At 46.7% G+C, this 71531-nt stretch overlaps 3 protein-coding genes across 4 annotated transcripts; 2 read left to right on the top strand and 1 right to left on the bottom strand.

Annotated features, from left to right (window-relative positions):
* The first annotated feature begins 29450 nt into the window (after window positions 1–29450).
* Window positions 29451–35952, top strand: LOC100145331 (sterol 26-hydroxylase, mitochondrial). The gene is made up of 9 exons (XM_002933940.4): window positions 29451–29893; window positions 31306–31496; window positions 31616–31815; window positions 31933–32130; window positions 33125–33288; window positions 33474–33640; window positions 33743–33824; window positions 34301–34501; window positions 35482–35952. Exons 1-9 carry the CDS (start codon window positions 29552–29554, stop codon window positions 35608–35610), a joined length of 1674 nt encoding a protein of 557 aa, XP_002933986.3. The 5' UTR covers window positions 29451–29551; the 3' UTR covers window positions 35611–35952.
* A 4927-nt stretch (window positions 35953–40879) lies between these two features.
* Window positions 40880–64931, top strand: LOC116407844 (sterol 26-hydroxylase, mitochondrial-like). Of its 2 annotated transcripts, none has more exons than XM_031893899.1 (9): window positions 40880–41223; window positions 49998–50188; window positions 51253–51452; window positions 52530–52727; window positions 52823–52986; window positions 56014–56180; window positions 62223–62304; window positions 63368–63568; window positions 64051–64931. In XM_031893899.1, exons 1-9 carry the CDS (start codon window positions 40918–40920, stop codon window positions 64180–64182), a joined length of 1641 nt encoding a protein of 546 aa, XP_031749759.1. In that variant the 5' UTR covers window positions 40880–40917; the 3' UTR covers window positions 64183–64931. The 2 variants fall into 2 exon arrangements, with proteins under 2 accessions (XP_031749759.1, XP_031749760.1); XM_031893900.1 differs by lacking the exon at window positions 40880–41223 and adding an exon at window positions 44416–44808.
* Window positions 64932–67664: 2733 nt separating this feature from the next.
* LOC116407845 (G-rich sequence factor 1-like) lies at window positions 67665–68542 on the bottom strand. Its single transcript, XM_031893901.1, has 3 exons — window positions 68453–68542; window positions 68203–68341; window positions 67665–67758 (listed from the first exon to the last, which is right to left on the bottom strand). The coding sequence occupies exons 1-3, from the start codon at window positions 68519–68521 to the stop codon at window positions 67709–67711; spliced, it is 258 nt and encodes an 85-aa protein (XP_031749761.1). The 5' UTR covers window positions 68522–68542; the 3' UTR covers window positions 67665–67708.
* Between the last annotated feature and the right edge of the window lie 2989 nt (window positions 68543–71531).

The raw sequence follows: 71531 nt of genomic DNA, 5'->3' as shown, positions 1-71531 counted from the left end.
GCTGATTTACTGGGCAACCTTGGGTATTCTTTTCTCGATCACTATTGTTGTTATAAATAAAACCTTGCACGTCCTCAAAACTGGAATAGTGCACACATACCTAGAAATAGAAAACAATGTACTACACCGGATTTTCGTAGAGAAGTCATTTTTCCTTCTAGCATTTCAGCCGTCTCCTTCGTTTCAGAGCTAACCAACTTACAGCCACCATAACTCTGCTTCTGTCCGACTCCCCTTTAGTCAACCATTCTCCCATATGTCTAGTGTTCGGTTAGCTTGCCAGCTTAAAAAGAGTTAATGTTCACATTAATCAGCTACACAGACTATGGCATCACAGTTAACCCAGCCATCATTTACATCAGGAGGGTTTCCATTTTACCCATTTATAAGCTGTCGTCCTCACACCTGCCGTAGAACTGAATATCTATGCACACGGTTGCAGAGCGATATATGTTTCCGCCAAGTCCCTCTCTAGCTGACTAGTCGCTTAGCCAGATGGCTGCAATGATGAGTTTTGCCCAGTCTCTTCTCTTATACTATATTCGTGACAGTTGGGGGAATCACCAAGCCTGCGATTTGAAATCCCCATGTTTTCCCGGTGCTTCTACCGGGTTTTTATACCTGGCCTTCCTTTGGAAGGTACTGAGCATCCCTGATGAATGAGGGTGTACATAGACAACGCCGGTTGTCAGGGAGCACATGGAATTGATGGGCGGTGCCTATAGTAACAATGTGGAGGGGGGGGGTTCTGATATCAGTAAGCTTCCCTTACTGAGAAGGGCGAGCTCGGGCGGGTGGAGCATGGGGTTTGCCCCGAGTCCAAAGACAGGGGTTGGAGGTAATTGCCCAGCATAATGAGTTAGGGTAGAGATGGGGCGTGTGGGCCATATGAAACCCATCTAATAGTAGCTTTGATCGTTAGACCATAGAAATGAGGGTGGTGCCAGGAGACCGAGTTAGATAGCCCTGCTGGCCAATTCCCGGACTGGCTGGGGAAGCGAGTGTCATATGGAGGGGCTAAGTTGGGGAGGAGCTTTTATCCCAAGGGGTTGTGCCGGCCAGTAGCCAGTGGGGGGCTGTTAAATTGCCCCATCTAAATAGCCCTGGGAGAGGGAGCTGGCAGAGTGCTTATACGGTTAGACCATGATAGTGCATGCATATAACTAGCTCTAATGGGAGAGAAGATGACTCCTGAGGTTCATTAGTAGCTAGTGGGGTGGGTGTCCAAAATAACTGTGCCTCTGGAAGGCTTAGCTTCGGCGTGGAAATGGTGGGATAGCAGTATAGTATGGACACAATGGTGATCTGCGCTTTTCCAAACAGGATAGTAGCATCGGGGGGGAAGATTGGCGCCGGCGGACTGTGCTGTAGTTTGCCGATAGCAGGATATCCAAAGGGAGAGATCAGGTGTGCAACCATAAGTTAAGGTTCACGTGAGAACGCCAAATTTTGTTCATTAGACCCCATGAATAAATAGGCTCTTCGCGAAACAACTGCTGGGAGTGTCAAAACCGTGCGGCTTGAGTCTACCGGGGATGGTGTGCTCATGGCTCTATAGTAGCGCCATAAGATTGTAGCCTATAGCTAGCATGTGGGGAATAATACCTCTGAAGGACTGGCTGTGGTCTAGCACGGTATTAGTAGGGAAGAGATGGTGCCGATAGTAGGCAGTTTGGGATAATAGTGCCTCTGAGGAAAGGGTACTGTGGCTGTGTGATAGCAGACTCCAGCAGGGCATATAGATTAAGAACGCAGAGAGATCAGGTCTTTGATTACGTTAGCCACGTCGGGGAGACCCAGTTAGAAGCGTCATGGGGAAGGGACTGGGCGGTGTGTCAAAAGCAGAAGCCGTGCGGCCTATCTCATCAGCAGGGAGAGATAGTGAGCGCGTGATAATGGAGTAAGCAGTCGGGGTGCCCTTGAGCTTTCGCAAGATGAATGATGCCTGCTGCCAAGGACTGGCTGCTGGGATAGCAGGTATTGGTGTATATAGTAGTGTGTAGACCCACTATGCAGTGCCGGGTAGTTAAGTAGCAGGGGGCGCATTAATAATAAACACACCGACTCTTGTCTGCTTAGCAACCACGGCCACTTTGAAATGAGAGAAGGGTGGGGCTTGGAACAGTATAGTAGGAGAGATGGTCCCTATCGTAGCAGTGGGGCAATAATAGCCTCTAGGAAGGACGGGCTGCGATAGCAGAGCTATATAGGAGAGGTTGCCGAGTGTGGTGAGCTCTCAAAACCAGTTGGCGGGTTGTTCGGAGACAAAGACTGCTTCTGGGAAGGACTGGGGCTGTGGGGTAGGCGAGGTAATCTTTTCTAGGGAGGTGATGGAAGACTTTGGGCCTTAATATATGTTTTAGCCAATGGCCCAGCAGGGGCGAATTTAGAATCTAATCCTACGGTGATGTTAGTTGTGGGCTTAGACCCATGAAGTGAGTGTCCCAAAACCGCTGCGAGCTGACATTCTGGGAATTTGAGGGAGTAGGCAGTTTCTATGACTTTTCTAGGGGGTGGGCCCGGTTTAATATTTGCTTAGGACACAGACTACTAGCCGATTGAAGGGTCACCAATAGATGAGAGCAGGGCATACATCTTAGTCCTTTCTCGGGAAGGGGCTAGCGGGGGAGCGCGGCACGAATGAGGTGTTCAAATGCTCGTGGACTAGCGAGTACATCATATGGATGCCATTGGATTGCGCTGTAAGTAGCCATGTGGCGTCGGGGATAATAGTCGCTCTTGGGAAGTTGTATCTGCCGCTTGCGAAGATAGGCTAGGCAGTACAGTTGAGCGAAGAGATGGTTGCCTTATAGTAGCTTTAATCCTGCGCGGCGATGGAGAAGCCATGACTTATGAGCACACCCACCCGCTGGCTGGTGTGTGGTTCGTAGAACCCGATAGCAGATGGATAATGACGGCACCGGGCTTTATGATAATGGTTGATGTTCCAATGAGGTAGATCAGGGAGACAATGGTGGGCCGGTTATAGTGGTGATGTGCAGTGAAGTTGCCATCATGAAAATAGCCGTCTGGGACAATTACACGAGACTGGTTGGGGTAAGACAATGGCTTGTGAATATGGCGATAAGTGCGGTACAATGCCATATTAGGTGGCGGATTTGTGTCGGGATAATTGGGATTGGTAGTGTCTGAGGCGCGTAGTTTTAACTAAGGGGTGGACCAGGGCGGTGATTCTAATAGGCTCATACGTGCGAACAGCAGTGAACAAGATGTGGGAGGTGTGGTCAAAAGCTGACAGCATGCTTATTTGTCAATATTGGAGTAGGAGAGGTATTGCTATTTAAGAAGATTTTCTTGAGGGCGGGGTGTGAATTGTGCCGCCGAAGCAGCAGGGTAAGACCGGTTTTGTATCGCACGATGAATGTAGGAGCGTAGAAAGGCGCGATAATAGCCTCTCGGGAGGGACTGGGCTGTGGAAATGTGCCCTGGCGGAAAGTCTGCGACTGTGGCGGATAGCAGGGGTGAGTAAGCTAACGGCGAGAGATGGTGCCTATCGTAGCGCGGGGTGGGTCCAAGAAGAAACAAGATGGACGAGCCGACAGTGGGGGATCAATAGCCTCTGGGAATGGGGACTGTGGCTTTGGGATACAGAGTATAGTAGGGAGAAGGAAGAATGGTCGTGATGCAGCCTAGCACGTGGGGGAAATACACCTCTGGAGAAGGAGGTACTGGATCTGTGAGATAGCTCATCCGTGGGTATAGTACGGGTGAGATAGATAGGTGCCTATCAAGTAGCCAGCTTGGGCGGATGATAATAGCCCGCGAAGGTTGACTGCAGGCTGACTGGGATAGCTAAGCTATTAGTTAGGGAGAGATCTGTTATGAGCGTACTAGTCAAACAGCTGGGAATAATAGCCTCTGGGAAGGACTGGCGGCAGTTGAGAAGCAGCGTCTTATATGGGAGAATCGGTAACCATAGTAAGCAGCTGGGGGAAATAATAGCCTCTGGGAAGGAAGACTGGGCTGTTCGGGATACAGTATAGTGAGGAGTAAGATGTGTGCGCATAGTAGACAAGAACAGGGCTGGTGTATATTTGATAAAGGCCCACTGTAGTAACCAGGACCCAAAACATTGTGAGAACTCTAACGAGAGTATGTTTTGTGTAGAAATTGACCTTTACCCTGGAACAAATACAAAGCTTTCTAAAACCTCTTATCCAAGCATTTTAAACTGTTTAAGTATAAATATAGGTAGTCACATAAGGTTTTCCCAGCTATTAAAGGTTATTATATAGTCCCTCATATATGGCACAGCCTAGAACCTATTTCTCTTTCCTCTCCTTCTTCCCCGTTGTGAACAAATCTTCTTTAGCGTCCCATGTACTGGGGGGTCACCATTATTACCGAAGGATGAGAAGGTATTCCCAACATAGCAGAACACAAAAGAACCAATCGAAACTCGTGCCTCTTATGCGCTCCAATGTTTCCTCTATCTCCCCTGTCTGGTGACGATTGAAACCAAGAACCAGCCCCATCTCATGTGCTTACTCAATAACAGACAGATACTTGAATCGGATCTCTCCTACTCTCTGTTTGACAGTACAAACAAAGGTCTGAAGGCTGCCAACTTTCTGGGCTCGTCCGCCCCTCCCCATGTAAGCCCAATAACTCCACTAGTCTAGAGAAGATCCAATAGCACAAGTTTACATTCGCACCGGCCTCGAGATACTCGATGAAGCAGTCTAGATTTCCCTTCCTGGCGTGGTGCGAGTGACTGAATCCGTTATGTATGTCGATCGCACTCATTCAGAAGATTACGACCCAATTATATATATTGAAAAGTGATTTAATCCTGGTGTCAAGCACCCCTTGCGCGCGAGGCCTGTACTACATATTCTTTAGGGAAACACTTGTGGATTTAGCTTGTATTTTAAGCTCGTTCTATAGACCTCCAGTGTCTATAGGCGTAGTTGCTGGCATGGCTGAGCACAGCGGCCCGCCCCCAGCAAAAAGGGCTTGCGTATCGTCCCTCATTGTCCCCGCTAGCCTCAGCGGGAAGCCGCAAAGAATAGAAACAAAAAATTCATGTTGCATCGACGGATACACCCAAGCGAGCGCCCTGAGTTAAACTATCCTCAGAATGGCAACAATGAAGAAAAGAATAAAATCTCTTATAGAAGTTTCTTTCTGCTGTGAAGCAAAGGAAATGCGCTCCATTCGGGGCTATCGGGACATCAAGGCTTTGATGGGCCACTGTTTTCCAGGGATCGGTGATATCTAAGCCAACTTACCCACCACGATCCCACTATGCTTCCTAATTTGACTCACACATGGGGTGCAGTGGGTCCTGGATGCCCTCTCTGGCCTTTGCTGCACAGAAGGGGCTGCAGTGTGATAATGGGGAGCACTTGGGGATACAATAAGGCTAAGCCTATTGGCTGGCTTGGGAGACTCCCAGAGTGGAATGTGTAGATGTGAGAAAAGAAGAAAGGAAGAGAAAAACGGTTTTGAAAAGTACCTAGAACGTGAACAGGAGAGAATAAAGAAAAGGTGAGAAGAGTGAGGGCAAGTAGATATGGGGCAATAGGGCTGAGTGGGGGCAATAGGGCTGAGTGGGGGCAATAGGGCTGATTCCGGTGGCGCTACCCAACTGCTTGCTGGCGGCGAAGAATTATGGGTCCGCGACCTCAGGCCAGCTCCATTATAAACAATGCGTGCACATGCATAGATGCGCTGGAGTCTTCCGGTGTGGATTGCTGCCGGGTAACTGGACAGTTCACAGTATCAAATAATATTACCCCAATCACCCCCAAAACAACTTAACTGCCCACCTGTAAGCTGGGAAGGGCAACACTCAGAGAAGAACTTTCCCACCCAAAGTATGCATGTTCTGAACATTGTTACAGCCCAGAGCCACCTTAGTCCACCGTCACAGTCGTGGGCCAAGGGTGACCCTAAAATCTAGACGCCACCATCTGTATCATTCCGGCTTAACGAACACCAATATCACCGCCCCCCCCCAGGACTATCAATGGAAATCTGGCACTAGGACCAGTCACCATGGCCTGCCACATATACAAACAGCTTCTCCTCCTTTCTCTAAAGGGCAACTTCCCTCTAAACCATAATAATTGTATTTACTGCGGATAAAAAACAAATGGCTCTAGTATTTATTGCAGCTCTCACAACCCGTTTAAAGGATGTCTTATATACTGTGCGTCTGTCATTCTGGTGTGACTCTGTTTCCAGTTTGTAAAAATTAAGCAGATCCTGAGTAAAAATCTTAGAGCGTGTACATGTTTCAGCCTGGCAGAGTACTGGCATTAGATACACAAAAAGAGGGGCGTCCCGTGCTCGTATCGTCACCCAACAGCAGCCCAAATGAGGCAAAGTTATGTAAGCGTCAGCTCTTATGATCCTCCGGCATGGGGTATATGTTCTTTCTCTGTATTGAAATCTAACTATTTTGGCATACCTCAGTCATTCAGTGTGTTTTCTACTTGACAATCAACATTTGTATAATATCTCATACCTACATTTGTGTCTATGTGCTAGACACGCCCATTATGTGTAACTACTATTAACTGCTTCTGCCTCAGGCGCCCCCCTTCCCCCCCAGGGGCAGTAACGATGCTGGGGTCGCTACTGGGGCCTACAGGTTGTGTGTGTGTTGGTGGAATGGCTTGGGCGGTTCATACAACACACGCGTGCGGACTTAGAGTGCTCTCCTGCTCAGAGCGTGGATAGCCAGATCGGGCGGTGCCCTGCGTCACAATGGCTTTTCCACGAAGCGTTACGTGGCATGGCATGGGTGTTAATTGCCTCCAGCAGACACCTCGAGACGTCCAGAGAATTCCTGGTGTATGGACGGTGTTTGTTTTTGCAGAGCCAGAATTGACTCCCAAAGCAAATCAATGTTCATGTTACCCTGTGTGTGAATTTCTATCCAGTTCCAGCAAACACCATGCATGGCAGTGCACTACCCTGTCGCACCTTACCTCACTTACCTCCGGTCCATATATATCTCTACGAGTATCAGCCCTTTCTGTTATAGTAACTAATTTTATAATTGTTAACTCCGCTTTAGAAAGAACATTTATGTAAATTAATATGATTATATATACTTTTCCCTGCATGTAGCTAACCCCCTCTGCCCTTACTATACCGTGCTATCTCCCCCAGTGCCCTTTCCAGAGCTACTTATCCCGTGCCCCACTGCTCACTATAGGACCATCTCTACGCACCTACGCTCATTACCTGCCGTAATCCCACAGCTCTCCCAGTCCAACTCCAGAGCGCTCATTATCCCCCCACTTGCTACTCATAGCCACCCAATCTCTCCCTACTATTCACCTGCTATCCACAGCCCCATTCCCTGTCCCAAGCTATTTATCCCCACTGCTACTATTAGCACCATCTCCCCTACGAGTATACCTGCTATCCCACAGCCCCTATCCCTTACCCACGAGGCATTATCCCCCATGCTACTAATAGCACCCATCTCTCCCTACTATCACCTCTAATCCCACAGCCCATTCCCTTCCCAGAGGCAGATTTAGGTCCCTCCACTGACTCCACTTTATATGGCACCATCTCTCCCTACTAACCGTGCCGGGGTATACCTACTGACCACGCAGATCACCATTCCCTAGAGCTTCTATTTAGCCCCCCACTTGCTATCTATCGGCCACCAATCTCTCCCTATTCATATTAGCAACTGTGCGGTATACCCTGTATCAGCCTCCAGTCCCTTCCCAGAGGCTATGCTATCCCCCCACTGCGACTATATGGCACCATCTCTGCGCTCTACAGTGCTATTACCTGCCCTATATCTCCCACACCCCAAGTTCACCTTGCCATGGAGGGTATATCCCCCCACTGCTTTACTATGATGCCGCTTACCATCTTTCACTTGCCCAACCGCCCCAACTGTATTACCGTGCCTATGGCTCCAGCACTCTCCCAGCCTCACACATTGCCCAGAGCCATATTATCCCCCATGATCTTACTATATGGGCACCACTCCTCCCTAACTATTACTCTGCCTAATATCCACAAAGCCCCAGAGAAATCCCTTCCAGAGGCTATTATCCCCCCACTGCTTACTATAGCACCACTTCTCTCGGCTCCGTCAATCACCTTGCGCTGTCCTATACGCTGCGAAGGTATGCCGCACAGCCCCAGTTTTTCCACCCTTTCCCAGAGCGCTATATTCCGCACCACTGGCTACTTATAGCACCATCTCGTCCAGGTAATCCCCTCCCCGCCCGGCGTATAACCTGTCATTATCCCACAAGCTCCCGAGTCCAAGCTTCCCGAGAGAGGCTATAATAGCCCCCACTTGATACTATAGCATCCATCTTCGTCCCTCACTATACCTGCGTGTTAGTCTCCCAACAGCCCCGTCCTTGCCGAGAGCTATTATCCCCCCCACTGCCTGTACTATATATGCACCAAGCGTTCCCTGACTATTACTCTGCAAGGTTACTCCCAGCACCCCTCAGTTCCCGTTAACCATAGCCCTACTTATCACGCGCCACTTGTCATACGTTAGAGGGGCCACCATCTCTCCCTACGTAATACCTGCACGTACTTTCCCACTAGCAGCCCAGTCCCTTTCCGAAAGAGGCTAAAATTATGCCCCCACTGCTTACTATTAGGCAACCATTGCTCTACCAAACTAACTGCATTATCCTGCCTATCCAGCAGCCCTCAGATCCCCCTTCCCAGACGCTATTATGCCCGCTACTGCTAACTATAAGCCGACCATCTTCTGGCCCACGCCTATTCAGTACCTTAGCTTATTCCCCACCAGCCCCAGTTCCCATTCCCGCAGAGGCTATATTCCCCCCGAGCTGCTACTATAGGGCACCCAGTCTCTCCCTACTCATACCTGCTTGGAGTTTACCCAAACGCTCCTCGCCCTAGTCGCCTAGTCCCGAGAGGCTATTATCCCCGCCGATGGCATCTACTATAAAGCAACCATCTCAACTTGCCCCCAACTGAACTAAGATACCTTGTGCCAAGATCTCGTCTCAACTCAACCAAAAAGCCGCCAGTCGCGGCGCAGAGGCAAAGTAATAATCCTCTCGGGCCTACTGGCGGGGTAACTATAGGCACCATTGCCTGACTCCCTACGTATATTACGACTGCTGTTTTCCACCCACCCGAGTCCCGGACCAGGGAGCAGATATATCCCCCCACTGAGCATACATTTAAGGCATTCACTCTGTGGCAACACACGTGTACAAAAGAGCAACGACGTTTGCCAGCCGCTTAGGTTTGGCCCTTTATTAATTAAAAGCAGAAAAGTTTTTACATCCTGCTCGACTACACGGCCCCAGTCCTTCCACTTATGAGGCTACTTATCCCCCCGCACTGCTAACATATTAAGCACATCTCTCCCTCACCATAGCCTGCTATATCCACTACACACCCCAGGCTCCCCTATCCCAGTCTTTGGATACATCCTCCACCCACTGCCATTAGGTTATTACGGTGCCACCCGCATCACACTCCCTAACAGGTAGTACTCTCAATATCCCTATGCACCCCACCCCCTTCTCGCGCCTGGAGGCGTGACAATTAATCCCCCACTCAGACCCCAAACAAGTTTCTATGTAAGCCAATACACCCGCACTCATCTCTCCCTAACTCACTAACGCCTGCCTATCTCCCACGATCCACCCATGTATTCCCTTCCCTAGAGCGTCTAATCTATCCACCCCACATGCTAACCACCCCGACCGATCTCCTCCGTCTATCGACTTCGTAACCATGCAGGTATCCCACAACCCCAGGCCTTCCCACAGGCCCTATGTATTCCCCACTGCTACTATAGGCATCGAGTTCTCATTCTTTCTTAACCTACAGTCCTATACCATTCGGCGGTATATCCATCAGTCTACCCTAGTCCTGCTCTTGGCCCAGAGGCAAATAAATCCCCCCACGCCCTATATACCGCACCATTTCTCTACTCCCTACATAACCTGAAAAATTCACTCCCTATTCAAGCCGCCCCAGCACGAGGCTTCCCATAATCCCCACAACTCTCGTCACCCTCCAGTATGTGGCAACTACTTCCTTTCCTCCCTACGGGTCTGACACGACAAAACTAGTTGATTTATACGCCCCACCCAATTACTCCCCCATTACTTAGCACTACCCTCACTTGCGTTCGCGCAGCGAAGCCTATAATTATCTCCTCTCTCGGACTGGCTATACCTCTTATAGGCCATCCATTTGCTCCCCCCCTACTATACCTGCTATTCCCACCAGGCCCCAGCGCCTTCCCGAGGAGTCATATAAATATTCCAACATTTAATTTAAGGCTCTAGTGAGTAGCGTTTCTACTAAAGGAGTAACGCACGTGAACGTGCAAAAAATGAAAGAGCGTAAAAGTAACTATAAATATAATGGCTACTATGTTGCTCTCCTCTGTACGACCACTGTTGGTTTATTAAATCTTATGACGTTCTTTGTCTCTCAATACTTAAGCGTAACTATTATATCTTCAATAAGTTCTAATGAAATAATAGTCTTGTCTTTAGAGAAAGTAACCCACTCCCTCTCTCCGGGCCCGACTTTAATCTTCAAGAAATTGGAACCTATGCAGCTATACTATGCATTCCATTACTAGCAGATAAGCGCAAGAATGTCAGTGAAGTTTCTTAGCCATAACTAGACCGACAATAATACGTGATATTATATGCGTTGTTATCTTTTATCTGCTACTCTCGTTGCCTTTTCTTCCTCATTTGGAGATGGCTCAGCCTCCCACCACGTGCCTATCACGTCACTTCATTTAGTTTTTCCATTCAAGTAATTATACAACCTATCTTCATTCGCAGATGTGCGAAGCAATCATGTATCTATTTTGAAGCGTTTTACTTTTATACTCTTGTCATTTCCCAGTTCGTTCTTCTACGTATTCCTTTTAATAAACACTTTAAGTAAAATAAGACAAGCATTGGTACAACAGTCACAAGTCTCTAGCATCTTTATCAAAGAGTGATGTATACTCCCATTCTTCTGTACTTATACAGCAACCACCGTACTATGCGTGGTCAATATGATGTGTCGCTGTTAGACCCATGAATTGCATAAGCTAAATTAACACTGCGAAAAAATGAACGCCTTTGCATCTGGGCGCTCAGCTGTTCGCTCCCCTCTTATAAGAGCTGGCGCGGCTGACACTTGTGCCTATGATTCTCCCTGGCAGTGAAACAGTGCTTGTTTACACTGCAGGAGATTAGCATCACAGCTACAATGTGATTAAAGTCTCCTAGCGGTGCGGGCCCACCCCTTGCGCTCGAATTGATACCCTCCAGTGCAATGACAAGACTCTTGAAGAAGCAAAGAGTCGTTCCAACGCCCGCGCCCGGCAGATATAAACGCTTGTCAGCTATCGAGAGTGTCAGTGCAGGATGAATTTGCATGAAATGCCAAGATCTACGCCTGTGGGCTTCTTCCCTGGTAGAGCGCGAGGCACTGGGAGACCGAGGGAGAGAGGGCACGTGTACAATCCGTATCGAGGAAGAGGACGAGTGGCGGTGACATCAAAATAGAGCCACTAAACAATTGATTTTTGCTCTTCAAAAAGATATCTTTTCTGTCCATTGTAAGCACCATGGCTCTAGCCAGGGGAGGGGTCGATTCCAAGCCTGGGAAGACAAGACATGGGGGAACCCATGGCGGATTTCCATCGTGTCCGACATTCTTAGCTCCCTAGTAGATATACTGGTGCCTCTTGCTACATCTCTAAGACAGCTGCGCGAAGCAGTTGAGAGAGTGAAGCAGCCCAGGAACAACAAGTGGATGGGGTTATATGCTACACCCTTTGCCTGGAGTCATATGTTAACCAACATTTCCAAAAGTTACAGTCTAACGGACAGGCAAAGAGTGTATGAGAGCAATTAGATTGGTGGTGCACACACGTGTGGATCTATGAGCGACTAATTGGTATGAATTGCACAATCATTGCAGTGGGACCCAGTAGAAACCAAAAAAAAACACCATGCTAATTGTTTGTTCAAGAACTAAGCACACCCATCATGCCAATAAACTAGAGCACATGACTGAAGTTGCATTAGCCAGCAGACCGGGTAAGGTTTCAGAGACGCGGGTTGTCCAAACCCGGTGCGGCAAGCTTATTAGTACGCTGGAGCCGTTTCTCCTGTTCTTTGAAGGGCAAATTGGCTCCAGACTGGAGCGGGTGCCTGAGGACTATTTCCGTCACAATGTGCGAAATTGCCTCGTCGACGGCCCTGGCGCAGCTGCTATTAAATTTGCTCGGCCCGCACTGTGTTGCTGAAGTGTTTAACAGAGAAGAGATTAGACAGCGCACATTTAACTGCGAGCAGCTCTTAGTGCTTCTATCGTTGCACTTAGACTCCCGCTCAGGGGCCATTAAATGTACCTCACTGAATTTGAAAGCGTTATGGGAATTGTCTTTCAAAATCCTTTCCAGCATTGGTTCGGTGAACCTGCCAGACAAATCTACACTGGGAAACTGTGCAAGAGTGGAATTTGTGTCTGTTCATTCTGCTGCAAGACTCTCAGCGTGGGTGGTATTGACTTTCTAGGGTGGGCGCCAGAGAGTCGCATGGTGACTGGACCAAATCACTGGCTGGTTATAAGTTTGATGCCCCTTCGCTCGAGGCACGCACCTGTGCGATTAACGAGCTGTGTTTTTTTTGAGTTATGGCGCGCACGTCAGACATCTACTGTGAATGTTAAAATGAATGTTGCTACCTTATTTGGCAGAGAACTGCGGTTGCTTAGAAGGTGCAAGTAATTCCTTTTTATGTTATCCCCAAGAACACCTGATCCTCGAAATGTACAATTGGAATATTTAGTTGTTCTGAGTGGACCTGTTTGCGGCCAGTAAAAGAAACTGGAGATTTGATTATGCGAGCAGAGACCAAGGCTTATTACTGTGGACCATCTGCCACTCAAGCAGACGATTTGAGATAGCCCAAATCTTATCTGCTCCTACATTTGTCCTCTGGGTCATTCATAATCATGGACGCACGAGGTCCCATTACAAACCTTTATGTTAGCAGGGACCACCCCCGCGTAATAGGCGGCCGCCCCAAAAGTCTGGTGTCGAGTCAAGGACACTTGTAGTCTCGCGGGATGATATGTCCGGCTGGCTGCGTATGGACTGTGTGACCTCCTGCGGGCAAGGTTAAAGTGCGTGGACTTACTCTCGCATGACTGCGCGAGTAATCGTCTGTGCGCAATTTTAACAGCGCATCCGATTAATGTGCAGAATTTGGTCGGGGCTAGTAACCCGATTGACCTGAATGAACTAATTGTGCTTAGTACAGGGGGAATCCCTATGTGCCATAGTTTTATGGTATCTCTCTGTACAGGCTATGGGCAAACTTAGGGGGCTGTTCCTGCTGAATTGTGCTTAGTACAGGGGAATCCCTATGTGCCATAGTTTTATGGTATCTCTCTGTACAGGCTATGAGCAAACTTAGGGGGCTGTTCCTGCTGAATTGTGCTTAGTACAGGGGAATCCCTATGTGCCATAGTTTTATGGTATCGCTCTGTACAGGCTATGGGCAAACTTAGGGGGCTGTTCCTGCTGAATTGTGCTTAGTACAGGGGAATCCCTATGTGCCATAGTTTTATGGTATCTCTCTGTACAGGCTATGGGCAAACTTAGGGGGCTGTTCCTGCTGAATTGTGCTTAGTACAGGGGAATCCCTATGTGCCATAGTTTTATGGTATCTCTCTGTACAGGCTATGAGCAAACGTAGGGGGCTGTTCCTGATGAATTGTGCTTAGTACAGGGGAATCCCTATGCTGCCATAGTTGTATGGTGTCTCTCTGGAGATAAGGAGCAGGAGGAATAAGGGGTTAAGAGAGACTCTTTGTTTAATAATCACTAACTGGGAGGGGAAGGAGCCATCCAAGGTAAACAGGAGAGAGAAAATAACAGGGCTTGCCAATTCCCTATAACCCATGCCGTGCTGCTGCCTAAATTATCTCATTCCTGCCACCCGTCTCGCTCGGGGTATGAACGGGGGTCTCTGTTTTGTCTCTTTCCCTGTATGTGCCCAGAGCATTAGGCAAAACACATCCCAATGCTGAGAGTGGGGTCAAACAGTGGGGGCCGCACCTGTACTGCTCTCACCAGCAGGGGGCAATGCAGATAGATTTACTGTATTCAGTAGGAATGTGATATTATGGGAGATGCTTGTCCCACGTTACCAGCACATAGAGCTAGCAGCTAAACACTTCACTCCTTTGTTGTGCAGTTAGTGGGGTTTCATGAATAACACACAAAGTCTGTACATATGGCATGCCGTGGGGATCCCACCTGCGGCACCTCCATAACAAAAGGGCAAGAGGGGTAAAAACAAACCATAAGTAATGCTAGAACAGCACAAGATATGTACTGCCGCCCCCTAATGGCCTTTTTCATAATCTCATCCTCATAATGGGCTTTATGCTGTTCGGTTAGCCCAAGGGCACGGCGCCCCAAACTGCGCTAAGCTTTATTAGCAGAACATGACTCACTTCCTTTGAAGGTGGCTACATGTGGTGTGAATTGTACCCCCCAAGGGAGAGTAAAGTGGGATCCTGACCATTTCCTTTAATGTGGTTCTATGAAGCAATGTGCGGTTGCCACAGGACATCTTGTGTTTCACTCTGCACCTGATTGGCCTAAATGTTACATATTATATATTATATATATATATATATATATATATATATATATATATATATGGAGCTCTAGTGTATATATAGTTACAGGGCAGTGGTATAACAGGGCTCCCTTCCCCTCTTGTATTGGTTATTGGTTGCTTTATATGTTACTCTGTATGTCCAATGTATGAAACCCACCTATTGTGGGCGCTTTATATAATAAAAGTTAATAATAATAACCAGGGCTGTATTTATATATAGGCACCCAAGGGCCTGTGCCTTAGGGGGGTGGCCTAGTCGGTGCCCCCTATACCTCCTGGCATTGCACCCTTGCCTACAGGGAGGTACTGAAACCCCTGCAGCATTACGGGGAGCCGGATTCAGCTCTTATTCTATATATTAGACACCCCCTGACCTGGGGGCAAGTTATGCTTGCTGTTACCCCCTCACTCCTTTCAAATAAAAAAGGCTAAACCAAAAATCTGAACAGCCAAATAGCAAAGAATTTCGAGGCCTGTTGATGGGTTTATGTGGCCTTTACTAGCACTGGCACTGGCACCGCCACGTGAAGCCCCCAGTGAAGTGCCCCTCGGATTAGCAGACAGGAACGCAGTTAAGCGAGGATGACCCCTTTTCTGTGCAGCCCAGTGTCTGCGGTTCCTTTCCCTGCTTCCATAACCCGGCGCTCCCCTCTTTGTTACAATGTTATTATAAATTATAAAGCCATTATTCCCTGGCCTCGCTGCATTCTTTAGCCCAGCAGAAGAATTTTAATGTATTTATTTTTGAGGACTGCCGGGTGAGAGGGATGGGACATCCTGCGGCTGAGCTGCCGAGAAGCACTTAATAGACAACTCCTGTCTCTTCCATTTACTCACACGTTTATTGGGGGGGGGGGGGGGGGTGCTGGGAATATTCTGTAAATTGGTTACATATCTGACCCAGGGAACTCTGCATACGAGGGCCGAGTGAGGACTAAGTGGAAATGTGGGGGTAGGGGGGGTTCTCCCTAATTATATACTCTGTATCCGGGGCAAGCAGGTTTGACATTGGCTCCACAGAACTGGCCAATGGAGTGAAAAGGAGCAATTGCTTATACACCATTGGCTGGTTGATCTATTATAACAACAGATGGGAATCCCTCCCTATTTTAAAGGGTAAGACTTTTTAGGGTGTACTTGTTCCCATGGGTTTAGTTATTTATTAGTTATTTAGTTTAGGTTATTTATTAGGCCCACATCCCAGGGGGCCATGGATGGTGCACTAATAACCGGGGCTCCATGAGGGGAGAGAGAGCCCAGCTAACTAAGTATAGGGCCCCATAATGGGGGACCTGCCCATATGCAAAGGAGTCTCCCTTTTGGTAGGTAAATTCAGCCATCTGCCCTTATCTACTGAGGGCCAGAGCTCTCATTCTGTGTACTTGCTGCTCTCTTTCCCATGGCCAGGTACGGGGGGGGGGGGGTAGGGAGGCCTTACCCATTGCACTCCTCTGTGTGGGCAAAATAAAGCTCGCTCACACTAATTAATGCCTTGGGTCAGCTTCTTATTAAGGGTCAAGGCCCATGACCATAGGAAGGAGAGCAGCCCAGGAGCATTAAGTAAAAAAGATACTCAACATTCTCCAGCCCCACTATGGTCTTTGTTTGCACTGCCAGTGTAAACTACCATTCCCAGCATGCTCAGCCAGCTATAGGAGTTTAAAGCAGAGGGTGATATTCCTGCCCAGCACTGGGCATCTTTGGCACCATTTACTTATTGCCCCTAGAATTTAACTTTACAACATGGCCTTGCAGAGGATTCATTGGCTCAATGCAGCTCCTACTGTGCTGAAAACTGAAATATCTGCCCGTACATTGTCATTTATTCACCCTATTTTTGTTATTTATGTGAGAGGCAGCCGCCCCGCTGGCACCGGGTGAGCTCATACGAATGCTATGTTTGCACGCTAACAGGTATGGCAGCTTACACGCTGCGCTGAGACACACAGACATGTAGCATGAAAGCATTTGGGAAGAAATTGCTGTAAGTACTTGTGTAACCAAAAACTCGCTGATGCACAGAGAAGGATTTTAGCTCAGACAGACTGCACAGTTTGGGTTGGCCGAGTAGAAAGCAGTCAAATCTGCCCATAGATTGGTAACGTTAAAGGGTAAGTGTGCTTTCCATGAAACCTGGCCCATTTGCATTGATATTATCAGGAATAGCTACTGGGCACATGCCTCTGGTTCTATATACTGTTTGGGCTGCTCTCTTCCCCAGTGGAAAGTCAGAGGGTAGGGCTTGATCTTGATTAAGATGCCACTTGGAGGCGCTGCAATCAGACTACTGGCACTGAGTAATAAGCTTGGAGCTTTAGCCATTAGTGCTTACTCCTTCAGGCTGTTATACACAGCTTCCCTTGCCCCAATTATATTATATCAGTGAAAAATTAAGCCCCACCCATCTGACCATAGGGAAGACAGCAGCCCAGGAAGCACACAGACTCAATGCTCCCAGCAATCTAAAGGTGGCCATACACAGGCAGATTTAAGCTGCAGATTCAAGTCCTGTAGACCAATTCCGCAGCTTATCTGCCCATGGAACGGCCCTACCTGTCCGATATCTGGATGAGATTGGATTCTCTAACCCAGATTTACTTACCCTTCAAACCCATTGGGATTGATACACATGTTCAACTATAGGGCACAAATGAAAAAATCAATATGTGGAGCTCTCAGTTGTTGGACTACAACTTTCAGTATGGTATGGCGAATGGTAGGAGTTTGAAGGGACCCCAGAAAAACAAGGACCTTCATTATTGGGTTCTGTGATGCAAAATGATAATCCTGGAATGGTGATATGGGGGCGTAACAGGCAGATTATTGGGGTGAGACAGTGAGGAGTCACATACCCTGCAGCACAGTCTGGCTAAGTAGAGGGGAAACCCTTAATGAATGGGACAGTTGAGATGAGTGATGTCTGTTGTGACTCAGGTAAGGAGACCCCTATAAACAGAGTCTGGCTAACAAAATGCTGGCACAAATGGTGAATCAGCACATAGGAAGTGTGAGGGGCTCAGAGAGGGGGGCTCTTTTTAGTGGCCCCGGGGTCAGCTCATAATGAACATTTCCAGGAATGGGAGCCGGCTCAGCCGAGTTGCACAATCCTTCTCTCTACCTGAGGATGCTCCCTCGCCTGCTGGAACCGCTCTGTCTGCCCAAAACCTTGTTATCCAATAAGCCGACTGTCAATCACAGGAGAATGATTCCTCTGTCTCTCTGGCTACATTTGACTGTTTCTATTCTCTGCAGTGCTTGTTCCGACTCCTGAAACAATGTAGCAAAAGCCAGCTGATTCACCGACCTGGGAGAGGAATGATTTCTGCTACATTGCTGCAAAAGTCAGAATCAGAGAACAGAAACAAATACTTTCAGTCTGTGTTTGAACATTAACAGTAATGAATGTCATTTTGGTATTGCTGTAACCAATCAGATTTAAGTTCAGCACAAAATAATTTGAGCATGCCCCACCCTCAGGGCAATAGTGTAGGTGGGTGTTAGTGATGCACCTGTGCCAACCCTAACCTACCCTTGTCCAATCCAAGACCAACCCACCCAACAGTTTGAGAGATCCCAATGGTCACTGCTGTACTGCACAGACAGCGACCCCTGCTGGCTGCAGGGAGATTAGCCACATACTGTGTAATAACATTTGCCTCCAGGCTTGGGCAAATATAATCAAAAGACTAAATTGCAGTATAATCAAAAGACTAAATTACAGTTGACACCCCCATTGCCAAAACTGGATGGATATTAAAGCCTCATCTACAGTATATGGACAATTGGTGGTTACGCATGCTAAAGCCTGCGCTGGTTTCTATGCAGCCATATGCCATATGTGCTACATCCCATGGATTCGCCTGCAATGTGCCCTGGAGGGGTGAAGATCACCACCCTTGCATCATGGCAATTGTAAAGCCGAATTATTGCAGGTACAGTGTCAGAGACCCTCACAGTATGTATTACGCACACAGAAATGTAAATGGATGCTCATTGTGCAGCCCCTCCATGATGTTCTGTTGGTACCACCCATGTCCCATTCCCTATGGCTGTCACTGTATGGGCCATGCCGACACCAGGCGTCTCAGTACTGATTCCGCTGAGCTGCTGATAGTTTGGGGTCTTGTGTACACGAAGGGCACGGGGTTATTTGTTCTTCCTGCTCACAGCCTGACACTCGCCCAACACTGTCTGCCCAAGTGCCATTCCTGCTCCCTGATAACCTCAGTGTGCTGTCAGCTTCAGCAGCTTCTCCCTAGTGTGTCTGGATATGAACCACGCTTAAAGGAAAACTAATACCTAACTAAAGCAGCAGGCTAGACATGTTGTACCTTATGGGCTTCTGTACCAGCCCCAGGCAACCCCCAACCCTTTAGCAGGGAAGATCTATGCCCCCGGTAGCCCCCCATATTCCTTCTGCTGATTCACTGCACATACTGTGTGCTGCTGTCAGTTACTGAGCTTAGGGACCTACTCACATATACAGTATATATAGAATATAAATGTCACAATATAAGGCTAATTAGCAAATAAAAGCTTATAAGTGCATTGCACCTCTGAAACCAGTACAATTAGCAGCAGAAATTAATAACCAGCCCTGTAGCAGCAGCTTTTATGACAAACCTCATTTGAGCATGTGCAGTGCCACTGACACTTGTAACAGATTCCAGTATGGGGACCCCCTGTGGCAACTTTGATCATTACTACTTTAGAGATGTACAGTATATAAAATATGGCAGTTTTAGCCATATTCATTTATTATTAAATTAAAGGGAAAACTATAAAGAAAAATAAACCTGTATTGGCACAGAGGCCTATTTAGCTATATGTGTGGGAGCTGCCTTGCTTCTTCCTCCATTTCAGCCTCATACAGGCCTCCCAGGGGCCACATTATAATGCCGAATGGGTGCTCACTTGAGCAAATCATCTCACTGACCCCAGAACAGTTTGTGTCCAACAGTAAAGCCCTGCCGGGTTCCGCTGGCTACTGCTACTTCATCTTTGTGCATAGGGGGTAATTCATCCTGTACTGTATATTCCAGGGGGTTAGAGCACTGACAGAGCTGCACCCAGGCATGTGTGTGTGTGTGCAGTTCCCCCTATATATATATATCTTAAATACCTTAACCAATGTAAGTACCTGACTGTGACAGGTATATGTACCCATGAATCTATATAGAATGTCTGCCCACAGCCAAGAGGTGAGGGGCGCTGAGCGTGGGGGGCACAGTCACACTAACAGCAAGCGAGAGCTGCACAGTAGGAGTCCCTATTACATATGGCAATAGTGTACATGGGGTTGTCATCTCACCCCTTTAATACCAGCTACATATTGAATCCACATCATGCATGGCTGTTTAGCAATTCATTTAGATGCATGCTGCAGACTGAATTGATTTCGGTGCAGCCATGCATAGTGCATCTTAATTATCTGCTAATTAGTAGTTAAAAAAATACAATGAATTTGAGATGAGATTTTGCACTTTGCTCACTTTAGTAAATGAGGAATAAATTACTTAGCAGTTTGATGACAAAATACCTCCCTCTAGTGGCCATAGCTTTATATTAACCTGTTAACTGCCTACTCTGCAAAGGGAAAATATGGTTGAGCAGTTCTGTTGCACCCCTATATTTATATATAAATATATATAGTCCCCCTAAGGGCCCCATTTGTTAGTGAGTGCCCAGGGTTAATTTCTTCTGAGCCCTAGGTCACAAATGACACAGACTCTATAGCATTGATCCCCAACCAGTGGCTCAGGGGCAACATGTTGCTCCCCAACCCCTTGGATGTTGCTCTCAGTGCCCCCAAACCAGGGAGTTATTTTTGAATTCCTGACTTGGGGGCAAGTTTTGGTTGAATAAAAACAAGATTTCCTACCAAATAAAGCCCCCTGTAAGCTGATAGGGTGCATAGAGGCCCCTAATAGCCAATCACAGCCCTTATTTGCTCTCCAAGTCTTTTTACATATGACTGTGGCTCACGAGTAAGAAAGGTTGGGGGGCCCTGCTCTATAGCATCTCACTCCTATCTAAGACCCCCCCCAGATGTTCGTGAGTGTATCTGTAATCTCTCTGTGCCCATTCAGTGAGTGAGAGGCGTGAATGTGGGAACATACAGGAACCCTTTGCTCCCCTCTCAGATCCCTCTGTCCGGACCTAATACCCTGGATGGGAACACTATCCCATGAAGGGCTTTATCAACACTTGCAAGTGGCCGTGGCATCTCCCGGCTCAGCACCCTGCAGGTCTCGGCCTTATCTGTCTCCGGCCCCTAATCTCAGCCGCCCTGTTAGCAGCATGGGAAGCAAAGCCCTCGCCCAGCTCCGCACCCACATGCCCAGCAGGAAGCGCTTTATCACTGCGGGCCAATAAGGCATCATTAGGATTCAAGAAGTCGGAATGTGCCAAAGTAAAGCTATCTGGGGTGTTGATGACATGACATTGGCTTGTGTATGTATGTAGGCGGCAACAGAAACGGCTTCCCAGCTTTGGGCAATGCCAGTTGGCCAGTGGGATGTATAGGATGTACCCATGTATGAGTTCTGTTCCATATACTGGAACATTCCAGAAATACATGGATATTGTGATTAAATGATAATGCATAACAAAGAAGTCTATGGAATCCTTGAGCAGGCCAGGAGCCATAAACATCCCCTGTAGGGCCCCATCTGGGACATGGGCCCCCAGCTAAACAGCCCTGCTTTCAGACAGTCCCAACAAGACTGGGGCTCCTTTATTACATTCCTGGTAATATGAATAATAAAGCCAGTTGAATGGAGCAAATAGAACAGCACTCCCTGCTGGTTTAAAGTGGCACAGCAGCATTACAACTGGTCATTATTTATTTATTTTTATAGTTTCTTAATTAGTTGCCTTCTTCTTCTTCTGACTCTTTCCAAATTTCAAGCAGGGGGGGTCAGTGACCCCCACTAGCCAATTATTGTTACTCTTTAATACTTAATTTTCTTTTCTGATCCTCCCCTATTTAATATACATCAGTCTCTAATTCAAAGAACTCCTTGGTTGTTAAAGTAATTTGAACCCTAGCAACCAGATGCTGCTATTTCAAACTTGAGAGTTGCTGAACAAAAACAGAATGAAACAAAACTACTAAAGAAAAAGACCAATTATACATGTTCTTACAATATTACTCTCTATTTCATACTAAATATTAACTCAAAGGTGAAAACCCCCTTTAACACCCCTTAAGAGAAGGAGGAATTCCATTTCTACCCACCTGTATTCATTCCCTAAACACATTGCTGAGCTAATGGGAGAGCTAATTTACGGTAAGGGTACCCAAACTGTTAAAGCAAGCTTGAGATACAGAACTATAGAATGCAAGCTCTTGGGGATAGGAGGCCAAGAAATCCATGCTCAGGACTAATAAGGAAATAGTTAAAACAATGAGTATATTCAAGTACATATTAAAGCCTGATATGATTGTAGAGATGGCTCAGATAGCACAGTTATTCATGGCAGCAGCAGCGACATTTGCCCACTTGTTTCTCTGGAACACCCTCCCCACCCACAGATTCCTCTGGGCCTGTAAGTGTTTGGATTCCATAAGGGGGGGGGGATTGGATAACATGGTGGCACTAGGAAATGTTTTAATAACAAGTTTTCCTCTCTGAAAAGACAAATGAGAAAGTTGTTCTCCTAAAGGGGAAATATTTCTCTAGCCGCAGCTCTCAAGGCCTGGGAGGAGAATGGGAGCAAGGGAATAGCCGTGCCTCGACACGCCGTGTTTTCCTTACTCGTATCACACTGGGGGTCCCAGCACTTGTTTTCTGTTCCTTGTAACAGAGAGGCCTTGTCAGTGTGGATCCTCCTTTAGCAGCACAATCTGGGGAGGATCTGTGTGACCCCGGGGTCTCTGAGGGAACAAACTGATTTTTGGGAAGGTTTTGTCTTCTAAAGGCTTCTCCTTTACTGCACTCAGGGCTACGAACAGTTAACTTGTATGTCCCCCAACTCAGGGAAACAATTACAGCCCTAATATAGTAACTCAGCCTGCAGCCTTGTGCCTTGAACCCCTCAGTGACTGCTAATATCCTTATCATTTACAGTAGGGGGTACATTATCCCTTATAATACATGAGTGATACTCAGAGTTCCCTGTATAACTCAGCCTGCAGCCTTGTGCCTTTATATGGGCACAGAACCCCTCAGTGACTGCTAATATCCTTATCATTTACAGTAGGGGGTACATTATCCCTTATAATACATGAGTGATACTCAGAGTTCCCTGTATAACTCAGCCTGCAGCCTTGTGCCTTTATATGGGCACAGAACCCCTCAGTGACTGCTAATATCCTTATCATTTACAGTAGGGGGTACATTATCCCTTATAATACATGAGTGATACTCAGAGTTCCCTGTATAACTCAGCCTGCAGCCTTGTGCCTTTATATGGGCACAGAACCCCTCAGTGACTGCTAATATCCTTATCATTTACAGTAGGGGGTACAGTATCCCTTATAATACATGAGTGATACTCAGAGTTCCCTGTATAACTCAGCCTGCAGCCTTGTGCCTTTATATGGGCACAGAACCCCTCAGGGACTTGTGATATCCTTATACTTTACAGTAGGGGGTAGATGTTTTATGGAAATTGAAGATGGATTTCCCTTTAAGGCTAAGCACTGACACAAGTGAAATTTTTGTGCAGTGAGGCAAGGGCTAATTTACTAACATTGGTGCAGTCCACAGCAGCCAATCAGACATTTGCTTTCATCTAACAGACCCAAAACTAATTGCTGACTGGTTGATGTGGGTAATTGCACTGCTGCAATTGAGCCCCTGTGATAGTATATTTGCTCCATTGTGTTCTTTATTAACCCTTTAAGTGCCATAGATTGTAGTCTCCACACACAGGGGTTAGTACCAGTGTGCCAGCTCTACCTATCCAGGTTCTGTGCAACCCTATGGGGAATACAGGTTGCCTGGCAGTAAGAGCTGATTGTGGCCATACGGGGTGTAGGGGCCCCAACAAGAAGCAAATGCCCGCCCCCAGTTCATCCCTATGAGCTGCGGTTCCACAGTAGGGGGCACAGGGAGTTGCTGGCCCTCGGTGCACGTATTGCAGAGACTGAGCGCAGAGATAACCCGAGACTCCATACAATGTGACACTTCAGGAAGCTTTCTTTCCATAGGAACAGTTAGGGCTCGTAGAGCGAGCGCCTCGATACAATCTGTACCTTTGTAAAGAGATTACAGGATTGCGCTAATCCTTCTTTAATCATTTAAGACCTGTGAGGAGTTTGGTGGTTTTGGATTGTTGTTATTTAACCTGTGTGATACATACAGAGCCGGGAACACGTTGCACAGCAGTGACCAGCCAGCTCCTTGGGCGACAAACGGTTAAAACACAGATTAAATGAGATCCGAAGAGGAACTGTTTCATTAAAAGTCAATACCCGGCGCCGGCTAATCTTCCTGAGCTGGGGCGGCCGAGAAACCGAACTGGTCCCCAATCCTGCGGGGTGTGAAACTCTAACCAACGGATCTAAGGGCAGAACCCTGCCCCGGCCGGCAGGGATACATACGTACAACTACTGCTATTCTGCCTGCTCCAACCTCCCGGCCCAAGGCACACGCTGCACCTACTGCTCTGTCTCTATCTCTTCCCACATGTCATGTCTCTCATGTATTATAAGGGATAATGTACCCCCTACTGTAAATGATAAGGATATTAGCAGTCACTGAGGGGTTCTGTGCCCATATAAAGGCACAAGGCTGCAGGCTGAGTTATACAGGGAACTCTGAGTATCACTCATGTATTATAAGGGATAATGTACCCCCTACTGTAAATGATAAGGATATTAGCAGTCACTGAGGGGTCCTGTGCCCATATAAAGGCACAAGGCTGCAGGCTGAGTTATACAGGGAACTCTGAGTATCACTCATGTATTATAAAGGATAATGTACCCCCTACTGTAAATGATAAGGATATTAGCAGTCACTGAGGGGTTCTGTGCCCATATAAAGGCACAAGGCTGCAGGCTGAGTTATACAGGGAACTCTGAGTATCACTCATGTATTATAAGGGATAGTGTACCCCCTACTGTAAATGATAAGGATATTAGCAGTCACTGAGGGGTTCTGTGCCCATATAAAGGCACAAGGCTGCAGGCTGAGTTATACAGGGAACTCTGAGTATCACTCATGTATTATAAGCGATAATGTACCCCCTACTGTAAATGATAAGGATATTAGCAGTCACTGAGGGGTTCTGTGCCCATATAAAGGCACAAGGCTGCAGGCTGAGTTATACAGGGAACTCTGAGTATCACTCATGTATTATAAGGGATAATGTACCCCCTACTGTAAATGATAAGGATATTTGAAGTCACTGAGGGGTTCTATCACCATATAAGTGAACAGGACTTCTAGTTGATAAGACTATTAAGTTCATGTCTGCTTTACATGAATAAGTGCATAGCGGATCTATACCAAAATAGCAACCCACTTAAAAACATGAAATTGTCCAATATCTATAAATTTGTGAATGTTTTTTTTTTTCATTCAAATCTTTTGCTTTAAAAAGTTCTAGTCTCGCAGAGACATCACCTGAGAAAACCAATATCATTAAATTTCTCTAGGTCAGATCGCCCCCATGTGTTAATTAATAAAACTGCAAGCAGGCAAAGTTTAGAAATCACAGCTGTGCCTGAATCAGTGTGTCTGATATTAATTAATAATAATTAATTGCAAATCAGCATTAGGACCCAAAACTTGGTGTAGAACTAGATGTGCTCCTTTTCTCTGTTGCAGAAAGAGACTTCCCATTATTGAATGAGATTGCGGGGATCCATTTTAGGAGATAGGTAAGAATGCCTGCCCTGAGTGGGTTGATAAATAATTAGTATATACTTGTTTAAAGACACTTCATGTAATAAATGTGCACAAATCAGTACAGCCCCATGTTTTGCACCCACAGTGCAACATTCTTTCCCTGAATTCTATTGTAACCCCCTGCAATTATGGCACAGAAATTGGTTATGCCCTTGCACCTATGCTCTGCATCTCTGAAACACAAAATATCAGTATGTGTGTGCGTGTCTTCTTGAAATAGAACTCTCTTTAGAAATCTGTAGAAGTCTATTTAGAAGATGGGTCTGGCCAGTTATCCCACTGACATAATGTGGCAATGGCAGAAGAGCTGACAGCAGTGTACAGGAGTACAGGCAGATTCCCATGTACAGGGGAGGGGGAGGACATAGAGATTTCCACAGGGACTTTGGATGAAGAGCTGATAAGATGACTAAAGATTACAGTAGTAGAAGAACTGACAGTCTCTGTCAAGGTGGCAAAGGGAGAAGAGCTGGCAATCTAAATATATATATATGGTCACAGAACCCCTCAATGACTTGTAATATCCTTATCATTTACAGTAGGGGGTACATTATCCCTTATAATACATGAGTGATACTCAGAGTTCCCTGTATAACTCAGCCTGCAGCCTTGTGCCTTTATATGGGCACAGAACCCCTCAGTGACTGCTAATATCCTTATCATTTACAGTAGGGGGTACATTATCCCTTATAATACATGAGTGATACTCAGAGTTCCCTGTATAACTCAGCCTGCAGCCTTGTGCCTTTATATGGGCACAGAACCCCTCAGTGACTGCTAATATCCTTATCATTTACAGTAGGGGGTACATTATCCCTTATAATACATGAGTGATACTCAGAGTTCCCTGTATAACTCAGCCTGCAGCCTTGTGCCTTTATATGGGGGGCACAGAACCCCTCAGTGACTGCTAATATCCTTATACATTACAGTAGGGGGTAGATGTTCTATAGAAACTGAAGATGGATTTCCCTTTAAGGTTAAGCACTGACACAAGTAAAATGTTCTCGAGTTGCTGGACCTCGGTGCACGTATTGCAGAGACAGGCTGAGTGTAGGGATAACCTGAGACTCCATACAGTGTGACACCTGTTGCAGAAGCTACTTTGCCTTTCATGGCAATTACATTTACTTTGAGACTATTACAAATGTGCAATAAACGTATATTGGGAAGTTACTAAAGAATTTTATTTTTTATCCCAAAAACAGTACAATCTAATGGATTTGTTTTTTCCTTACCGGCACCTCTCTCCCTGGTAAGTGACCCTTGGCAAACCCTGACGCACAGAGCTCACAATGTTTATGATAGGCAACTATGGCCTTTACTTTTAGTCTCACTCAAGGTCTCGGGGGGGAGTCAAGGCCAGGATGCTGATATTATCAGTGTTACCTTTACCCCACAGCCTCGCACCTCTATCACCGACCTTTAATCTGCTTGCCACAACAAAGTATTCAGAAGCATGGCTTATACCGTTTAAAGGGAAAGTATACCTTATGTAATTTATCTGTTTTGCTTTACATTGGCAAAAATATGAGCATATATATGAGGGTACAGCTTACTATGTGCACAGAACATTCCTTCTTTGTGTATCTGTATTTATACAAACCAGACAGCACTTTCCCATGGGTGGCAAAATAAGCTGAATTTCCAGTTTTCTAAGTGGAGTTACAGCTTTTGTAGCATAGCGAGCACTTTGTATCAAAGAGGGTGTTTCACTGCCGAGGTGGGAAATTCAGAAAGCTCTTGTATATGCTCAAGTAACTCACCATTAACTAGATTTAAAGGAGCAGTATATCCCTGTATAACATGAGTGCAATCAACCGAAGCAGTCACAACAAAGGGGGAAGGGAGGGAGTAAAATACTGGTAATCTAATATCTACCTTGTGAGAATCAAACATGGAGCAGATTCAGTTTTCCTGTTTGAAGTGTTCAGCTGAATATTAAAATAAGCAAAAAGAATATTTAGCACAAGCCCTATTCAATGCACTTGTAAAGAAGGGGGTAACCTGTCCCCTTATCAAAAGAAAAAAATGTAAAATATGGTTCAGACTGTTGTACTCTGCAGCCCCACATGCATGTCGGAAATAAGGCCGTTGCCTCTGACAACCACCCCCCCATGTTTCGGAATATGATCAGCCATAAAGCAGGGCAGGACTGCTGCTTACAATGGGGGGATCAGATAGGATCTGTGCCACTGTGACAGAATGCTCTGTTATACAGATAGCTAGAATCTCAGCCATAAAGCAGGGCAGGACTGCTGCTTACAATGGGGGGGATCAGATAGGATCTGTGCCACTGTGACAGAATGCTCTGTTATACAGATAGCTAGAATCTCAGCCATAAAGCAGGGCAGGACTGCTGCTTACAATGGGGGGGGGATCAGATAGGATCTGTGCCACTGTGACAGAATGCTCTGTTATACAGATAGCTAGAATCTCAGCCATAAAGCAGGGCAGGACTGCTGCTTACAATGGGGGGGGGGGGGGTCAGATAGGATCTGTGCCACTGTGACAGAATGCTCTGTTATACACATAGCTAGAATCTCAGCCATAAAGCAGGGCAGGACTGCTGCTTACAATGGGGGGGATCAGATAGGATCTGTGCCACTGTGACAGAATGCTCTGTTATACAGATAGCTAGAATCTCAGCCATAAAGCAGGGCAGGACTGCTGCTTACAATGGGGGGGGGGGGGGGGTCAGATAGGATCTGTGCCACTGTGACAGAATGCTCTGTTATACAGATAGCTAGAATCTCAGCCATAAAGCAGGGCAGGACTGCTGCTTACAATGGGGGGGGGGGGGGGATCAGATAGGATCTGTGCCACTGTGACAGAATGCTCTGTTATACAGATAGCTAGAATCTCAGCCATAAAGCAGGGCAGGACTGCTGCTTACAATGGGGGGGGGGGGGGGATCAGATAGGATCTGTGCCACTGTGACAGAATGCTCTGTTATACAGATAGCTAGAATCTCAGCCATAAAGCAGGGCAGGACTGCTGCTTACAATGGGGGGATCAGATAGGATCTGTGCCACTGTGACAGAATGCTCTGTTATACAGATAGCTAGAATCTCAGCCATAAAGCAGGGCAGGACTGCTGCTTACAATGGGGGGGATCAGATAGGATCTGTGTCACTGTGACAGAATGCTCTGTTATACAGATAGCTAGAATCTCAGCCATAAAGCAGGGCAGGACTGCTGCTTACAATGGGGGGATCAGATAGGATAGCTGTGTGTGCCATGCCTGACATGTTAATATTTACTTTACTATCTTCTAAAGGTCATTAGGGCTGAGCTGGGATCTCAGTAGTAACCATGATCGTTATTGGATTTCGTAACCTACCCAGGGCTGGTTGTTATAGGTTGGGCAGAGAGAATTTGCCACTGGGGAGGCATGATTAATAGATAGGAGATATATTGTTTGTTGGTAGATATTTCAATAAACTATATACTGTATATGGTGTACTCTTCCCCAGTATCACATATAGATGGGGTGAGAGAAAAACAGGGATGAGTGAAACCTGTTTTTGCAGGGGGGGTTCATAGCTGTTAGAATATGTCACTTTTTACATACCCTGATTTTAAGTTTTCCTACATTTTACAGTTTTTTGTGGTTCCACCAATAAATAACACATATTACATTTTCCCTGATTTTACACCATTTCGTTCTGGTCCCCTAAAAACCATAAAAAGGCGGTTATTCTGTATATATTTCATGCTGCGCTATGTAAGTGAGAGGAATGTATGTGTATAGCGCTGGGGGCACAGGCAGACTCTGTATAGAAACACATTTATATAGAAATGAGCGCTTTCTTGTCACTTTGCTCGCTGGGGACAGAGCCGGGTGCGGTTACTGCCGGTCACACCGACTGACCCTGAGCTTTAGACATTACACAGTAGGGTTCCTACAAATGCTGTAACTTGGCTGCACTTGGCTGATATTTCCCAGCAGCGCCACAGAGGGGTGGGGGCTCCCAGCAGTTTCCTGCTTGTGCTTTAAGGAAAGTTCTGTCAGTCCCTGCTGCAGCCATGATCCCCCCAGCAGCCGCCCTCTGCTTTCTGCCAACAAACATGGGCAGCAGGGGCAGTTTGCTGCTACAGGCAGGCAGGGTGGCAGTCAGACAGACGAGAGCAGCGGCTGGGGGCCCTTCCAGGTTGGGTTGCCTACCCCAGGGCAGGGGCTGTGGGCTTGTGCAGGCAGGGAGAGGGGCGAGTGTGAGCCAAGGGAGGGCAGTCACAGGGGCTGCAGTGGGGGCAACAGAGGGGAGGAAAGAGATGAAGGAGTTTGAGGACCTCCCGGGACCCTCTCTGCTTAAGAATCTCTATTACTATTTCCTGCGGGGATACCTACTGCACACACACGAGCTGCAGGTAAGTGCACACACACAGCTTGTTATTGTGCTCACAGCACTTCTACCCGTCTGATTTTATACAGCCAGTAACAATGTATTTATATGCATTTTATTACAATGTGCTGTTAGAGGGGAACCCTAAATTTGTTAAAGCGCCCCAAACAGCATAGAAACCCCTAATATCCCTATCACTGTAATCTGTCTCTAAAAAGTAGGAATAAATCCCATGTTTATATGCTGAAATCCAGCTGTAAAACAGTTCTTCTCTTTCTGTATCATTTGAAATCCTGGCAGGGGAGGAGGGACTAAAACACTGATGTTACACATTGTAACAACTTCCCCACAGCTTACAGACAGCATGCAGGAACTACATAACCCACAATGCATTGCACTGGGATGTTCCTTTCCTTATTGACATCACATGTGCAGCAGGGGATTGTGGGATTGGGAGGAGGCAGGCTGAGGGCAGGCGACTACTGTTACATTTTATTTGAGTCACAAAGTAGTCAGCCAGATCAGCAGGGGAACAGGGGGCGGGGCTTAGGGAACTGTTCCAAACCAGATTATTACATTAAAAATCATGAAAAAGCTGCATATTTTTTAATTGGTGTATATTGCAAAGTTGCTTGAAATGATGTTTACTTTTCAAAACGCTTAAGTTCTGTTTGGGTGCAGTTCCCCCTTAACCTGAACAGAAGCGCTACAACACTTTACGTAAACAAGGTTCTGTGTAGCCCTGTGCTTCAGTGGATTGTGGCTGGGGGCCTCACTAGGGGGCGGGTAGTGGGTGCAGTCCCCTCCCCTGGTAGTTACACCACTGAGCAAGGTGCAATTGGCTTAGCCCCAGTTTCAGAAGGCCATATCCTGACTAACTAGCATGTCTGTTTGGGGTTAATATAGTGCTCTAAATCCAGTTTACTGGGGTGCCTATGGTGAATGCAATGTTTATTATGGCCAAAAAGGTGGTGCGGTAGAGACAGTATGAACCTCTCAGTATTTGCTAAGTACTGTGCATTGCTTAGGCCCCATATTTTGCTGAGTCGGCCCTATCCTGTGTATCCTGTGCCAGGAGTTGAGGGCAGGCATGGGGGCCACCATAGACAATAGGTCTCAATAGACCAGGGCCCCCCTTACATTTGCCCTCAGGCTATCAGGACTTAGCCCACCCACTTATGACAACCACCAACCCCCAATGCAGCACAGACAGGAGCTCAGTACCCAGGCAGCAACCCCTGCTAAAAGGGAAAAGTGTCACTGTCCCTTTAAATATCCACTACAGATTGGTGAATCCAGTATTACCTTGGGTTAGGAAGGGGTTAACATGCCTCAGAAAGAAAACTGTTTGCTACACATGGGCAGATTCATGTCTGTAATTCTATGTAACATGGAATGGGGATCAGGGCTACATGTTTAATACTCGATTTTCCTCAGTTAATCTACAAAAAAATGTACGGGCCCCTGTGGCGGTCAGAAATAGGCAAATACAAAATGGTGAACATAGCGGATCCGGAGGTCCTGCAGCGGCTTGTGAGGCAAGAGGGGAAATATCCAATGAGAAACAAGGAAGATGTGTGGAAAGCCCACAGGGACAAGCGCAAACTCGCCTACGGACCTTTCACTGAGTGAGTTAAACCTGATATCAAGAAATGGCAATTAGGCTTGTGTAAAGGGCAACTTAACCCTTAGTCCTAAATAAATAAGTAGGTGATCCACTGATGTGTGGCCTTTACCACAAACCCAGGGAAGGACACCAGTGGTACCAGATCCGCTCGGCGCTGAACAAGAAGATGCTGAAACCGTCAGAGGCCGCCAGTTACGCGGGGGGCATTAACGAGGTGGTGACAGATTTCATGGACAGACTGCAGGACATGCGCAAGGCCAGTCCCTCCGGTGACATGGTGAATGATTTGGCTAATGCCCTGTATAGGTTTGCATTCGAAGGTAACTGGGCTCCTTATCCAAATAGCATAATAAATAAACAGGGGCCCTAAAGGGTCCAGGGGCCCCTACCAATGTTGCTGTCCCTTACAGCTATATGTTTCTGTGGTTCTGTTACAGGCATATCCAACATTGTGTTTGAGACCCGGATTGGCTGTCTGGATAAACAGATTCCCCCGGAGACCCAAAAGTTCATTGATTCCATTGGTTACATGTTTAAGAACTCTGTTTATGTCACCTTCCTGCCACACTGGACACGGGGTATTTTGCCCTACTGGGACCACTATATAGAAGGCTGGGATAATATCTTCGACTTTGGTAAGAGAAATGCCAAGATTATCAACCAAACCAAGTATGTGTCATTTACTGTGGGTGCAGCCATATTTTATTCACTGGAGCTTCAAAGCAGAGCAGGCAGTAACCCTTCCAACACTTTCCCCTGTCTCTGCCCCTATATATTAGGTACCTACCTAGTGCTACCAACCCCTATTTCTGTAGGGAAATGAGAGCAGGGCAGGCAGTAACCCTTCCAACACTTTCCCCTGTCTCTGCCCCTATATATTAGGTACCTACCTAGTGCTACCAACCCCTATTTCTGTAGGGAAATGAGAGCAGGGCAGGCAGTAACCCTTCCAACACTTTCCCCTGTCTCTGCCCCTATATATTAGGTACCTACCTAGTGCTACCAACCCTATTTCTGTAGGGAAATGAGAGCAGAGCAGGCAGTAACCCTTCCAACACTTTCCCCTGTCTCTGCCCCTATATATTAGGTACCTACCTAGTGCTACCAACCCCTATTTCTGTAGGGAAATGAGAGCAGGGCAGGCAGTAACCCTTCCAACACTTTCCCCTGTCTCTGCCCCTATATATTAGGTACCTACCTAGTGCTACCAACCCCTATTTCTGTAGGGAAATGAGAGCAGGGCAGGCAGTAACCCTTCCAACACTCTCCCCTGTCTCTGTCCCCATATATTAGGTACCTACCTAGTGCTACCAACCCCTATTTCTGTAGGGAAATGAGAGCAGGGCAGGCAGTAGCCCATCCAACACTTCCCCCTGTCTCTGCCCCTATATATTAGGTACCTACCTAGTGCTACCAACCCCTATTTCTGTAGGGAAATGAGAGCAGGGCAGGCAGTAACCCTTCCAACACTCTCCCCTGTCTCTGTCCCTATATATTAGGTACCTACCTAGTGCTACCAACCCCTATTTCTGTAGGGAAATGAGAGCAGGGCAGGCAGTAGCCCATCCAACAGAGCCAACAGTAACCCAGCACTACATGCTTATGCTCCCCCCCCCCCCCTCCCCACAGGAAAGCACCTAATTGATAAGAAGATGAGTGAGATACAGTCCAGGTTGGATAAAGGAGAAGAGGTGGAGGGTGAATATCTGACCTATCTGTTGTCCAGTGCCAATCTGACCATGGGAGAGGTGTATGGCAGTGTGTGTGAGCTGCTCCTGGCCGGTGTGGACACGGTATGTAACTATGTGCTACCCTGTTAAAGGGAAAATTCACCTAAACCTTAAAATATAGGGTGTAAAGACTCAGGTATTGGGGTGGGGACACCCCTGATTTATGTCATTGCCCCATCAGTGTGACCCTAACCCCCCAATAAGCTGCCATTTCTCTGTGCCCCATTGTGGTTCTGCTCTCCTGTTAGACATCAAACACATTGTGCTGGGCTATGTACCATCTGGCGAGGGACCCGGAGCTCCAGCAAGCTGTATATGAAGAGGTGAGCAGTGCTGCACCCATGGATCGGATCCCTGTCGCTGAGGACATCCCTAATATGCCGCTGCTGAGGGGCGTAATCAAGGAGACCCTGCGGTAGGCTATAAGCATTATATAGCACCAACATATTACATAGCGCTCTACTGAATGAATAGGTTGCCCATTGGCCAATAAAAACAGTAGTTTTCTTTCCAACAGCCTTTATCCTGTGATCCCCACCAACGCAAGAATTGTGTCTGAAAAGGAGGTCGAGATTGGAGAATATCGATTCCCCAAAAATGTAAGTCAGACTGTCGCATACAGTGCTTTATTGCTTTATTGAACTTAACTTTTAGTATGGTATAGAATGGGCAATTCTAAGCAACTTTTCAATTGGTCTTCATTATTTATTTGTTAGAGTTTTCGAATGATTTGCCTTCTTCTTCCAACTCTTTTCAAATGGGGGTCACTGACCCCGGCAGCCAAAAAGCTATTGCTCTGTGTGGCTCCAGTTTTATTGTTACTTTTTGTAACTTTCTTTCCTATTCAGTCCCTCTCCTATTCATATACCATTCTCACTCCCTGGTTTCTAAGGTAACCTGGACCCTAGCAACCAAACAGCTGCTAAAATTCTAAACTGAAAGGGAAAGTGCACCTTCTTTTAGTATGAAAAAATGTTTACTTGTACTTGAACATTATGTGATTGGTTGCATATGCCATGACTGTCCAATCAGCCCCTGTAGCTCCTGTTTATAAACCTGCCCTGATTTCTTGCAGACTCTCTTTGTCCTAAGTCACTATGCCATCGCCAGAGATGAGGAAAATTTTGAAGACCCCCTGAAGTTTAAGCCCCAGCGGTGGCTGCGCGATGGCGGAATGAAGCATCACCCATTCAGCTCTATTCCTTTTGGGTACGGGGTGCGTGCCTGCTTGGGGAAGCGCATTGCGGAACTGGAGATGCACCTGGCCCTGTCTCGGGTGAGTGTGGCCCCATACTGCAGCCCCCCCCTCATCACGCTACTCACAAGTACCAAATGACCATCACCAGCTCTGGTGTTTTTGGAAAATGTGCAACAGTTAAATAAAAGGGGCAGTATACCCATTGTTTAACATGAGTGCAATGAATAGGGTTTGTACTGAACATACTTTATCCCTATTGTTTTAATCTTAAAAAATCATTTTTTTTTGTATTTCTTGAAAGGAACAGGGAGACTAAAGTGACTCCATATTATCCCGAAAGCTCCGGATTACAGGAAGGCCATCTCCCATAGACTCAATTATAATCAAATCATTAAGATTTTTTAAAAATGACTCCTTTTTCTCTGTGATATAAACACAGTGCCTTGTACTTGATCTTAACTATATATATAATTACCCCTTATTGGGGGCAGAACAGCCCTATTGGGTTTATTTAATGGTTAAATGATTCCCTTTTCTCTGTAATAATAAAACAGTACCTGTACTTGATCCCAACTAAGATATAATTACCCCTTATTGGGGGCAGAACAGCCCTATTGGGTTTATTTCATGGTTAAATGATTCCCTTTCTCTGTAATAATAAAACAGTACCTGTACTTGATCCCAACTAAGATATAATTACCCCTTATTGGGGCAGAACAGCCCTATTGGGTTTATTTCATGGTTAAATGATTCCCTTTCTCTGTAATAATAAAACAGTACCTGTACTTGATCCCAACTAAGATATAATTACCCCTTATTGGGGGCAGAACAGCCCTATTGGGTTTATTTCATGGTTAAATGATTCCCTTTCTCTGTAATAATAAAACAGTACCTGTACTTGATCCCAACTAAGATATAATTACCCCTTATTGGGGCAGAACATCCCTATTGGGTTTATTTAATGGTTAAATGATTCCCTTTCTCTGTAATAATAACATAACATTAACATGGCAATCCCTCCTATATGAATCCCAACGTGTTTCTTGTGTTTCCCCTAGGTAATTCGGATGTTTGAGTTGAGATGGGATCCCAAGGGAGAAGATATCAAATCAATCGCCCGCATTGTGTTATCACCCAGCAAACCAGTTAACTTGCAGTTCTTGGAGAGAAAGACCCATCAGGAATAAGGGCCAGGCCTGGGGCAATACCCGTACAGCGCTGGGGCAAATTATGCATTGCACTTACACAAGGGGCCAATATGACCAATATTTTCCCTACCGGAGAATCAGATGTCAGTGAACTGCTCAGCATCCTTGTGTTCCTCTTGAGCTTTTATTTTAAATTACTATGGGTGCAAGCAAATTAATCCAATCAGGGACTGCAAAGGCTTAATTGTACCTTTGGCTCTTCCCAAGCTGCGGCGGCGGCATTAAACGTGAAGCTGGACTGTGTTTCTACTGTTGTGTTTTGTGTCATTTTCATTTGTATTATTTTCTATATGTTCTGAGGATTAAACCATTAAACCGGCATTTACTGCTATGTGTGTATGGGGCATTAAATGAGAAGTTGGCACAGTATTTATACTCCGGTGTGTTTGGTGTGTGTGATCCACAAAAACCTTCAGCAGGACATATTTGTGAATGGTTACCAGTGGCCTAACTTAAAGGGATATGGTCATGATTTTTATGGGGTACTTTTTACTGTTTCAGTATTCAGAACCACCAGTGCAGAGAAGAGCAAGGGACAGATACCACTTCCAATAGCAACTACATTTACAAATACATTTAAAATTTAAAGTTTCTGATATGTGAACAGTAGAAACAGTAGAGGCTGCGGGGGCTGTTTGTGCCTCTGGGCACTGGGAATGCCAGGGGGGCTGTAAGGTGCCACAGACAGTCACTATTTATTGGGCTGGGGGGGGGGGCTGTTTGTGCCTCTGGGTACTGGGAATGCCAGGGGGGCTGTAAGGTGCCACAGACAGTCACTATTTATTGGGCTGGGGGGGCTGTTTGTGCCTCTGGGTACTGGGAATGCCAGGGGGGCTGTAAGGTGCCACAGACAGTCACTATTTATTGGGCTGGGGGGGGGGGCTGTTTGTGCCTCTGGGTACTGGGAATGCCAGGGGGGCTGTAAGGTGCCACAGACAGTCACTATTTATTGGGCTGGGGGGGCTGTTTGTGCCTCTGGGTACTGGGAATGCCAGGGGGGCTGTAAGGTGCCACAGACAGTCACTATTTATTGGGCTGGGGGGGGGGCTGTTTGTGCCTCTGGGTACTGGGAATGCCAGGGGGGCTGTAAGGTGCCACAGACAGTCACTATATATTGGGCTGGGGGAGGGGCTGTTTGTGCCTCTGGGTACTGGGAATGCCAGGGGGGCTGTAAGGTGCCACAGACAGTCACTATTTATTGGGCTGGGGGGGCTGTTTGTGCCTCTGGGTACTGGGAATGCCAGGGGGGCTGTAAGGTGCCACAGACAGTCACTATTTATTGGGCTGGGGGGGGGGCTGTTTGTGCCTCTGGGTACTGGGAATGCCAGGGGGGCTGTAAGGTGCCACAGACAGTCACTATTTATTGGGCTGGGGGGGCTGTTTGTGCCTCTGGGTACTGGGAATGCCAGGGGGGCTGTAAGGTGCCACAGACAGTCACTATTTATTGGGCTGGGGGGGGGGCTGTTTGTGCCTCTGGGTACTGGGAATGCCAGGGGGGCTGTAAGGTGCCACAGACAGTCACTATATATTGGGCTGGGGGAGGGGCTGTTTGTGCCTCTGGGTACTGGGAATGCCAGGGGGGCTGTAAGGTGCCACAGTCAGTCACTATTTATTGGGCTGGGGGGGCTGTTTGTGCTTCTGGGTACTGGGAATGCCAGGGGGCTGTAAGATGCCACAGTCACTATTTATTGGGCTGGGGGGGCTGTTTGTGCCTCTGGGTACTGGGAATGCCAGGGGGGCTGTAAGGTGCCACAGACAGTCACTATTTATTGGGCTGGGGGGGCTGTTTGTGCCTCTGGGTACTGGGAATGCCAGGGGGCTGTAAGGTGCCACAGACAGTCACTATTTATTGGGCTGGGGGGGGGCTGTTTGTGCCTCTGGGCACTGGGAATGCCAGGGGGGCTGTAAGGTGCCACAGACAGTCACTATTTATTGGGCTGGGGGGGGGGCTGTTTGTGCCTCTGGGTACTGGGAATGCCAGGGGGGCTGTAAGGTGCCACAGACAGTCACTATTTATTGGGCTGGGGGGGGGGGGGGGGCTGTTTGTGCCTCTGGGTACTGGGAATGCCAGGGGGGCTGTAAGGTGCCACAGACAGTCACTATTTATTGGGCTGGGGGGGCTGTTTGTGCCTCTGGGTACTGGGAATGCCAGGGGGGCTGTAAGGTGCCACAGACAGTCACTATTTATTGGGCTGGGGGGGGGGCTGTTTGTGCCTCTGGGTACTGGGAATGCCAGGGGGGCTGTAAGGTGCCACAGACAGTCACTATATATTGGGCTGGGGGGGGGGCTGTTTGTGCCTCTGGGTACTGGGAATGCCAGGGGGCTGTAAGGTGCCACAGTCAGTCACTATTTATTGGGCTGGGGGGGGGGCTGTTTGTGCCTCTGGGTACTGGGAATGCCAGGGGGCTGTAAGGTGCCACAGTCAGTCACTATTTATTGGGCTGGGGGGGCTGTTTGTGCTTCTGGGTACTGGGAATGCCAGGGGGCTGTAAGATGCCACAGTCAGTCACTATTTATTGGGCTGGGGGGGCTGTTTGTGCTTCTGGGTACTGGGAATGCCAGGGGGGCTGTAAGGTGCCACAGACAGTCACTATTTATTGGGCTGGGGGGGGGGGCTGTTTGTGCCTCTGGGTACTGGGAATGCCAGGGGGCTGTAAGGTGCCACAGTCAGTCACTATTTATTGGGCTGGGGGGGCTGTTTGTGCTTCTGGGTACTGGGAATGCCAGGGGGGCTGTAAGATGCCACAGTCACTATTTATTGGGCTGGGGGGGGCTGTTTGTGCCTCTGGGTACTGGGAATGCCAGGGGGGCTGTAAGGTGCCACAGACAGTCACTATTTATTGGGCTGGGGGGGCTGTTTGTGCCTCTGGGTACTGGAATGCCAGGGGGCTGTAAGGTGCCACAGACAGTCACTATTTATTGGGCTGGGGGGGCTGTTTGTGCCTCTGGGTACTGGGAATGCCAGGGGGGCTGTAAGGTGCCACAGACAGTCACTATTTATTGGGCTGGGGGGGCTGTTTGTGCCTCTGGGTACTGGGAATGCCGGGGGGGCTGTAAGATGCCACAGACAGTCACTATTTATTGGGCTGGGGGGGCTGTTTGTGCCTCTGGGTACTGGGAATGCCAGGGGGGCTGTAAGATGCCACAGACAGTCAATATTTATTGGGCTGGGGGGGCTGTTTGTGCCTCTGGGTACTGGGAATGCCAGGGGGGCTGTAAGGTGCCACAGACAGTCACTATTTATTGGGCTGGGGGGGCTATTTGTGCCTCTGGGTACTGGGAATGCCAGGGGGGCTGTAAGGTGCCACAGACAGTCACTATTTATTGGGCTGGGGGGGCTGTTTGTGCCTCTGGGTACTGGGAATTCCAGGGCCTATTCTGGATCCCAGTCCAGACCTGCTGCACGTCACCATCTCCTTCTCCCCCACACCCATAGGGTGGCCACTTTCCAGCCAAGGCAGTCCGGGCAGGGAGGGATACTTTGGAGGGGGAGGCAGGGACTGTGACACAGCGATTGGGCATTGGAAGATTCCATCATCATTCTCTGACCGGGTTGAATCATCCCGTCTGGATTTCTAAATGAGCAAATCCGGAGGATGTTTTGACCTGAACAGCCCTTATGAAACTGAGCAGTCCATGTCACACCAGGCAGTTAGAAACCCTACCCACCTGTACACTTACCTGCATCGTACTACACTTTTACAGCAGTACCACGGGCAGAGTTAGAGAAGGCAGCAGCGGCACGTGTGTAAGGCCCTAGCACCCCTTCCCATAGGCACCCTAGTCACTTGCCTCTGCAGCCGACCCCTGATTCTGGCCCTGGGATGGTCAGCATCATTCTACCCAACAGCAATGCTTCTCTATCTCATCTGGAGGGCTGTGGCAGGGGCTGCAGTAGGAGCAGTAGGAGAGGAAAAGAAAATGAAAACATTTGAGGACTTGCCTGGCCCTTCGCTATATTTTATCTAGGGATGCACCGAATCTCGGATTCAGTTCGGGATTCGGCAGAATCCATCAGGATGGGTTTGGGGGTTCGGTGCATCCCTAATTTTATCATACATAATAGGAAGTAAAACTCTGGCTCAAGGTCCACAAAGAACTAGATATATAGACTTAATAATTAATAATTGTGTAGCAATTGTACCCCTTCCTGTATATATATGTGTGTCTCTGTACAGAGACTGCCAAACTACCTGCTGTGGCAACAATCCCTTGTTCCCTCCCCCTTTCATACCTGTTTCCCCGTATCCAGGTGACGTGTAAAGTCCCCTGTGAGAGACAGCGAAGCCTTGAACTGGGGATTCGGGACTGTGACTTCTTCGCTTTGTTCCGTATAATCTGCCTGAAGGCTTGTAATTGTCTGTGGCATGTACACAGAGCATTCTAATTAACTTCCCAATACAAATTCATTAAAAATGTTCACATTTGTAACTGTAATTGCTACTGAAGTCTTTGTTTATCCCTTCCCATTGGTTCTGTATCTGGAAACAATGCAGCAGAAGGCAGTTCTCTAGTATGTTATAGAATGTCCTATTCTTAGCAAATTTGCAATTGGTCTTCATTATTTATTTGTTACAGAAATATGAAATATTTGCCTTACTCTTCTACATCATTTCAGCTTTAAAATGGGGGTCACTGACTCCAGCAGCCAAAAACATTTGCTCTGTGATGCTCCAGTTTTATTGTTATTGTTACAGTTTATTCCTTATATTTATATTCAGTTCCTCTCCTATTCATATTCCAGTCTCTCATTCTAACCACTGCCAGGTTACTAAGGTAAACAGGACCCTAGCAACCAGATAGCTGCTAAAATACCAAACTAGAGAGCTGAAAAAGTGAAATAACTGAAAAGCCACCAGAAATAAAAAACAATTGCAAACTGTCTCAGAATATGGATGTATATATCATACTAAAAGTTAATTTAAAAGTGAACAACACCTTAAAGCATCTCATGTACAGCACTGTAAGTGGGCACACTGTAACCCATTTTAACTCCTACTGGAGTAAACATGATGTGTGCCATTATGATTAGACAAGTTTTAGTTTGCCTTTAAACTAATTTTAACAGAGGAGCGTACATTTCAGAACACGGAAAGGCAAGAAAATAAATAAACTCTGTGTAATGGAACAGAATTAGGAGTCAGTGCTGGGTACATGGGAGCAACAGAGCCGGCTGAGCGCAGACAAAGAATGTGGGAGTTCCCACTGTGCAGCCAGAAGCCTTTCTAGTGATATGGAATGGGCAAGGGGCAGTCACGTGGCCATATTGTGTAACTGACACAGCCATGACAGGGCTTTCCTCTCTTATGCACAGCCCAAGGCTGATCAGGAACATCCAGGCGCAGCTTACAGGCACGATGCCCTCTGCTTCCAAGCTGGGCTTTCTGCCCCTGGGTAGGTGCCGCTGGCTGCTGCACACAGGCAGGGGGGTAAGTGTGAGCCAAGGCAGGGCTGTGGCAGGGGCTGCAGTAGGAGCAGTAGGAGAGGAAAAGAAAATGAAAACATTTGAGGACTTGCCTGGCCCTTCGCTGCTCACCAATATATACTGGGTGTTCCTGAGAGGGTACATACTCTACACCCACGAGCTGCAGGTAAGTGTTTCACCCTTTCAGATTCATATATTATTATTAGCATTTATTTATAAAGCGCCAACATATCCCACAGCGCTGTACAATAAGTGGGTTTCATACATTGGACATACAGAGTAACATATAAAGCAACCAATAACAGATACAAGAGGTGAAGAGAGCCCTGTCCAAAAGAGCTTACAATCTACAAGGAGAAAGGGTTGTGACACAAGGTGTGGGAATGGCATATACAAACTAGGAACAGATAAGCCCCCTGTTCTCTTGCACCCCTGCCTTCCAGTTTGTTTTCTTTCATTTTTAAAGAGAAAACAACAGCAAAGCCTTAGCTTCTCCTTTGTATCCATTTCCTTTTTATACTTTGCTTTTTTCCTGCGCATGAAAGCTCCCATACACTCTGAATGAGCATTTCCCAAAAACACTTATTGTACAGCGCTGCGGAATATGTTGGCGCTTTATAAATAAACGTTAATGTAATGTAATGTAACACTTGGCCAACAAACTGCTCTGAACTGCCGTTATAGAACAAAGCAGAAATAGAGACTGCACTCCAGCAACATTTCACCGGGGGAGCTTACCCCATTTATTATGCCAATGTACCACAAAAAAATCATCGTTTTGGGGGGGCACTCCCTCCCTTCGTCAGGAGGGAGTGCCCCCCGAAACGTTGATTTTTTTTTGTGGTACATTGGCATAATAAATGGGGTAAGCTCCCCCGGTGAAATGTTGCTGGAGTGCAGTCTCTACAGTATTTCTGCTTTGTTCTATACATTGTTGGGGCGCTGCCATATGCCTGGGAGACTTTGCACCACAGAAAATTGGCTAAGGTGAGTGCAGCTGTGATTTTTTTTGTTTGCTACAACTGAACTGCCATTACCCTTAGGGTAGGGGTGCCCAGACTTTTTCCCCCGGCGATCTACTTTTGACTCCTCCCCGCGTACATACATGACACAGTGTACATACGCATACCCAATAAGCACGCTGCACTTCCGCATTTCCCGGCTTAGACGCGGGCCACCAGAAATCCATGGGGGATCGACTGGTGGACCACAATCGACGTTTTGGCCACCCCTGCCTTAGGGTGTTTAGTCTGTGAGACCAAACAAAAAAATTGGAAGGCGGGTTACCCCAATTATTTCTGTATAGAACAGACATTTCTAAGCTGTGGCTGTGCAGCTATTGAAGACGCAATATCCTTTAGGGCTCTGGTACACGGGGAGATTAGTCGCCCGCGGCAAAACTCCCTGCTCGCGGGCGACTAATCTCCCCGAGTTGCCTTCCCTCTGCCATCCCACCGGCGAACATGTAAGTCGCCGGCGGGATGGCAGACGCGGCGGGGCGATTTCGGGAAATCGCCGAAAAAGCCTCGCGAGTCTTTTTCGGCGATTTGCGCGAAATCGCGCTGCCGCGTCTGCCATCCCGCCGGCGACTTACATGTTCGCCGGTGGGATGGCAGAGGGAAGGCAACTCGGGGAGATTAGTCGCCCGCGAGCAGGGAGTTTTGCCGCGGGCGACTAATCTCCCCGTGTACCAGAGCCCTTACACTCACACATACCAATATATTAAGGGCATTATAAGATTTTGTCTATAAAGCTACTAAAACTCTCCCCTCCCAGGTGCAGATTTTGCCCATAGTTGATATACAAGAAACACTTACCCTTTCCCTGCAGTGATTCCTCTCAGTGTCACTGGAAATGGGTGACTGTGGGGCAAACAACATTGCACTAACACAGAATAAAGGGAAGAGCCCATGTAGGGTTGCACCCTGGCTTGTATCCCACTTAAAGCCAACATTATTAATAAGAAAGAACGGTATAAATACAGCATAGCTGATATCAGGGCCATCATCAGGGGGGCACAGGGGGGACAGCTGTCTCGGGCCCAGACAAACCTCGCTTTAAAGGGGGCCCGGCCATGATACCGTTTTTTTAGCTCGGGCCCCTTTAAAGAATTACGGGCCCTGAGGACGCGGGAAGGAGCTGGAGGATGCTGGGGGGAGCGGGAGGAAGCAGTGGGGGAGCAGGGAGCGCGCCATAGTATGAGGACACTGGGGGAGGACCAGCAATGTTTTAGGGGGCCATGAGCTGGCTAGCAATGTTTTAGGGGGTCCCTGCCCTGGCACCAATGCAAAACATAACCCCTGGCTACCAATGTTTTAGGGGGGCCTGGCTACCAGTGTTTTAGGGGGGGCCTGGTTACCAATGTTTTAGGGGGCCCTGGCTACCAGTGTTTTAGGGGGCCCTGGCTACCAGTGTTTTAGGGGGCGCCTGGCTACCAGTGTTTTAGGGGGGGCCTGGCTACCAGTGTTTTAGGTGGGGCCTGGCTACCAGTGTTTTAGGGGGGCCCTGGCTACCAGTGTTTTAGGGGGGCCCTGGCTACCAGTGTTTTAGGGGGGCCCTGGCTACCAGTGTTTTAGGGGGGCCCTGGCTACCAGTGTTTTAGGGGGGGCCTGGCTACCAGTGTTTTAGGGGGGGCCTGGCTACCAGTGTTTTAGGGGGGCCCTGGCTACCAGTGTTTTAGGGGGGCCCTGGCTACCAGTGTTTTAGGGGGGGCCTGGCTACCAGTGTTTTAGGGGGCCCTGGCTACCAGTGTTTTAGGGGGCCCTGGCTACCAGTGTTTTAGGGGGGCCCTGGCTACCAGTGTTTTAGGGGGGCCCTGGCTACCAGTGTTTTAGGGGGGGCCTTGCTACCAGTGTTTTAGGGGGGCCCTGGCTACCAATGTTTTAGGGGGGCCCTGGCTACCAATGTTTTAGGGGGGCCCTGGCTACCAATGTTTTAGGGGGGGCCTTGCTACCAGTGTTTTAGGGGGGCCCTGGCTACCAGTGTTTTAGGGGGGGCCTGGCTACCAGTGTTTTAGGGGGCCCTGACTACCAATGTTTTAGGGGGGCCCTGGCTACCAATGTCTGTGTGTCCTTTGTACAGATGGGAGGAGTCATTGGGGGTGGGGTGGGGTGGGGTGTGGGAGGAGGGGGGGACCCAGAAAATTCTGTTGGGAGGGGCCCTGTGATTTCTGATGGCGGCCCTGGCTGATATTGTTATACAAAAAGGGGCCACCCTAACCCCCAATTCTTCCGCTATCTGAGGTCATTTAGAAAGGGTTTGGGCTTTTGAAGCAAATTCAGGTTGAGATTATGGGTGGGGGGGCTGTTTGTGAGGGTCACTGAGACTGGGGGCCAAAGAAATTAGGAACAATTTAGGAAAAGTGCAGCTGGCAGACATTTACTGTGATGACTCTCTTCAGTAATGTTCAGAGAAATGTTATGTTACTGTATCCTCCTGTCAAGAAACTGTTCTCCCTCACAGGCATAAAAGCAACTTCCTGCTCCTCCATTACTGCTTCCTGCTCTGTGCCCCGCCCACCTGTCACTCACCTGAGCCGCACATTCCCCTCAGATTTGCCTCCAGGCGAATTCCTCAGTCAGTGTCATGGGCAACTGGTACTCCCTCAAGTGGCAGTCCGGCCTCTCCCAGTCAGTTCCAGTTGGAAGGAGAGATGGTCACCAATAAGAATATATTATAAATAGATATATTTAGGGGTGTGAAAAGTAGGACCCCTTCATAGTACATGTGTCTGTCACTGCCCCATACTGAGGTAAAGGAATGTAGGGACCCATAGAGTTAAGCTCCCTATGGTGTTATCCCCTTATCTAATCTTATCTGTACTGTTATAGGGCAGAGCCCTCTACACTCAGGTTACAGTTATTAAGCTATTCCCTATAGGTTTAGCCCAGGTTGACCACTCCCCTTGGCAGACTATATAGTGTCTTCCTCTTTTGGCTGCATGCTGTGTTCTGGGCAGAGCTTCAATTGAGCCTGGACCAGAACATAGGCCCAGAAGCCATTTGTACCCTAGGGGACCTCATACCCTAGTGAAAAGTCGGGGACAGGGCCCCGTGAATAAGAACAAGCCAGCACAGTCAGTTTTATTAATAGCACCCTCTTGAAGTGGTGAGTTCAGTCAGCTTATTTAGCAAGGGCAGTTAATAGCCCCATCCAGGAGATGTAAAAGGGTTTAACCTCTCTGTTGTCGTTCTTTTGGGACCGGTTTTATTAGACGCCAGGTACCATTTTCCGAGATTGTGATATCACGTTGGCCATTTTGGGTTGTAATTCCAAAGAGAACGGACTCACATGTGCCACTGCTCTCTATCCTGAGCTCACGCTGAAGTGTTGTGCGGCTGCCAACACCACCATTCTCACCTGCGCTACCTCTATTCGGCACTGTCGACCGCTGCGGCTGCAGTTGGAGACCGACACCGTGCACCTCCCAGGACCAGCGGCTGCGGCCTGGGTGACGGCATAGCAGAGGCGCGACAGGCCTTGTGAGTGAGGGCTACGCTAGTTATCTGCCTAAGAGTCGGATCGCGGCTGCAACCGACCGAGTACAGCAGAGGATATTGTCCATATATTATAGGCGAACAGCCTACCCTACCGGATCCTGCAGAGGCCGGATAAGTAGAGACTGTACCACCCACCTATCCCGGATCGCGGCTGCGACCGGGTGTTACTGTTAACTTTCCCAATAATTGGTCCCCAGGTGCGCCTTCAAGAGGTTATTGCAGTGTGGGACATCTTACAGTAAGGAGCTGTATTACATTGCTGCGGCTGCAGCCATAAATTTGCTTGCTCCAAGATGGCGGCCCGTGCAGATAGCCCAACGCCACAAAAGAGATATGTGTGGCTGGGAAATTTTGGAGTACAGTTTGGGGATGAAGGGGAAGAAATAGTGGTGCCATACTGTGGTAGCTGCGGCCAGGAGGTCTGTGAGGCTTTGCAGGACATAAGAGCCAGTTGCCCTGCATGCACAAATAAGTGCTGGACTGATCCCATAGTGAGGGTGGAGACCCCCCTCAGAGCTGGGGCTGGTTCGAGTCCCCTGAGGCCCACTACATCAATTCCCATCCCAGAGCCGAAAGGAATTATTTCCCCACCCCAGGCAGAATCATCTGGGGATATCTTACTGTCCTCTTCTGACCATTCAGGGGAGGTACTGGACAATGCTTCTGAAGCAATATGGCCATACAACAGAAAGGCCAAATCTACTGCCAGTTCTGTGGGGGCTGAAGTCTCCACAGTGGAAAAATAGTTACAACTACTTGGTCTCTCTGCTCGCCTAGGCAGAGGCCGTTCTGTGACCCCAGAAAGGGCCAGTGGTGGTCTTTCACCAGGATGGATCCCAGTAACTGGGGGTTCTACGAGAAGGTACCCCAAACCAAATTGGAGTGCCATGGAGTTCGGGCGCCCCATAGAAAATAATCCTCAGGGAGAGGAAACCAACATCCCTCCACCGGTACCTCAAAATGAGCCTGAAGCTACCATTGGGATGCCGGATACACCGCCACCTCCGTACAGTTTCAGTAAGGATGAGACCTGCTGGGTTGCTCCGGGCCGTGCAGACCCTGAAAAGTACAGGGCTGTTTCGCGAGTACAGAGACTGATACACAGCAGAGTATATGAGTGGCAATTTTACATGCCCTATGCCTCAGAGTGGGTATACGACGAGGTGGATAAGCACCTCGACGAATGGATCTACGGGGAACTGACCCGCAGAGAGAAAATTGGATTTGGAGGCCTGCTTTCCACCAATCCACAGAGACGCCACCAGGATGTGGACTATCTTTCAAATATTGCCCGAGAGTGGTGGTTCGGCCGGACCGTCCTTAAGCACCGGGTTCGGTCCTGCAGAAAGTACCAGGAGGACCAAAACTTTTCGCTGCTATCTGACCTCCCCAGTGGAGGCAAGATTGACAAGCCACATCCAGGCTACTATATTTCCTATGAGGCTACAAAAGCCAAATTTGACCGCAACCTCCATTAGGTGGAAAAACCCCATGCGGTTCTGGATGCCCTCCCTGATTGGATTTTCCCCCGGGTGGGAGGTGGGTGTGGTCCCTAATTGTTCAAAGGAGTCACCCACCATATTTTGGGCACATTCTTTAAAGACTGCTGGTATTGCTGCATAAGGTGTGACCCACTTCCTGTTATATATCCACAGAGGTGGATTTGTTTTTGTTCTTAAGTTTGGGACTCTCCAAATCCTCCAGGAGAGACTGTAAAGTTATACATAGTTGGGTGTTCAAGAAGAGACTGCTGCGCCCCATCCCACTACAACTTCTACTTCCACCTACCTCACCAAGGGTAGGAACCATTGCCTAATCCACACCTACGGAGTGCATGTCAGGATATTCATGAACACTGAGTTAGGGTGGGAAGGTATGGACTTAATAAAGTTGATGGGTGGGAGTGTGTCACAGTTAAACTTGTGCCCACTAACATTTCTTTACAGCCAAGCATGTGCCTGGGGACACCTCAATGAAGGCAGGATCGTTCCCAAGTGTAAGTGATGCCCGTTATACCCCTGTTGCAGGTTACAGGTGGTATATCAAGGATCCCTTAAGTGTGTGCCTGAGCACCCCTGTTAGTGGTCAGGAAGGTGACTCAAGGTTCTCTAAGTATGTGCCTGTTATACCATAATGACACTCATGTATTGTATATGGTTTACAGAAAGGTAACTAGTAACGAAACAGTTAAAATTTTCTGTGCCTTAAATTTTTCATTTTTCAGCTATCCATTGTACTGGGTACTCCTCAGGAGAGGGTATCAGAAACGGATGTAAGGGTACTGTATTTTTGCACTAAATCAATGCACTACTGTTATTGCTTGAAAGTGTACTTATTGTTATTTACCATTGCCGGGTCGGAATGGATTTTTCCCCCGGGTGAATGTAGGGACCCATAGGGTTAAGCTCCCTATGGTGTTATCCCCTTATCTAATCTTATCTGTGCTGTTATAGGGCAGAGCCCTCTGTACTCAGGTTACAGTTATTAAGCTATTCCCTATAGGTTTAGTGCAGGTTGACCACTCCCCTTGGCAGACTATATAGTGTCTTCCACAAGGAAGTGTCTTCCTCTTTTGGCTGCATGCTGCGTTCTGGGCAGAGCTTCAATTGAGCCTGGACCAGAACATAGGCCCAGAAGCCATTTGTACCCTAGGGGACCTCATACCCTAGTGAAAAGTCGGGGACAGGGCCCCGTGAATAAAAACAAGCCAGCACAGTCAGTTTTATGTAATAGCACCCTCTAGAAGTGGTGAGTTCAGTCAGCTTATTTAGCAAGGGCAGTTAATAGCCCCAACCAGGAGTTGTAAAAGGGTTTAACCTACCCCGGCTCTGTTGTCGTTCTTTTGGGACCGGTTTTATTAGACGCCAGGTACCAGTGTTAGGAGCTCTCCCCTGGACCACAGTCGGCCGGAACACTCCCTTCTGAAAGGTCTTCACCTCGGGTATCAGCTAATCCTCTGTGCATTCTCCAAGTGGGGTATTCTGTTCCTTGAGTGTCACATTTGCTATATCCATTGTGACCAATTCCTATACTGCTGTGACTGTGAGTATATACCCTGCTGCACTATCCAGTTGCTTTGCACAATAAACCAGTTATTATTGCATCATAAGAATCCTCTGGCGTCCATCTTTTGCTACTTGCACCACACACCTCAGCTAGTTGTAGTTCTGCTACACCCTCGCTCCATCCTAATTCTCCCATTTAGCGGAGGCTCACTCCTTTGTATTAAGTGTCGTATGTAACCCATGCTCTCCATTACACTACTAGCCTGGATTTGTCCTTAAATAGGCCAAATAGGTGTTACAGGAGTTTGTGAAGTATTTACTATATAGTTACCTGAGGGTCTGTGCCTAGGGTGAAGCTTTAGGGGAAACCATGTGGTCCCCAAGATTTAATTGCTTTGAATTAAATTAAAAAAAAATCACTGATGCTTCCAGTTAAATCCAGCAACAGCACTGGGGGGAATGGGGGTTCCCCTCTCTTTGCAATTGGTGCATATCCAGACTGTCCTGCACGTGTACCAATGGGAAGAGTCCAGGCTGAGGCAACACCGGGCCTAAATACAGCCCTGGGTATAACATAGTGTTAGGGATCATGGTAGCACCAGTGTATGGTATAAGGCAGTTCTGTCGACTCTCCTGGATCCCCTCATGGAGGAAGGTGTGTAGTTTGAGGAAGGGAGGCCTCAAAAAAGCCAGCTTAGCGACTTCTAAGGGCCAGATTTATAAAGTGGATGCCGCATCAGTTAATAGAGCTTCTCCAGCAGAATCCTGCATTGTAATCTGTTTTTCCCATGGGGCTAGCCATATTCTTCATCTCCCAGGGTGCCACAGCCATGTGACCTGTGCTCTGATAAACTTCAGTCACACTTTACTGCTGCACTGCAAGTTGGAGTGATATCCCCCCCCCCCTCACCCCCAGCAGCCGATCAGCAGAACAATGGGAAAGGAGCAAGATAGCAGCTCCCAGTAGGTATCAGAATAGCACTCAATAGTAAGAAATCCAAGTCCGGCTTGGGACTCCTCCAGTTACATGGGAGTAGGAGAAACAATAGGTTAGCTGAAAGCAGTTCTAATGTGTAGCGCTGGCTGAAAGCTCAGACTCAGGCACAAGGCACTGAGATGGCGCCTACACACCAATATTACAGCTACAAATACATTTGTTGGTTGAAGAATAAAAGGTTAAATGGCAGAGGGAATTAATTGCTGTGTAACAGTGTCATTTAGAAATAAAAATGACATCATAAAAATCATGACAGTATCCCTTTAGGCTCCACCAACTAGATAGTCAGGTTAGTAAGTGTAGGAGATGGCCAAGTAGAGGGACAGGTAGTAGTTATAGGCAGAATTAGAAATCCCCCTGAAGAATATGTGTGAGAGAGGGGGCAGTAACCTACTGTGAGTAATGATATTGTAATTTTCCCACTGATATTTCTATTAAGGCCATTTATAAGAAGAATTATGGACCTATGTGGAAATCTACTCTGGGACGCTACAAAACCGTAAATATTGCTGATGTCGACATCTTGGAAACGGTACTGAGGCAGGAGGGAAAGTACCCTGTGAGGATTGACATGGAGGTCTGGAAAGAACATAGACGCCAAAGAGATCTCTCCCTGGGCCCTTTCACAGAGTGAGTCTGCAATAAACATTATTAGAATACTCATAGGCCAATGCCAAAAAGGGGACCAAAGATATTCTAGGGGACCCACACTGTAATTAGATGCCAAAGTCTCCTTCCTTTTCAGTACAAAGCAGCAGTGCTATAATGCTTTAAGTCTAAGGTTCTTGCTATCTGATCCCCATTGTAAGCAGCAGTCCTGCCCTGCTTTATGGCTGAGATTCTAGCTATCTGTATAACAGAGCATTCTGTCACAGTGGCACAGATCCTATCTGATCCCCCCATTGTAAGCAGCAGTCCTGCCCTGCTTTATGGCTGAGATTCTAGCTATCTGTATAACAGAGCATTCTGTCACAGTGGCACAGATCCTATCTGATCCCCCCATTGTAAGCAGCAGTCCTGCCCTGCTTTATGGCTGAGATTCTAGCTATCTGTATAACAGAGCATTCTGTCACAGTGGCACAGATCCTATCTGATCCCCCCATTGTAAGCAGCAGTCCTGCCCTGCTTTATGGCTGAGATTCTAGCTATCTGTATAACAGAGCATTCTCTCACAGTGGCACAGATCCTATCTGATCCCCCCCCCCCATTGTAAGCAGCAGTCCTGCCCTGCTTTATGGCTGAGATTCTAGCTATCTGTATAACAGAGCATTCTGTCACAGTGGCACAGATCCTATCTGATCCCCCCATTGTAAGCAGCAGTCCTGCCCTGCTTTATGGCTGAGATTCTAGCTATCTGTATAACAGAGCATTCTGTCACAGTGGCACAGATCCTATCTGATCCCCCCATTGTAAGCAGCAGTCCTGCCCTGCTTTATGGCTGAGATTCTAGCTATCTGTATAACAGAGCATTCTGTCACAGTGGCACAGATCCTATCTGATCCCCCCCATTGTAAGCAGCAGTCCTGCCCTGCTTTATGGCTGAGATTCTATCTTTATTACAGAGCATTGTGCCATAGTTGCACAGATCATATCTGAAGCAACGGTCTAAGATTCTTAGCAATTATCAGTTTCCCATGTGAAGCAATAAAGTATAATTAAAGAATAAATAATGTGTCTCGTCCCCCACCCACCAGGGAAGGCCACAAATGGCACACCCTCCGCTCAGTGCTTAACAAGAGGATGCTGAAGCCAGCAGAGGCCATGCTCTACACAGGGGTGGTTAATGAGGTGGTGACGGACTTTTTGGTCAGACTAGAAGAGATGCGATCAGAAACTCCATCTGGTGATATGGTGAATGATATACCAAATGCACTCTACAGATTTGCCTTTGAAGGTACTGGGTTACATCTACTATAGATCTTATAATGCAGTTTTCCTGTTTGCAGTCCCTGGCCACTAGTGTTTCTACTGAAGGCTTCATTCCCTGCCATCTACTCCTTTACCTTCGGTCTCTTCTCCTCCTTCCCCAAGCACTTCTATTGGAATCCCCCTCTCCCTCAGCCACATGTACCTTGACCTGAGATTTCCTGTAAGCCTTCCCCAGTCACCTGCACCTTTACTGGAGGCCATCTGCACCTCTACAGGAACCCAACTCTATCGGAGGCCATCAGGCTTTTATAGATACCTGTGCCACCACAAGAACCCAACTTTCTACCTGACCCAGCCACTTGAACCTCTAATAGAGGTCATCTGCCCTCAGTAGTCACCTCTCTACCTCAGGGGTGGCCAATACGTTGATCGCGGTCCACCAGTCGATCCCCCGTGGATTTGATGCCGTACTTCCGCATTCCACGGTCATCGGTCGATCTCCGATGAGAAAGGTCTGGCCACCCCTGCTCTACTGGAACCAGCCACCTGTACCTCTACCAGAGGCCATCTTCCTTCCCTAGTCACCTGTAGAACCCCAGCAACCCAACTCTCTACTTAAGCCAGCCATCTATACCTTTACTTGAGGCCATCTTCCTTCCCTAGTCACCTGTAGAACCCCAGCAACCCAACTCTCTACCTGAGCTAGCCATCTATACCTCTACAAGAGGCAATTTCCCTGCAGCCCCCTAGTTATATACACCTTGAATATAGACTCCTGCACCTCTACAGGCTACTCATGAGGGTAGGGCAAGTACAGATCAATGGGATCCATCCATTTTATATATATCTTTACTGAAAACATACTGACTTATGTTATTCTGCACAAGAAGCATTTATCCTTAAGTATTTGATGGCCTCAAGGCATGGTGCTTCATATCACTGTAAAACCTCACTTCCCACACATTCCAGATACTGAATCTTTCTGATGAAGTATCATTTCTGGCTTTATAGTTTTACGCTTCTCTTGCAAATTGCATGGCCAGATTTGGGCTCTGCACACCACTATACAAAAAGTATATGAGATGTAACTTTTCCTTCCAAGGCATTTCCTACATCCTGTTTGAGACCCGGATTGGCTGTTTGGAGAAGCAAATACCAGTGGAGACTCAGAGGTTCATAGATTCTATTGGAGCCATGTTAAAGAACTATATCTTTGTGACTATTTTACCCCCATGGACCAACAATTTACTCCCCTACTATAAACGTTATATGGACAGCTGGGACAATATATTTGCATTTGGTAAGAATTTACTGTCTTTATTAAATTGGCTGTGCTTACTAATACAATATTTAATGGTTAGCACCTAGCATTTATGTACCGTATTGTATTCCCAGGGAATAAGTTGATTAATGAGAAGATGAAGAAAATTGAGGCCCGACTGGAGAGGGACGAGGAGGTGCAGGGTGAATACCTGACCTATCTGATCTCCAGTGGCAAACTGACCGATAAAGAAATTTATGGCAGCGTGGCCGAGCTGCTGTTAGCTGGGGTCGATACTGTAAGTAATTGGTTTTCAAGAATATATAATATATATATATATATAGCACAAGACAATAAGCTGCACACACCAGGACTTAGCAAAAAACAGTAAATTTATTGAAGAAAAAAATCCAACGTTTCGAGCACTGACTGTGCTCTTCCTCAGGGAAAAAGGAAGAGCACAGTCAGTGCTCGAAACGTTGGATTTTTTTCTTCAATAAATTTACTGTTTGTTGCTAAGTCCTGGTGTGTGCAGCTTGGGCATTCGATCTCTAATAGGGTGTGCTCCGTTTGTTTTCTGTATATATATATATATATACATATATATATATATATATATATAGAAAATAATCATCTGTGGCCAGCACACCCTTCAATGTTTCATCAAAAAAAATTTTATTGTAGATATATTGTTACAATAAAATAAAATGACAATAAAAATTTTTTTGATGAAACATTGAAGGGTGTTCTGGCCACAGATGATTATTTTCTATACATACATAATTTTGGCTAAGCACCCTGCAGAATATTGAGCCTTGGAGTGCGGACACCATTTGGATTGATATATATATATATATATATATATATATATATACAGTATACAGTGGCTTGCAAAAGTATTCGGCCCCCTTGAACTTTTCCACATTTTGTCACATTACAGCCACAAACATGAATCAATTTTATTGGAATTCCATGTGAAAGACCAATACAAAGTGGTGTACACGTGAGAAGTGGAACAAAAATCATACATGATTCCAAACATTTTTTACAAATAAATAACTGCGAAGTTGGGTGTGCGTAATTATTCAGCCCCCTTTGGTCTGAGTGCAGTCAGTTGCCCATAGACATTGCCTGATGAGTGCTAATGACTAAATAGAGTGCACCTGTGTGTAATCTAATGTCAGTACAAATACAGCTGCTCTGTGACGGCCTCAGAGGTTGTCTAAGAGAATATTGGGAGCAACAACACCATGAAGTCCAAAAAACACACCAGACAGGTCAGGGATAAAGTTATTGAGAAATTTAAAGCAGGCTTAGGCTACAAAAAGATTTCCAAAGCCTTGAACATCCCACGGAGCACTGTTCCACCGATCATTCAGAAATGGAAGGAGTATGGCACAACTGTAACCCTACCAAGACAAGGCCGTCCCCCTAAACTCACAGGCCGAACAAGGAGAGCGCTGATCAGAAATGCAGCCAAGAGGCCCATGGTGACTCTGGGGGAGCTGCAGAGATCTACAGCTCAGGGGGGGGAATCTGTCCATAGGACAACTATTAGTCGTGCACTGCACAAAGTTGGCCTTTATGGAAGAGTGGCAAGAAGAAAGCCATTGTTAACAGAAAACCATAAGAAGTCCCGTTTGCAGTTTGCCACAAGCCATGTGGGGGGGGGCAGCAAACATGTGGAAGAAGGTGCTCTGGTCAGATGAGACCAAAATGGAACTTTTTGGCCAAAATGCAAAACGCTATCTGTGGCGGAAAACTAACACTGCACATCACTCTGAACACACCATCCCCACTGTCACATATGGGGGGGCAGCATCATGCTCTGGGGGTGCTTCTCTTCAGCAGGGACAGGGAAGCTGGTCAGAGTTGATGGGAAGATGGATGGAGCCAAATACAGGGCAATCTTGGAAGAAAACCTCTTGGAGTCTGCAAAAGACTTGAGACTGGAGCGGAGGTTCACCTTCCAGCAGGACAACGACCCTAAACATAAAGCCAGGGCAACAATGGAATGGTTTAAACCAAAACATATCCATGTGTTAGAATGGCCCAGTCACAGTCCAGATCTAAATCCAATGGAGAATCTGTGGCAAGATCTGAAAACTGCTGTTCCCAAAGGCTGACCATCTAATCTGACTGAGCTGGAGCTGTTTTGCAAAGAAGAATGGGCAAGGATTTCAGTCTGTAGATGGGCAAAGCTGGTAGAGACATACTCTAAAAGCCTGGCAGCTGTAATTGCAGCAAAAGGGGGTTCTACAAAGTATTGACTCAGGGGGCTGAATAATTACGCACACCCCACTTTGCAGTTATTTATTTGTAAAAAATGTTTGGAATCATGTATGATTTTCCTTCCACTTCTCACGTGTACCCCACTTTGTATTGGTCTCTCACGTGGAATTCCAATAAAATTGATTCATGTTTGTGGCTGTAATGTGACAAAATGTGGAAAAGTTCAAGGGGGCCGAATACTTTTGCAAGCCACTGTATATGTATATATATATACAGTATATATATATATATATATACACACACAGGTATGGGATCCCTTATGCGGAAACCCGTTATCCAGAAAGCTCCGAATCACGGAAAGCCCGTCTCCCATAGACTCCATTTTAATCAAATAATTCAGAATTTTAAAACTGATTCCCTTTTCTCTGTAATAATAAAACAGTACCTGTACTTGATCCCAACTAAGATATAATTACCCCTTATTGGGGCAGAACAGCCCTATTGGGTTTATTTAATGGTTAAATGATTCCCTTTTCTCTGTAATAATAAAACAGTACCTGTACTTGATCCCAACTAAGATATAATTACCCCTTATTGGGGGCAGAACAGCCCTATTGGGTTTATTTAATGGTTAAATGATTCCCTTTTCTCTGTAATAATAAAACAGTACCTGTACTTGATCCCAACTAAGATATAATTACCCCTTATTGGGGGCAGAACAGCCCTATTGGGTTTATTTAATGGTTAAATGATTCCCTTTTCTCTGTAATAATAAAACAGTACCTGTACTTGGTCCCAACTAAGATATAAATAATCCTTATTGGATGCAAAACAATCCTATTGGGTTTAATTATTTTTTTTATTGATTTTTTTAGTAGACTTAAGGTATGGAGATCCAAATTACGGAAATACCCCTTATCCGGAATACCCTTGGTCCCAAGCATTCTGGATAAAGAGTCCTATACCTGTAGATGCACCTACAGATGCTGCTGAATGGCTGCTAATTGGGCACTGGGAGTAGTAGTTTAATAAAGACTTAAGTCCAGACATTCCTGTTGATGGTTCATTGGAGTGAATGTTCTGCCCCTCACAGACATCCAACACGCTATCCTGGGCACTGTACCACCTGGCTAGAGAACCAGAGATTCAAAACGCCCTGTACCAAGAGGTGATCGGAGTGGTTCCAGGGCAGAATATACCCACTTCTGAGGATATCTCCAGCATGCCCCTGCTACGGGCTGTAATTAAAGAGACACTACGGTAGGACTCAGAGAGAAACTGCTATATTTCCATCATGCTTATTAAACATGACTTCAGAGTTAAGAGGCGCTTAAGTGGTGACATGATAAATATATAAGGGGAGCATATAATAACCTCTCTAATGCTTTATTTACCAGTAGGTCCTTCCAACGGGCACGAGGGCACCCACTCCGTTTAGAAGAAGGGAGGTTCCATTTAAATATTCCCAAAGGATTTTTTACAGGGGGAGTGGTGAAGTTGTGGGATTCCCTCCCTGAATCAGTCGTGCTGGCTGATACATTATATAGCTTTAAGAAGGGGCTGGGTGGGTATTTAGCAAGTGAGGGAATACAGGGGTAGGGGGGATAGCTCTCAGTACAAGTGAGGGAATACAGGGGTAGGGGAGATAGCTCTCAGTACAAGTGAGGGAATACAGGGGTATGGGAGATAGCTCTCAGTACAAGTGAGGGAATACAGGGGTAGGGGAGATAGCTCTCAGTACAAGTGAGGGAATACAGGGGTAGGGGAGATAGCTCTCAGTACAAGTGAGGGAATACAGGGGTAGGGGAGATAGCTCTCAGTACAAGTGAGGGAATACAGGGGTATGGGAGATAGCTCTCAGTACAAGTGAGGGAATACAGGGGTAGGGGAGATAGCTCTCAGTACAAGTGAGGGAATACAGGGGTATGGGAGATAGCTCTCAGTACAAGTGAGGGAATACAGGGGTAGGGGAGATAGCTCTCAGTACAAGTGAGGGAATACAGGGGTAGGGGAGATAGCTCTCAGTACAAGTGAGGGAATACAGGGGTAGGGGAGATAGCTCTCAGTACAAGTGAGGGAATACAGGGGTATGGGAGATAGCTCTCAGTACAAGTGAGGGAATACAGGGGTAGGGGAGATAGCTCTCAGTACAAGTGAGGGAATACAGGGGTAGGGGAGATAGCTCTCAGTACAAGTGAGGGAATACAGGGGTAGGGGAGATAGCTCTCAGTACAAGTGAGGGAATACAGGGGTATGGGAGATAGCTCTCAGTACAAGTGAGGGAATACAGGGGTAGGGGAGATAGCTCTCAGTACAAGTGAGGGAATACAGGGGTATGGGAGATAGCTCTCAGTACAAGTGAGGGAATACAGGGGTAGGGGAGATAGCTCTCAGTACAAGTGAGGGAATACAGGGGTAGGGGAGATAGCTCTCAGTACAAGTGAGGGAATACAGGGGTAGGGGAGATAGCTCTCAGTACAAGTGAGGGAATACAGGGGTATGGGAGATAGCTCTCAGTACAAGTGAGGGAATACAGGGGTAGGGGAGATAGCTCTCAGTACAAGTGAGGGAATACAGGGGTAGGGGAGATAGCTCTCAGTACAAGTGAGGGAATACAGGGGTAGGGGAGATAGCTCTCAGTACAAGTGAGGGAATACAGGGGTAGGGGGGATAGCTCTCAGTACAAGTGAGGGAATACAGGGGTAGGGGAGATAGCTCTCAGTACAAGTGAGGGAATACAGGGGTAGGGGAGATAGCTCTCAGTACAAGTGAGGGAATACAGGGGTATGGGAGATAGCTCTCAGTACAAGTGAGGGAATACAGGGGTAGGGGAGATAGCTCTCAGTACAAGTGAGGGAATACAGGGGTAGGGGAGATAGCTCTCAGTACAAGTGGGGAATAAGGGGATGGGAGATAGCTTCAGTACAAGTGAGGATACAGGGTAGGGGAGATAGCTCTCAGTACAAGTGAGGGAATACAGGGGTAGGGGAGATAGCTCTCAGTACAAGTGAGGGAATACAGGGGTAGGGGAGATAGCTCTCAGTACAAGTGAGGGAATACAGGGGTAGGGGAGATAGCTCTCAGTACAAGTGAGGGAATACAGGGTAGGGGAGATAGCTCTCAGTACAAGTGAGGGAATACAGGGGTAGGGGAGATAGCTCTCAGTACAAGTGAGGGAATACAGGGGTAGGGGAGATAGCTCTCAGTACAAGTGAGGGAATACAGGGGTAGGGGGATAGCTCTCAGTACAAGTGAGGGAATACAGGGGTAGGGGAGATAGCTCTCAGTACAAGTGAGGGAATACAGGGGTAGGGGAGATAGCTCTCAGTACAAGTGAGGGAATACAGGGGTAGGGGAGATAGCTCTCAGTACAAGTGAGGGAATACAGGGGTATGGGAGATAGCTCTCAGTACAAGTGAGGGAATACAGGGGTAGGGGAGATAGCTCTCAGTACAAGTGAGGGAATACAGGGGTAGGGGGGATAGCTCTCAGTACAAGTGAGGGAATACAGGGGTAGGGGGATAGCTCTCAGTACAAGTGAGGGAATACAGGGGTAGGGGAGATAGCTCTCAGTACAAGTGAGGGAATACAGGGGTAGGGGAGATAGCTCTCAGTACAAGTGAGGGAATACAGGGGTAGGGGAGATAGCTCTCAGTACAAGTGAGGGAATACAGGGGTATGGGGGATAGCTCTCAGTACAAGTGAGGGAATACAGGGGTATGGGAGATAGCTCTCAGTACAAGTGAGGGAATACAGGGGTAGGGGAGATAGCTCTCAGTACAAGTGAGCAGGGCCGGATTTCTACTTGGGGCGCCCCAAGGCCGCCCCCATTCGGCGCCCCCCCACCCCCGCCGCGTAAACGCGAATGCGCATGCGCCTAACTTGCGCATGCGCGAACAACCCCTATCGCTAATGCGCATGCGCAAGCGCCTAACTTAGAACTCCCATACGGAGCAGTGGGGAGATGTCCCCATTGCTCCGTATGGGAGCAAAATGTTAACATTTGCTTGCGGTGGGGCGGCATGCCGCCCCTGTGTATTTGCCGCCCTAGGCCCGGGCCTTTGTAGCCTCGCCACAAATCCGGGCCTGCAAGTGAGGGAATACAGGGGTAGGGGAGATAGCTCTCAGTACAAGTGAGGGAATACAGGGGTAGGGGAGATAGCTCTCAGTACAAGTGAGGGAATACAGGGGTAGGGGAGATAGCTCTCACTACAAGTGAGGGAATACAGGGGTAGGGGGGATAGCTCTCAGTACAAGTGAGGGAATACAGGGGTAGGGGGATAGCTCTCAGTACAAGTGAGCGAATACAGGGGTAGGGGAGATAGCTCTCAGTACAAGTGAGGGAATACAGGGGTAGGGGAGATAGCTCTCAGTACAAGTGAGGGAATACAGGGGTAGGGGAGATAGCTCTCAGTACAAGTGAGGGAATACAGGGGTAGGGGGGATAGCTCTCAGTACAAGTGAGGGAATACAGGGGTAGGGGGGATAGCTCTCAGTACAAGTGAGGGAATACAGGGGTAGGGGAGATAGCTCTCAGTACAAGTGAGGGAATACAGGGGTAGGGGAGATAGCTCTCAGTACAAGTGAGGGAATACAGGGGTAGGGGAGATAGCTCTCAGTACAAGTGAGGGAATACAGGGGTATGGGAGATAGCTCTCAGTACAAGTGAGGGAATACAGGGGTAGGGGAGATAGCTCTCAGTACAAGTGAGGGAATACAGGGGTAGGGGGGATAGCTCTCAGTACAAGTGAGGGAATACAGGGGTAGGGGGGATAGCTCTCAGTACAAGTGAGGGAATACAGGGGTAGGGGAGATAGCTCTCAGTACAAGTGAGGGAATACAGGGGTAGGGGGGATAGCTCTCAGTACAAGTGAGGGAATACAGGGGTAGGGGAGATAGCTCTCAGTACAAGTGAGGGAATACAGGGGTAGGGGGGATAGCTCTCAGTACAAGTGAGGGAATACAGGGGTAGGGGGGATAGCTCTCAGTACAAGTGAGGGAATACAGGAGTAGGGGGGATAGCTCTCAGTACAAGTGAGGGAATACAGGGGTAGGGGGGATAGCTCTCAGTACAAGTGAGGGAATACAGGGGTAGGGGAGATAGCTCTCAGTACAAGTGAGGGAATACAGGGGTATGGGAGATAGCTCTCAGTACAAGTGAGGGAATACAGGGGTAGGGGAGATAGCTCTCAGTACAAGTGAGGGAATACAGGGGTAGGGGGGATAGCTCTCAGTACAAGTGAGGGAATACAGGGGTAGGGGAGATAGCTCTCAGTACAAGTGAGGGAATACAGGGGTAGGGGAGATAGCTCTCAGTACAAGTGAGGGAATACAGGGGTAGGGGAGATAGCTCTCAGTACAAGTGAGGGAATACAGGGGTATGGGAGATAGCTCTCAGTACAAGTGAGGGAATACAGGGGTAGGGGGATAGCTCTCAGTACAAGTGAGGGAATACAGGGGTATGGGAGACAGCTCTCAGTACAAGTGAGGGAATACAGGGGTAGGGGGGATAGCTCTCAGTACAAGTGAGGGAATACAGGGGTATGGGAGATAGCTCTCAGTACAAGTGAGGGAATACAGGGGTAGGGGGGATAGCTCTCAGTACAAGTGAGGGAATACAGGGGTAGGGGGGATAGCTCTCAGTACAAGTGAGGGAATACAGGGGTAGGGGGGATAGCTCTCAGTACAAGTGAGGGAATATAGGGGTAGGGGGGATAGCTCTCAGTACAAGTGAGGGAATACAGGGGTATGGGAGATAGCTCTCAGTACAAGTGAGGGAATACAGGGGTAGGGGAGATAGCTCTCAGTACAAGTGAGGGAATACAGGGGTATGGGGGATAGCTCTCAGTACAAGTGAGGGAATACAGGGGTAGGGGGGATAGCTCTCAGTACAAGTGAGGGAATACAGGGGTAGGGGAGATAGCTCTCAGTACAAGTGAGGGAATACAGGGGTAGGGGAGATAGCTCTCAGTACAAGTGAGGGAATACAGGGGTATGGGAGATAGCTCTCAGTACAAGTGAGGGAATACAGGGGTAGGGGAGATAGCTCTCAGTACAAGTGAGGGAATACAGGGGTAGGGGGGATAGCTCTCAGTACAAGGGAGGGAATACAGGGGTAGGGGAGATAGCTCTCAGTACAAGTGAGGGAATACAGGGGTAGGGGAGATAGCTCTCAGTACAAGTGAGGGAATACAGGGGTATGGGAGATAGCTCTCAGTACAAGTGAGGGAATACAGGGGTAGGGGAGATAGCTCTCAGTACAAGTGAGGGAATACAGGGGTAGGGGGATAGCTCTCAGTACAAGTGAGGGAATACAGGGGTAGGGGGGGATAGTTCTCAGTACAAGTGAGGGAATACAGGGGTAGGGGGGATAGCTCTCAGTACAAGTGAGGGAATACAGGGGTATGGGAGATAGCTCTCAGTACAAGTGAGGGAATACAGGGGTAGGGGAGATAGCTCTCAGTACAAGTGAGGGAATACAGGGGTAGGGGAGATAGCTCTCAGTACAAGTTGCCCCAGGGACTGGCCCGATTGCCATTTTGGAGTCAGGAAGGAATTTTTTCCCCTCTGCGGCAAATTAGAGAGGCTTCAGATGGGGTTTTTGCCTTCCTCTGGATCAACTAGCAGTTAGTCAAGTTATATATCGGCATTATGGTTGAACGTGATGGACATACATCTTTTTTCATCTTAACTTACTATGTTATTTGTTAATCGATATTAAAAGAAATTTGGCCTTGGCTATTCCCTCCACTGCTTGTCCTGACTACACGGTACCATTAATATAATGCGGCAGTGATTGGTTCTGCCCCCGAGCAGGCATACATTCATATTACTAAATGTGATATATGTTCGGGTGCAATTGTGTCTTTTTTCATCTGTCACCTGGTGGAACATTAAAGGGGTTGTTCACCCTAAGATTAACTTTTTTTGGTTTTTGAATTTCAGTACCTATTTGGTTCCTAGGGTCTTAATTACTCTAGCAACCAGGTAGTGGCTTACATAAGACTGAAATATGAATAAAACAAATAAGTAATAAAATAAAAATAGTAACAGTAACAATAGTTTGTTGGTTGCCAGGGTCACTGACCCCCATTTGAATGCTGGAAAGAGAAATTGAAACATTGCTAAGAATTAGCCATTCTATAACATGCTAAATAATAACAAAGGTTAACTACCCCTTTAACACTGGATGTTCAACTAGATGTGGGACGCTATGAAACTAGCAACTTACCTCTAATTGAACAAACAATTTTAACTTTTAAATGCTCTGATGAATGTAACCCGTGTAAGTTCTCCCCATAGATTGTATCCTGTTGTACCAACCAATTCCCGAGTGGCTGTGGAGAAGGCCATCACCATTGGAGACTATTACTTCCCAAAAGATGTAAGATGGGGAATTTTAAGGGATTACCAAGGGTTACCAGTTGCTGAGAGCTGTAGTCCAGCAACATCAGGGTTGTATTCTTAAAGCAATACTACTTTTTAAAGAAGAAGGAAAGGCATACTCCCTTCTGATCTTAAAAGAAAACAGTCATGGGAAAACCCATCAGTTAATAGAGCTTCCCCAGCAAAATCCTGCATTGTAATCTGTTTTTCCCATGGGGCTAGCCATATTCTTCATTTCCCAGGGTGCCACAGCCATGTGACCTGTGCTCTGATAAACTTCACTTACACTTTACTGCTGCGCTGCAAGTTGGGGTGATATCCCGCCCCCTCACCCCCAGCAGCCGATCAGCAGAACAATGGGAAGGGAGCAAGATAGCAGCTCCCAGTAGGTATCAGAATAGCACTCAATAGTAAGAAATCCAAGTCCGGCTTGGGACTCCTCCAGTTACATGGGAGTAGGAGAAACAATAGGTTAGCTGAAAGCAGTTCTAATGTGTAGCGCTGGCTGAAAGCTCAGACTCAGGCACAAGGCACTGAGATGGCGCCTACACACCAATATTACAGCTACAAATACATTTGTTGGTTCAAGAATAAAATTTTAAATGGTTTTGTAATCTGCCCTTTAAAAACCACCCACCAATCAATACTGACAGTGGAAAGGTATAGAACATCTGCCTCTTTTTTACTAATAACTATGTCCCTCCTGAACCAGAGATACAAAAGGCAGAAGGCTGCTTACGGGCTTTATAGCATAATTTGATGACACCTGTGTGTGCAGGCTATGAGAAAAACCTTTGGAGATGTATGGCTCAGTTTGACAGAGGAATACACCCCCTTTGGTTGCCAAGCCACACCACCTTCTGACTTTTTAAGGGAATGTAACACAATAGGAGGGCTACAGCAGAAAATAAGAAAGTCATCATCCATATTGTGACTGACTCTAAGGCAGCTTAGAGAATAAAAATCAGATTAATGTAATTTTCTTTCATAAAAATCCATTCCGCTCTCTTTTTCCACGTTAATCAGATAAAATAACAGTGCAACTCTGAATTCCATTGCAGACACTCATTGCTTTACATCATTACCATATATCACGGGATGAGAAAAACTTCCCAGAATCAGATAAATTTATCCCTCAGCGCTGGTTCCGAGAGAGTCGGGTAAAGAACAACCCCTTCAGTTCCATTCCCTTTGGATATGGGGTTAGAGCCTGCGTTGGGCGCCGTATTGCTGAGCTGGAAATGCACATGTGCCTGTCCCGGGTAAGTGTGACGGAGGTCGGACCCTTTAAATCAAATGCGCTACCAACTTACAAACACCAAAACATTATTACAACTTTTCTCTGGATCTGACTTTTGAAACAATGTAGCAGAATCAGTTCTCCTTCATTCCTGCTAATCAATATATATATATACATACATACATATATATATTAATTCATAGGTGGATTGTTGACAGGGTTATGGTGTAATGGAGCGTGTCTGGAAACCATACATGAGTGTGGCTTTTTTTTTTTTTATTGGTGTTCCATTCTCCTTGCTGGCAGATCTCTCTCTAGAGTGACCAGTGGGCTAGTATTTGGGCCTTCCGCTGATATAAATATAAAGCGCCATGATTACTTATGTAGGCTCTGCACACATGGCATACCTTAAGTGAAAGTCTAAACCACAACCAAAACTTATACACAGCACAGTGTGCCCTTGCCTCAGTTTTAAGCAATATCTCTCCATTTTTCATTTCTTAGATAATAAAGAAGTACGAGGTGAGACCGGACCCTAGTGGAGCTGAAATAAAATCAATGGCAAGGATTGTGCTGACCCCTCACAAACCCATAAACCTTCAGTTCCTGCCGAGGACCCCCTCACCGTCGGCGTGATTATAGTTGCCTTGTGTAGCTGTCTCTGCTTCAAGCCTCCCCTGGCATAAGCACCTGGGTTGGACTGGCCTGCCTGAGTACCAGAGGATCCGCAGGCCCCAGCCTAAACCTTTTCTTATTTCTGCCATTGGTCTAAATGACGCCTATTGCCTTTATTACTGTCTCCGTCTAACTGCTGTGAGAGCAGGTTCTCTTGTGGGCCCTGGGATGCCTATAGAAACACCGTAGACTGGAATCCATGTCAGGGTACTACTATCCCATCTACGTGTTGCACGCTTGCACTCAGGTTAAAATGCTGACCATCGCATAATTACACATAGGACTTATAAAGTAACGGCTTATAACGTAACGACTTAGGACATATAACCTGGTGATTTATTTTCATGAGGTGCCCCATGTAGGTGTTTTGCCTTTGCTGGTACCACATGAAACTCAAGTAAATAATGGCTGGCTACCACATAGCTTCTATGAGGCATTCCTAGCACTTAGTTCTGTACATAACCTGCTTTTATCTATTTGCACTGTCTACAGCACTTGTGTTCCTGAAGGAGTTACGGTCTTATTATTTTAATATTTCTTTGATAATAGTGTCCCTGTAAGCCCCAGACTGACTGACTTTCACTTCCAGAAAGAGAGAACAAACACACATGTTAATTCTGTGTTACTACCTCAATTGTTAGAATATTTCTGTAAAAATCAATACTGACCTTCTTATACGTGATTCTGTAATAAAAAATAGTTTTATGAAATGATGTCCATGCAGACTCTTTTCCTTGTTTAGATATCTATTAGAAAATGGTAAGGAGCCCCAGTCTCATTAAAAGGACTATTAAAAGAGTGCTTTGAGTGGCTCTTCATAATTCCCCTTTTAATATATTAGCATATCCTTTGGTAGAACACAGTAATTGAAATAAGATGCATATCTGTCTCTAATTTATTGGGTTGCAAAGCTGATTAATGAGGAAGGAAAGCTAAAAACTCAGTAGCTTTATCAGAAAGGCCTATGTAAATACAGCCATAAGCACTCACAGAAACGCTGCACTGAGTCCTCTGTCAAAAGAAACATTTTTTGTCTTCCTTTGTATATACATGGGTACCTGACTTCCTCTCTCAGAAAAATCCTTCTTTCCTTCTCCTAAAATACAGAAAGTTTTCCCATTTGTTGCTATGATTTAATCTCGTGGATCATCTTTAATAAAGTAAACGAAAATCAAAATATGTTAGGAACAAACCCACCACAAGTTTACCAATTTAATGAAGAGGAAATCAAACACTTTCCTTCTGGAAGACTAACAATGAACGACAACGGTTCACTGCACAACTCACCAGCTAGTAGTGTTTTACCGTTCAGTGACGCTATCTATCCGTTCTGCCTTCTGCATTTTGAACATGATTTTATATTTACATGACGTACACGCAAAAACCTACTCGGAGGCCTTGCATCACAAACCACATTCTTATTAACTTAGGCACTTTGATACAAAAAAAAACAAAAAAAAGTGATAAATTGCTGGTTCATAAAATGAGAAAGGACTAAATTGGCGACAGAGGAAAAGAACATTTTGCACCAGTTAATTGCAGTCAAATCTGCATTAGCCAAGGAGAAATATCTGATCCCTGCTGGATTGGCATTCTTAAGCTGGCCATATACGTGGCGATCTGACGATGTTTCGTGCGACCATCGGTTGCACGAAACATCGTCAGATCCGCCACACACCATTCAGGGTGAATCGGCAGGTAAGGAGGTAGAAACAATAGGATTTCTACCTCCTTCTGGCGATTCAGCGCTGAAGGGAGATTTTGGTCAGGCGCCTTCTATGGCGCCCGATCAAAATTTTCAAACTGGTCCGATCGGCGAGTCAGCCGATATCAGCAGCTTCCTGCGATATCAGTCGACTCGCCGACATACCATACACGCACCGAATATCGTATGAAACGAGGTTTCGTACGATATTATCGGTGCATGTATGGCCACCTTCACAAAAAAAAAAAAAAAACAACAAAAATGTATTAGAAAGATACCAGTTTGTTAGAAACAAACTTCTGTTGAATGGCTGTGTAAGGAGGATGCACACTGGCTAATGTCCATTGGAGGTAAAGGATTGTTGCTTTGTACTGAAACAAAAGGGAATTGTAGAGATTTTAGAAATAAGATACAAACATGTAAAAAAACATTTAGAGTATAGTCACCAAGATTTCTTTCTAGGAGATCCCTATTGATACTACCAATGCCCTATTGAGCCTACCTCACCCACATATTCCACACTCGGAACAAAAACTCCTGAACTACATATATACAGCAGCTAGACTTTCGATTACTTCGAAATCCCCAGAACCCCCAAGCATAGGAGAGGTTACCTCTCGCTTACGAGAAAATGTTGGAAGAAATGACAGCAAGACTCAGGGGGACAGTCCCACAACATGATAAAGCATGGTCAAAATGGGAGTTTGTCCACAGAAGGCCAAATTGTCAGGCCTGGATTTGTGGATGCCACCCAGCTGCATGTACATATGTTCCCGGTGCACTTTGGACTTGGCCCACAGGAGATTTGTCGGTTGTTTAAATCTCCTATGCAAAGTCCCTAGTACTATTGCAATTGGCAAGCGCGCACATATATGAGCAGTGGAGGTGTGGGGAATGGCTGACCTTGGGCCAACCGAGGGACAAATCCAGACCTGCAAATTCTGCTATTTTTGCAGAGAAAACAGGACAATAGTAACAGTTGACACAGAGTAACAGTGAGCCACTAAAATTATCCTGATTGGTGCGTTCAGTATCGCCGCTCCCTATACGCAGAGTACGCACTCTGCGTAGGGCACCAACTCCCAGGGGGGCACCCAGCACCGCCGCTCCCTACGCAGAGTGCGCACTCTGCGCAAAAACATACCAAGCAAGTCTTCGCCAGCGGCTCCTTCTCTCTTATGCCGCGGCAACAGGTCCTTTTATAAGGTTGCGCCCGTGCGTATGACGTCACACGTCAGCGACGAGGCGCAACCTTATAGTAGTGCCTGTTGCCGCGGCATAAGAGAGAAGGACCCGCCGACATCACTGGTCTGTTGGGGGTACTTTCTGTGGGGGCAATTGGGGGCTCTGTGTGTGAGGGCTGGCTACTGTCTATGGGGGGTACTGTGTATGATGAGGCAATTGGGGGTACTTATTTTTGGGGGCACTGTTTATGGGGGCAATTGGGGGTACTTTGCATGGGGGCACTGTGTGTGGGGGCTACTGTCTATGGGGGGGACTGTTTATGGGGGCAATTGGGGGCACTGTTTATGGGGGCAATTTTTACTTCCGTAATATTTGGGGGAGGGGGCACCAAAGTAAATTTCTGCTTAGGGCACCCATTTGGCCAGCAGCGGCCCTGGGTGCGTTCCCCAAATTGATTTTTTGCAATACTGGAAGAATTATCTGTTACAAATCAAGACTTTCTTTAACTTCTAATTAGTAATATTTATAATCATTTCCATCAGAGTTTCACTTACCTTTCTAAGAAAGATGTGTGCAACATAATATCAAACACTGCTCTCATTTACTTTCTGGAGATGAATTCAGATAAAGTTCTAAATACCCATGTTCTGCAGGAAAAAAAAAAGTAGTAATAAGGTCAATTGCATGGCCAATCAATGTTCAGCAATATTTTGTAGCAAACGCAACAGTTGCTCCTTCTGAAAGCTCAGACTCAGGCACAATGAACGGAGATGGCGCCTACACACTAATATTACAGCTACAAATACATTTGTGTGTACAAGAATAAAAGGTTAAATGGCAGAGGGAATTATTTGCTATGTAACAATGTAATTTAGAAATAAAAAGTACCCCATAAAACTCATGACAGTACCCCTTGAAGTTGCATGTTGGAACACAAAGAGAATGGCTAGGTCCAAGTAGCTGTAGGGTTTTAAGTTACATAGATATACACCAATGTCTATAAAGATCACACCGGTGATGAAATGCAAGGGGGTAGAAAAGCTTAATCTTCATAAAATCTGCCCCTTAATCTAAGAAGTGGGTGTACATACGAGTATGGCATCTGTTTTTAGCCATGGCTGCTACAGCGTCCTCATGAGTCAAGAACCTCACAACCGCTTCTCCAGTAGCGCCACCAGCGTCTGCGCTGTACTCAATGCTGATCTTCAAAGGCATTATCGGATGGAAAAACTAAGGACAATGGCAAAATTGTTACCAATAAATGACATTTTCTGCTGAAGCGTTAAGATACAGATATGTAAACATAATTCTATGCATTTTTGTTGAGTGCAGTAAACATACATTTGCAATATCCTGCCCTGAAGCGTGGAACGGGAGGCCTCGAATATGGATATCGTGAACAGGGGACATAACGGTAAAGTCCTGGACATCCATGGATACCAATACAGTGTATCTAGCTGCGTATGTGCCCTAAGTTAGACCCTCTTTCTGCTTTCCCATACTCTCATATAAGAGTGGGTGTTTGTTGGGGAATAGAGGGCATCGCGTTTTGTGAATATCACGCCATCTAAACATCTTTGTAGGGTGTTTCTCCACATGTTCGAACTAGTTTGAATTTACTATTTTAGGCAGACGTCCATTAGGGGGCGCTGGAAACACTAATCATTCCTACTCATAGGGTTATCTGTTTTTAATTTGTACATACAGGTTTTATCTATGTATTTCCTTTTTAATTCATTTAACTGTTGCCATCAATAATTAAGGAATTGGGTATTTAAGTGTAAATTATTTTTAGGAATCCATTGGCAAGTCTAAATATAACTGAGTACAGAGCCATTGTAATTTAGACTTGCCAATATGGGTACTTCTTCATTACTCTGTGTTATTGAGATTCAGACTTGCCAATATGGGTATTCTTTATTATTTTCTGTCACTTACTTTTCATTATGTTTATCCTTCTTCTTTTCCTTGCCCCTTGCCTCCTTTTTGAGATTCTGTCTACAACTTTATGAGGCTTCTAATAATTTTACTACATGCAGTATTGGAAAGAGAATTTCCAGCATTTGATAAGAAGTATTCTACTTGTATTTGGCCAGTAGATGGCGTGTACATAAGGCAATTATAGATAGGGTATATATAGCTTACAGCCAAGACCTCTGACCATTGATAGCCCCTGAGGAAGTCACGTGGGGCGTGACGAAACGCGTTGGGCGGGCCTTTAGGTGGTTGGAGGGGAAGAGGGGGACACGGAGAGAGTTTCTCTTGAGGGGACAGGACTGATCTGTCCGGGAGGGAAGCGGCCAGTGCGAGCCGCACGTTAAGATTGTGGGAGGCTGTTCTTCTAACAGATTGGGGGGAATTCCCAAAAGTGGTGATATTCCGACAAAATAAAAGTGGAGATAGATTTGTCGGAATTTCCACCGTATTCACAAACCTCTATTTCCACTTTTGCCTTTAGCTCTTAGTAAATCTGTCGGTGCCATCAGACCCAGTCTCACAGATACAGGAGCCTTGGAATAAGGATTTTACCAGCAGGATTTTGCATTTCATTTGCCATTTGTCATTTCACTTTGGGGCATTTCCTGACGGGCAAATGTTTACAATATATTCACACAAAAAGTTATTATTGCCTCATTGATTAAGCTAAAACTAGCATAGCAATGCAAATGTGAGGTAAAAACGTTTTATATATAAGATATAAATTAAACTTTTTTTAATCAGTGTTTTACTTGTTTATAAAATGTTAATGAGGCTTTTTGCACCTATTGTTCTAGGGTGGTGAGACAGAAACTTGTCCCCTAACAATAGTCTGCTAATCCCCATTAATATGTTAATGATTGGGCCCCTACCTTAGGTGTGAAATAGAGACTGGGTGAAACCAAACTAAACAGAAGAGAATTGGTCTGACAGAGTTACACTGAGCTTTACGCCATTTTGAAAATGTCGGGGAAAAATGTTGGGAAAATGTCGTTTAAACGACAAATTCACAAAAGTGTCTGTAAACGGTCTTTCTTTCACCAAAAACGGAAAAGTGGCGGTTGAGTCGGAATTTTGGCGGATTTCTGTTTGTGAATCTGGAGAAAGGGTTTTCCACCACTTTTACTCCAAAAAAGGGCTACCTCCACTTTTGTGAATTCCCTCCATAGTGTCTGGGCTGTTGCAGTGCAGAGAGTGCGCGTCCCGTGATCAAAGGGAGCGCTCAGGCATCAGACATATATCGCCTTTGAGGGGGCGGGCGCTGGGACGGGCTCTGCACGGTGTGCTCGGGAGGGTTTGTGGCGCCAAATGAGGAGCGCACTCTGGGGTAGCAAGTGTGTCTGTATTGGCACTTGATATATCAGCGCCCTAGTAGTCAGTGCTGGTGGCTTTGATATTAGTGCCGCTGACGCTGCAGTGTCTAGCTCACTGAGCGCCACCATTGTCTAACCCTTCCCGGACATACTGCCAATAGAATGTGCAGCAGTCTTTGGCTAGCAGCATAAGACAATTTATGTACCGAAACCAGTGCAAACTCTGTGAATGGCACACAGAGTACCCACATTAATTAATGTATCCCTATGATGGACTATTGAATTAGGACACTCATTGTCATTGATTAATACTAATATTTATTGGCAGTTCCTCTCCTCTTTTTTCGTTCTCTCTCCCTCCCTGTCTCCCCCTCATCTCCACCTCTTTTCAGGGAATAACAGCACTTATGAATGAACCGTTTTCCCTAATATTTGGGATATGAACTTAAATATAGATGCTGATTGTCCCTTTTGGTACTGGCTATATCTTTTATGAACTTTTTCCATTTTGTCCTATTATGGACAGGTTGGTTTTTAATTATTAAATTAATTAGTAATCAGTGTGATTTTCTTTTTAAACTTATGAAATAAAAGTTACATGTTTTAAAGGCATAAACACTAAAATGTTTGCTTCTTTGCTAATTCTTTTTTTAATAAAATTAAATTGATTTTACACTGAAGTGGTGGTTTTTGAGCGCTTACTCCTTTGGGATCATTTTTTGGCACTTGAAGGGATTAGTTTGGAAGAAGGCAGCTGTTTGTATATCACCTAAATCAAAACTCTATGTAGGGTAATTTAAGTGATGACGTATAAGAGTTTTTTTTTTTTCCTTCTTTTCCTCTTGACAGTCCTATTGTAGACCTTAAACATTATATACCAGTGCTGTCCAACTGGCGGCCCCCCTCTGTGTGGCCCCCCACCTGTCTGGCTGCTTTGATGGCTTACTCTTGTGTAAGCTTTAAATGGTATCAGTACTGTAATTAACTGGCCCCCTGCATGGTTCTCACCTCAGATTCAGCCTGTAATCCCTCTGTATTGTTTAAATATGTAATCCCCTGTGTTGTTCACACCTTTTAATCTCTGCATTGTCCACCCCCTGCAGTGTTCACACCTCAGGCTCAGGCTGTAA

This window comes from Xenopus tropicalis, chromosome 9 (assembly GCF_000004195.4).
Source record: "Xenopus tropicalis strain Nigerian chromosome 9, UCB_Xtro_10.0, whole genome shotgun sequence".
NCBI lineage: Eukaryota > Metazoa > Chordata > Amphibia > Anura > Pipidae > Xenopus > Xenopus tropicalis.
This window is presented reverse-complemented; position numbering and strand designations above follow the sequence as displayed.

Coding starts and splice junctions, on each gene's coding strand:
- LOC100145331 (XM_002933940.4), top strand. CDS start 29,552: ATGATCCCCCCAGCAGCCGCCCTCTGCTTTCTGCCAACAAACATGGGC. Junction 31,816..31,932: donor GTATAGGTTTGCATTCGAAG/GTAACTGGGCTC, acceptor GTTCTGTTACAG/GCATATCCAACATTGTGTTT. Junction 34,502..35,481: donor TGCACCTGGCCCTGTCTCGG/GTGAGTGTGGCC, acceptor TGTTTCCCCTAG/GTAATTCGGATGTTTGAGTT.
- LOC116407844 (XM_031893899.1), top strand. CDS start 40,918: ATGACAGGGCTTTCCTCTCTTATGCACAGCCCAAGGCTGATCAGGAAC. Junction 41,224..49,997: donor TCTACACCCACGAGCTGCAG/GTAAGTGTTTCA, acceptor ATTTCTATTAAG/GCCATTTATAAGAAGAATTA. Junction 52,728..52,822: donor GGACAATATATTTGCATTTG/GTAAGAATTTAC, acceptor TTGTATTCCCAG/GGAATAAGTTGATTAATGAG.
- LOC116407845 (XM_031893901.1), bottom strand. CDS start 68,521: ATGTCCCCTGTTCACGATATCCATATTCGAGGCCTCCCGTTCCACGCT. Junction 68,342..68,452: donor CAGGGCAGGATATTGCAAAT/GTATGTTTACTG, acceptor CATTGTCCTTAG/TTTTTCCATCCGATAATGCC. Junction 67,759..68,202: donor TAAAAACAGATGCCATACTC/GTATGTACACCC, acceptor TTTTTCCTGCAG/AACATGGGTATTTAGAACTT.